The sequence below is a fragment of the Danio aesculapii genome, chromosome 9, assembly GCF_903798145.1.
Source record: "Danio aesculapii chromosome 9, fDanAes4.1, whole genome shotgun sequence".
NCBI classification, from domain to species: domain Eukaryota; kingdom Metazoa; phylum Chordata; class Actinopteri; order Cypriniformes; family Danionidae; genus Danio; species Danio aesculapii.
The window spans coordinates 34303073-34375161 of NC_079443.1; the positions used below are offsets into that span (position 1 = coordinate 34303073).

At 37.1% G+C, this 72089-nt stretch overlaps 4 protein-coding genes across 25 annotated transcripts in view; 2 read left to right on the plus strand and 2 right to left on the minus strand.

Moving 5' to 3' along the window:
* Nucleotides 1-1284: 1284 nt before the first annotated feature.
* rpl8 (ribosomal protein L8) lies at nucleotides 1285-6798 on the minus strand. Its single transcript, XM_056465530.1, has 6 exons — nucleotides 6704-6798; nucleotides 5781-5924; nucleotides 3906-4047; nucleotides 3595-3813; nucleotides 1567-1682; nucleotides 1285-1477 (listed from the first exon to the last, which is right to left on the minus strand). The coding sequence occupies exons 2-6, from the start codon at nucleotides 5916-5918 to the stop codon at nucleotides 1319-1321; spliced, it is 774 nt and encodes a 257-aa protein (XP_056321505.1). The 5' UTR covers nucleotides 5919-5924; nucleotides 6704-6798; the 3' UTR covers nucleotides 1285-1318.
* A 2530-nt stretch (nucleotides 6799-9328) lies between these two features.
* ddx3xa (DEAD-box helicase 3 X-linked a) lies at nucleotides 9329-26372 on the plus strand. 14 transcript variants are annotated; one of them, XM_056465533.1, is made up of 22 exons: nucleotides 9329-9692; nucleotides 12836-12887; nucleotides 14731-14778; nucleotides 15208-15267; nucleotides 15616-15708; nucleotides 15796-15867; nucleotides 16536-16619; nucleotides 17151-17327; nucleotides 17404-17539; nucleotides 18744-18857; nucleotides 18949-19048; nucleotides 19161-19296; nucleotides 19692-19789; nucleotides 19893-19994; nucleotides 20074-20234; nucleotides 20366-20510; nucleotides 20606-20750; nucleotides 21596-21777; nucleotides 22631-22748; nucleotides 22822-22975; nucleotides 23059-23183; nucleotides 23568-26372. In XM_056465533.1, exons 1-22 carry the CDS (start codon nucleotides 9648-9650, stop codon nucleotides 23657-23659), a joined length of 2439 nt encoding a protein of 812 aa, XP_056321508.1. In that variant the 5' UTR covers nucleotides 9329-9647; the 3' UTR covers nucleotides 23660-26372. The 14 variants fall into 14 exon arrangements, with proteins under 14 accessions (XP_056321508.1, XP_056321509.1, XP_056321510.1 ...); XM_056465534.1 differs by having other exon boundaries at nucleotides 19896-19994; XM_056465535.1 differs by having other exon boundaries at nucleotides 15211-15267.
* A 3174-nt stretch (nucleotides 26373-29546) lies between these two features.
* Nucleotides 29547-32999, plus strand: nyx (nyctalopin). Its single transcript, XM_056465602.1, has 2 exons — nucleotides 29547-29571; nucleotides 31325-32999. Exons 1-2 carry the CDS (start codon nucleotides 29547-29549, stop codon nucleotides 32707-32709), a joined length of 1410 nt encoding a protein of 469 aa, XP_056321577.1. The 3' UTR covers nucleotides 32710-32999.
* A 6801-nt stretch (nucleotides 33000-39800) lies between these two features.
* Nucleotides 39801-72089, minus strand: part of caska (calcium/calmodulin-dependent serine protein kinase a) — a 265590-nt gene continuing 233301 nt past the window's right edge. For 3 of the 9 annotated variants that reach the window (XM_056465548.1, XM_056465549.1, XM_056465546.1), the window contains 16 exons: nucleotides 68624-68701; nucleotides 65181-65228; nucleotides 64547-64627; nucleotides 61080-61268; nucleotides 60747-60825; nucleotides 60250-60335; nucleotides 58388-58456; nucleotides 57623-57691; nucleotides 55639-55674; nucleotides 53758-53954; nucleotides 53413-53528; nucleotides 44341-44421; nucleotides 44177-44257; nucleotides 43892-44094; nucleotides 43564-43647; nucleotides 39801-41090 (listed from right to left, as the gene is read on the minus strand). In XM_056465548.1, coding sequence (XP_056321523.1) covers nucleotides 40914-41090; nucleotides 43564-43647; nucleotides 43892-44094; nucleotides 44177-44257; nucleotides 44341-44421; nucleotides 53413-53528; nucleotides 53758-53954; nucleotides 55639-55674; nucleotides 57623-57691; nucleotides 58388-58456; nucleotides 60250-60335; nucleotides 60747-60825; nucleotides 61080-61268; nucleotides 64547-64627; nucleotides 65181-65228; nucleotides 68624-68701 — 1674 coding nt within the window. In that variant the 3' untranslated portion in view covers nucleotides 39801-40913. The remainder of the gene's footprint in view (nucleotides 41091-43563; nucleotides 43648-43891; nucleotides 44095-44176; nucleotides 44258-44340; nucleotides 44422-53412; nucleotides 53529-53757; nucleotides 53955-55638; nucleotides 55675-57622; nucleotides 57692-58387; nucleotides 58457-60249; nucleotides 60336-60746; nucleotides 60826-61079; nucleotides 61269-64546; nucleotides 64628-65180; nucleotides 65229-68623; nucleotides 68702-72089) is intronic. The other 6 variants (XM_056465554.1, XM_056465555.1, XM_056465550.1 and 3 more) reach the window with 3 other exon arrangements.

Here is a 72089-nt window from a genome sequence, read left to right on the forward strand (position 1 = left end):
CAATTCCTGGAGGGCCGCAGCTCTGCAGTTTTTCTTCCAACCCTAATCAAACAGCTGATCCATATACTTGAGGTATTCACAAGAATCTTGAACACCCTGTTCAGTTGCATCAGCTGTGTTGGATTAGGGTTGGAGCAAAACTGTGCAGAGCTGCGGCCCTCCAGGAATTGACTTTGACACCTGTGGTTTAGCTCAAACTTCCTTCAACACACCTGCCTGGAAGTTTCAAGTATACCTAGCTTGAATAGCTGATTTGGGTGTCTAATTGGGGTTGGAATTAAACTCTACAGGACACTGGCCCTCCAGGACCGAGTTTGGGTACCTGTTTTAAGACTAAAGATATTTTGAAGAATGTTGAATTAACTTGTAAATGAAAGTTAACCACTGACTCTCAAAGTATATTTTTCCTACTATGGATATTAGTGCTGTTCTAAAGAGAAAGTCTTAAAGGTTTGGAATCATTTAATGAGTGAATGTTCAATTTTGGGTGAACTGTCCCTTAATCTTAGTCCTCCATTACAGGGAATATGATTAAATTTTAAACCAAGTTTGGCTACTGTTCTGGACTGTCCTCATATTTCTGAAGCTATTTTAAGAGCAGCCTGATGCATTAAATGAACATTGATGCATACAGCAACCTTGCCTGAATTTGGGAAGAGATATTAAAACTCATCTGAGCTTAAATTAGGCTCAGTGTTTATACTGAAGGATGAACCAACAGGCACTTTTGTAGAAAATGCACATAAAACATTAAGGATTTGTACACCTAATATTCACTTCCCTTTGAGTGGGCTGCAGAGTTCATGGACCACCTGCCACTTTCTGAACATCCACCTTTCAAACACTACATGAAGAGTTCTTATGGGCAGGAAATGTAAGTCTGGGAAAACTTATCGAAAAAACCACACTCAAATGTCTTCCTGTCTTGACTGGATGCAATTCAAAAAACAAAGTTCCTGTCGTCATTTACAACAGTAACTCATCCAACATTCAAGCTCACTATATTTTGTTTTAGGTGTACAGGAGCAGGTGGATTTTGATTTGAAATTGACCAAGTTTAAATAATTGTGATGTTCATAGTTTAGAGATGTTTTTAAACTATTATGTATGAGTGAGTAAATGATCAAAATTATACTGAAATCTATACACTATTTTAAAGTTATTTAAGGAGTATGATTTGATTAAAGCGCTGGTGTGAATACAATTATATGACAGGCAAGCACAAAAAGTGATGTGAGTGTTCGTGCAGAAACAGCAGCTGATAAAGTCACCAGACAAGTGAAATTTGTTGGGACACATTTTAATATGAAGATACAGATCAGTTTTCTTTGTCCTGGACGGTCTTTGTTCCTCGCAGTCTGCCAGTACGACGGGCAGCGATGAGACCGACCTTGCGTCCAGCGGGCGCGTCTCTCCTGATGGTTGAGGGTTTACCAATGTGCTGATGGTTACCACCACCGAAGGGATGCTCAACAGGCTGCAGGAGGATCAGATTTTTAAAATCAGCATATACGGCTTAAAATCAGAATCTAACATGACCTGTAATAATACATGAAATGTGCTTACGTTCATAGCCACACCACGGACACGAGGCCAGCAGTTTCTCTTGGCCTTGTATTTGTGGTAAGCACGTCCTGCCTTCAGGATAGGTTTGTCGATACGACCACCACCAGCAACAACACCTTTAAAACAACATGGTAAGCTTCAGCTCCTTAAACACTTACAGGATTCATTTAATATCAAAAAATCCCCTCAAGCATTTTTAATCATCTGTTAAATGATTCTGATGTACATTTTTACTTTAGATAACCCTGAGATTAAACACATTTGCATTACCATATGAAACCAGCGTGCCTTTTCTAGACCATATATATATATATATATTTTTTTTTTTTTTTTTTAATGACAAGCCCTGCACTTTAGACAAGATTCACAACCGTTCTCTTAAACTTAAATCACCAGTCATAAAAAGCTGTATGACAAACATAAGAAAAAACAAACTAGCAACTAGTTAGGCCTAAAGACTTTCAACTCATTTATACAAGTCATAGTAACAGGAAACATTAAACGCAGGTAAACTTCATTTCAAATAACCCATCAAAAATAAGATCAAAAAATAAGTATTGGTGAAATTCATTCCACCTTCACTCCATCATTATAAATGTTTTATATATATATATATATATATATATATATATATATATATATATATATATATATATATATATATACATATATATGGCAAAGTAGAATGATTTAAATGACAATTAATTAGTAGTTTAGGGTTCCACAGTTATCCTGAAGCAGTCTTTTAACACAGTGGTTCCCAAAGTGGGGGTCACTTGGTGATTTCCAAAAATCAATTAATTTTTTTTTTTAAATAATTATTTTTAGGGGGTTTTCACCTTTATTATGATAGGACAGTAGAGATTTCAGACAGGAAAGCATTGGGAGCAGAGAGAGGGGAAGGATCAGCAAAGGACCTCGAGACGGGAATTGAACTCTGGTCGCCGTGAGCACGTCGGTGCTATATGCCAGCACACAGTACCACTAGGCTATTGGCGCTGACAATCAAATTCATTTTATTAAACTAGTAGAACCAACAGAAAAATATATATAGTTACATAAAATAAAATAAAAAGCCATCAGCTTTTCGATTTTTGCGACCCCTGGGGTGATTACACTATATTAGAGCCACAGCAATAGCATCAGACTGATTTTAAGTTAAACTTTGACACCTTTACGGCACTCGCATATATTAAAAACCAATTCAGGCCACAATTAAACATGGAGGAAGGTCTCAGTGGCATTCTCCAAAATTAAACGACAAATACACTTGCGCCTATTGGTATGTGTGCAAGGTTTATCCATGTATAACCACCTCAGAGGATATTGGGGGTCACGAGTCACTGGCATTGTTATTTTGGGGGTCGCGAATTGAGAAGTTTGGGAACCCCTGTTTTAACATATGATGAAATGACTCTAAACATGCCAGGCAAAGATGTTGGTATATACTTTACACTTTAATACAGAGTTTACCAGGGTTTCTGCAGGTTTCAAGTGTTACAGGGTTAAACATCAAGGTTTTTTTCAGATGGCCGAGGATCATGAGAAATTGGTTTTATTTATTCGCTGATTAGGGAATTTAAATTGGGAAGTTTGCTGCAAAAATGTCTAACAGTTGTTGTGGATCTCCTTCAAATAACCTTAAATATAATGTAAACAAATGAGGTTTTACTGATGTATTGTTGCTCAGTGGATGGATGTTGGCCTGACTGAGTAGCTTTCCTTGGACAAAGCAAAATTAAGTACTGTTTAATATGATTTAAGACCTACAACACAATATTTCAGTGAATTTGGGACTTTTTAAGGGCTTAAAAAAACAAAACTCATGACCCAGCTGACACCCTGGTTTACGTTCTCATAAAAGAGCAACAGAACAGTCTTATACCCTCTACATTACTGTAAAACAATGAAGCTGTATTACACTTATTCTAATGCCTCTTAACCTCTTCATCTTGCACGAATATTGAATATTATCTCCATGAAATGAAAGATCAACAGATTTTGAAGTCCCCCAGCACTTCTGCTTACCAACAACAGCTCTGTTTGCAGAAGAGATGACCTTCTTGGATCCAGACGGAAGCTTCACTCTGGATTTCTTGGTCTCGGGATTGTGGGAAATGACTGTGGCGTAGTTTCCGGACGCGCGAGCCAGTTTGCCTCTGTCTCCTGGCTTCTCCTCCAGACAGCAGACTATGGTGCCCTCAGGCATGGTGCCAACGGGGAGCACATTGCCAATGTTCAGCTGGGCTGCAGCAAGCCAAACAGACTCCGGTCAATACATGCGCGCACACACACCGCTGGACATATGCTTGCTCTAGTGTTGTCCTGAAGTGCATTACCTTTCTTGCCGCAGTAGATGAACTGGCCGGTGTGGATGCCTTCAGCTGCGATGAACAGCTCGGTCCTCTTCTTGAAGCGGTAAGGGTCACGAAACATCACCTTAGCCAGAGGAGCTCCACGGCCGGGGTCATGAATGATGTCCTGCAGGAGAAAGTGGAGCACTTTGTGAGTTCCCCTTAATAGGGAGCAGTTCACAGCTGCTGTTAAGATTCATTTTGGGTTGATCAGGTCTCAAGCCTTTTTAATCACTCTTTTGTACACTTTGATTTCTTTGAGGGTTGGCTCCAAATGAACAGCCATGTCTACAGATCTTGTGTAATATTGTGACTTAAAAAGATAGGTCACCTCAAATTTAAATTCCATTAAAATTGTATGAATTTCTTTTTTTTGTTGAAAGAAAAACAAGATAATCTGAAGAAAGCCAGCAGTGCCTGACATTCAAAGTAAGAACAAAGAGTCAATGGCTGCTGGCTTACAACAGTAAGTATATAACAAGTATATTTTGTGTTCCAAACATGTTTGAGGGTTTTTTTCTGTATTGAAGAGCAGTAAGAATGAGTAAATGAGATCAGTTTGATTTTGGGGTAAACTATCCCTTCAAACTCCAATGGAAGAGCAGAAAAAGTGATTGAGGGAAGCTTTTGCCCTGATCTGACAGATTGAAAATGCAGTGGGTTTGTGTTGGAAACAACTAGTAACAATATCATAAGTTACATGTTATATAGTGTCACGTTAGAAAGTGAATGTCATCTTACTCTATCAGATGCTGAATTAACATTGCAGGGTTTCTGCAGGTTTCAAGTCAAATTTAAGACCCTTCTAAGACCATTATGAAGGAGACTTTAGACTTATACAGGGTTAAACACTAATGAATATTTCTAATGGCCCGGTTGGCAAAAAAAAAAAAAAATAAATAACAAATGTAGTTATTTCTTAGCGACCTACTTCAATGTGTCAAAACAAGAAAACTCTAGTTGTATACACTTTTCAACCTATTTCTTTTTCTTATTTAAATGACAAGTTCAACATTGTTAGAAGTATATTTACTGTAGAAGCAACTATATAAATAATCAAAAATATATATTTGTTGGCTTTTGGTCCAAATTGACTGCATGTAACTTCTCTTGATCGAGTATAACTTCTATTCAACCTAATGCATTTCTGTTATAAACATGTCTTTTCATAAATTGTCCTTACTTCTGTAAATAGTTTTTGTATGAATGGAAGATAACGTAATGGGATAAATTGCTCTGTTATAACCATGATGAACAGTGTAATTTTAAGTTTTCTTTCCCTGATTATGTTAAGATGGATTGTTGATGATTGGATGGATGTCAGCCCAATTGAGTAGCTTTACTTGGACAGAGGAAAATTAAGACCTGTTTAAAACGAACACATACAAAATAATATTTCAGTGAATTTAAGAAGGCCTAAAATTTTGTTTTAGAAATTTAAGACATTAAGACTTTAGGTGCCCGAAGTTATCCTGCATAAGACTCTCACTACCTCTGGAAGTAGTTGGAAAACACTGCCGTTGTTTTTATATTCCTACATTCAGACTTTCTCATTAATAATATAATTTCAGAAAAGCTTTCATTGCATATTCTAAATAGTGAAATCATATTAGCTGCCAATTACTGTCAAAGTACAATATTGCTCACAGTCAATTAAAAAGTGCTGATGTTGTTTTGAAGTCATACTTGCATGTAATTTCAGTCAGAATATTCAACGTACTGTAGTAAAATATAAGGAGCTGTCACTGAACAAATGTGTGAATTTAAACCAACTTCACTTTGGAAAACCACAGACCTCAAAACACATCTTAGTAGCCGGTGTTGAAAAAGGGGTGTTCAACTTTTCCTCCACACATTTACCTTCACGATTCCCTTGATGTAGCCATGGCGTTCAGCGAAGTCAATATGACGGAGTTTAGCAGGACCTTTTCTGTGCTTGACATGGGCTTTGAAGACGGAGCCCGCACCTTTTCTCTGTCCCCTGATCACACGTCCCATTGCGGCCTGCAGAAACAATAACATATTTAAAACTTCAGCACATGCTTTCATCTAAAAGCAACTTCATAGAAACAAAAACAACCCAGTAACAAAAAAACTATATGTAAATGTTGTGATAAGCTCAAATTAGTCTAACAGAGCAAAGTGTTTAAATACCTTTCATTAAGTAAAACATGACAATGTCCCATTCAGATTGACTTGTCACATTTAACCCTATGAAACAACGTGCAGTGAATGATGCTCAAGAAAAGCCATACGTTTTGTAAAGTTTTTAGGGTATATTTTTCCTTTACATCTTATTTATGAAGTGGGTGTATGAAAACATCGTTACAGAGTCGGAAATTGAAACTAGTCAATGAAAGCTGACGGAACATTTACCTTAAACTTTACTATGTCTAGCGCGGTGACAGGCGGTGTTAAAAATTGCTAACTGCTAATGTTAGTAGTTAGCGAGGCTGTTTTCCACAGTGGCGACTCGTACAATTAAAAACAAAACATAAAATCTCATTTAAGCAGGTTTATAAAGGAACAAGGCTCGTTTAAATCCGCAAGCAGGTGGCCATTGCAGAGCGGCCGGCGCTTTAGGCCACAACACCAGACCTGAGAACCATCAACACTTTCATCATCAATATCACACACTTTCTGCTGTATACGGACACAAACGGCGCAGAAGTGTACTCGGCTACTGTGGCGACACTATAATGGCTGTTACGTGTATGGATGGTGAACTTTAAGCGGTGATTGTATTTAGATTGAACGGAGAGACAGAAGATTGTTTCCCATACCTAAACTCCGTTGACGGAAAGAGGAAGCGAAAGGGGGCGATGCGGATTTTCTTCCGGTGAAATAGGCGGAACGAGAGGGTCAGGAACCCGGATGGGTGCACAGCGTCTCCTGGAGGCTGAACATGAGAAAGCCGTTTAAAAATTAAAGGGCTGAGCGTTTCATTAAGCAACAGTTCATTCTAACATGTGTTGCACATATATTACTGTGTTCGTGATGTGTCGTTGTTCGTTATACACGTTACTAAGCAAAGGCTACACATCTTTGGATGTAAAAAAAGAAGCCATGAGGAGGCAGCAGCGGGTCGATCACCTGCTGTTGCTGCATCGGACAAAAACGATGGTTGCATATTTTGGCTATTATGTGATGGCAGGCATGTGATCAGTCCATTGGATCAGGCCCGTCGCCAGCATGCTGAAAGGGGGAAAGGGTGGTTCTTTTATCTCAAAAACTGGCCATTTATGCAGTCATTCGCCTCATTTTCTATTTAACTATGAGGTTTAAATACTGCATTTTAGTGACAGCAAAAAATGTTCTGCATTAGCTTGTCGACTGGTTCTCATAACCACACTTTTTGATGTACCAAAAACATTTTCTAAAGATTTAGAATAAAGAAATATGAAAATATTACATATTATTAATATTACACATATTATTTTAATACACATTTATTACATCCTATTTCATTAGGAACATTTTTAATTAAAAAAACTTTTTAAAAATTAAAGCTAAGTAGCCTATTGTCATTTATTAGGCAAATTAAAAAAAAACTAGCCAGCACATTCAACTTTACTCAGTCAGAATTTGGCAAATTGAATAATAAAAAATTGAAACGTAACTATAATAATCATAAAAATAGCGTGGAGCTTCCTGATTTATCTAGGCTCTCTTGTAAAAAGTATATTTAAAAAAATATATGGATAGCAACAATCGCCTAATTAGTATAACAATTAACTTTTATATACTTCAAAATTTGGTGCTTCATGGCTTTTTATTGGTCTTTTTTTCTTTCAAGAATAAGGTCCAATATGTAGAGTAAAAGTTACTTGTAAAATGTCTTGGCTATTTAACATCAATACAGTAGGTCAGTAGTAAAAGATGACATCACTTACATCAGTTTCTTCTCGGTCTTAAAGCCTTCTTCAATACGTTATTTTCACAATTTATGATGGCATAGCAGTTCAAATAGGACAAATGAGCTCATTTATGGGACAAATTCTGGACCTTTGTTAGTGAGGGGTGGGTCTTCCAAACCACGTGACTACGGGCCTGGTAGGCTTTTTTCTGATATTTACTTAGAGCTGTCACTGTACCTAGTTTGTTTAATTTCTTTATGAACAATTTTCAACAATTTAAACAAATGTCAAGCATAAAAAGTCATTGATCTAGGCGTGCATATATATAAGAGTGTGTGTATATTAATAAAACAATAATTTTGTTCTTTAATAAAACAACAAGAAAAAGACTACATTTTTACCATGATTTGTAGTCCTTTAGACAAGCATATTTAGATAAAAGGCAAGCATATTTAGAAAAAATGTTTTTTTTTATGGAATGTTAAAACACCACTAAAGACCAAAGTGCAGCCCCCAAATTAATTGGCATTTTAAATCTTTATACTTTGCCACTATCCCTTAAACATGACATTTACTCATTCTTCAGAAAAAAAGAGCTTTGTAATAATTTAAATCAAAAGACAATTTAGTATGATCGGTTGGATTATGAATATTGTATTACTGTCATCTCCAACATACTTACACTTTTAGAACTGTGAATTTGAATTATTAATTTGAAAACATTTTTAAAATTAATAGAATTCTGTGGTAGTAATTTTAGTTACCTTGAATAAATTCAAAGATATCGTTTTATCACAGTTCTTAAAGATTTATATAATTTGAGCCTGATTAAAACCAACATAACAAGTTATGTACATTTATTGACAGAATGTATATGAAAAGGAATAGATTTTATGTGGTAAATAAGTTAATAAACCATCTGATACAAGTCATTTATGTAATAATTTTCAAATTCTTCCTTTAATCAATAATAAAAACATTATAAATAAGTAAAACTACTCTGTCCAAATACATATGCTGATTTAAAAAAATTGTAATAGCTTCCTGACTTTATCCAATTATTTTATCTTAATCAATATATTTTGGAGACCTTAGTATAACAGGGCTATCTGCTTTTTAAAAACAATCATTTGTTTCCATAACTTTGCACTTGTGAATTCAATATTTTAATGTAAGAAGTAAGCACCTTATACTTTATAACAAATTTTACACTTTTTTTCCAAATGTACAATTTTTTTAATCGAAAAGTTTATATACATACATAATATAACATAATATACTATTTTAAAAATGTGCGTCACACAATCAGCAGAAAATAAAATGTATTTGCTTTTGAAAAACAAAGGTGCCATTAGTAGAAAAGTTATTTATATGTTTTGTACTAATGAAAGCAAAAATCCCTTGTTATAATCGACATATTAGTACAACATGAACGTTTATCAAAGCTCGGAACATTAAAAAAACAGGCGCTTTAACATGGTGTGCCAAGGCGAGTATCGCGATATTTCAGGCGCCGTGACGTCTTTCCTCCGCTCGCTGATCCAATGGCATTTAGCCTGAAGCCAAGAGCCACAGCACACACTGGGCTGCTACCAGCACAGCGGGCAGAAAACAGAGACATCCCGAAAGAAACTTCAATTTTCGGACTTTTTTTTGGGTTATTACAAGGCATCACGCAGGATAACCTACACGCTGACATTTCCTTGTGTTTTCCGACGGCTGTCTTGGCACAAAAAGCCCCCAGAGAAGGACGGGACTACAAAAGAGCAAGTGACGTCGTTATAAAAGGAGACTTGGCTGAAATCCTTTAGACAACAAAGAAACAGCTTTTCAAAATTAAAGGAGTAATCCTCACTTATTCTCTTTAGTTATGAGTCATGTGGTCGTCGACGGTTCACACGGTCTAGATCAGCAGGTAGGCTGTGAATATGTTTAAAGATGTGAGCTCTGTAATCGCTTTGATCGGTTGGCTTTGACACACAGGTTGCGTCTCAAATCCTAGTGAGCTTCCTTCCTAGACAGCATTCTTAGCATTGCGTCGGCTCAGAAATGTCTCTAGGGCTGGTTTTTCAGTAGGAATTGAGACACAATCGCAGTTCCTCGTGTTGTAATCCTTTACGTTTATTAAATTTATACAATTACAGATAACGTAAAACAATAGTTGTTTGGCAACTGAACATGTAGAGTGTGAAGCATTGTTTGAGACACAGCCGACGCCTTTTCCTGTTTAGCTCGTTCGTTGTTTATTTCCCGCATTTCGGCAACCGGCAAACCTTAATTAAAATCAGATTTGGACTTTTTCCATCATCGTGACACAAACTATAGTTTCTATCAGGTTATATAAAACCTATAAAATAGTTGTTTATGTACAGTGTCTGTTTAAAAGCCGCATGGCCTCGAAATCTATCCGACGTTTGAGTCTACGGCCTGTACGCTAGTTTGATGCAACCTTTAAATGTGAAAAAACGACTAACTTTTTCATGGAACAAGCTGGTTTGTTTTGTTCATATCTTTCTGGCCATTTCTAGATCTAGTTCATTGTGTGATTGATTCGAATGTATCGTGGCATCACGATCACGATGGCTTTGTAGGCTTGACTAGGGCCAAACATTTGTGGCAGGAGCTCTTGAAATTTGATTACCCACTTTAATCCCGGCCATTACAGAAAGTTTAAAGGCTCCAACAAAGGGCTGATTGATTTTATACAGTGTCAGCTGTAAATGGCCGCACAGATTGTTTTGATTTCAAGTATCATTTTTTATGTGGCTGACGTAAACAGTCACGTGACCAGGGCTGTTTAGCTACGCTTGGCCCATCTGAAAAATTGTACATGGTAAAGCTCCTAAATGGAGGCACGGCAGCTTTTAAAAAGAGTGGTCATTTAAAAAAATCACATTCTAGTACACAACAATTTAAACTGATGTCAATATTAAAGAATTTATTTCACATATTTAAAACTTAATTTCTTTATGTTCTGAATACTTTTATTTTTGCCATTGAAAAACAACAATTTAGGTCAGGGACGCCCAAAGTTTTTCCTATAATGGGCCAAAAACCAAACTTGATTGAGGGCTGTGGGCCAAATGTATACCAAACCATATTACAATTAATTTGCAAAGGGGTATTTGCTAATTTATTCGATAATACTTAACAAAACTAGAAATTGTTGCTTTAAATCATATTAACTAACCCAGTTTAATTTTTAACATTTTATAATGAACTATTTACTGTAAAAACAGTAAATATCCCATTTATAACGCTATGGAGTTCAACGCTGAATACACTAGTCGATCAGCTCCTGCCTTCACCTTGATTTGCTCACAGATAACTTGTGCATTGTCCTCTAGCTGTCAACTGACAGTATTTACATTTTAAATGTCTGATACATTTACAATATTTAATTGAATCATTTCAGTTTTTTGTACCTCATCAATAAAACAAAGAAGCAAAAGGTTACGTTAAATTAGAAATGACGATCCCTGTCAAAGGCATTCACCTCAGTCACCTCCCCATCATTCTCCCTCTCTTTTCAGATGGGATGGCGGGCTAAATCAAAGGTTACCATGGGCCAACTTTGGCCAGCGGGCCCTTACTTTGGGCATCTCTGATTTAGGCCAAACTCAATTCCAGTGTAATCTTTCACAAAACTGACTGTGAAATGTGAGATATGCAATGAATCAAATATAAAACCATACAATTAGACAATACAAACAAACATGTATAAAATAACTTAACAGAAATATACAACAAACCGTGCATGCATCAAACAGAAACTTTGTAAGGGGATAAATAAAACCATATTCTTGAAAAAACTCATACAATTTTCAGGGTATCTGCTGGGTCTTAAAATGTCTTAAATCTCAAAAGCAAAATTTTAGGCTTTAAAAGTCTTAAATCTACAAAAATGTTGTGTTGTAGGTCTTAAATCATTTTAATTTCCTTCATGATTTTCTTTTGTTGTATTAAAACCCTATCTGGCCATTAACCCCTATACAGTCACCAACAACCCATATCAATAAAACGTTTTATTTAAAAAAAAATAGCATTTAATTACTTTCCGTACAGTAACAATAGCTTAAGTTATTTACTGCTGAGGATGCTGACCTTTATTTTTTTATCATTAAATTATTTTTATTGTAGACTGGAGTAATTGACAGCTATGTTTTGTTCTATTCTTGGTAAGAGTTATAGGGCTTGTGAATGGATATATTTAAAAATTTAAACAAATTTATTCATGTAGTATTATTAAATGTATTCAATTTGAATAATTTTTTTGATGGGGAAAGTGAAAATCTTTTCTAACTGGGGTTTTTAAAAAATCCTTCGCATTTAGCCCTGTATAAGTCTAAAATTTAATTCACAACAATCTAAAAATGTCTTAATGTTTTAAATTTAACTTTGTGAAACCTGCAGAAACCCTGATTTTTCCTTCTCACCCTTCATTATTTTTAAAGCCTCTGCATAGGTGGCAAACTCCTTTTTAAATGCAATCAAATGAGAAGCTATTTACAAAATTTTGCATTTATGAATGAAGAATTTAAGTAAAATAAGTAAACAAGTTGCAGTTAAGTTATCATTTTTGTTGTTTAAAATGTACTCCAAAAACCGCAAACACCAATAAATCTTTTCAAAGATTTTTTTGACTTGTATATTTGAACTGTTTTGAGTGCCATTTTAGTTAAATAATTAGCATTATTACTAGACAGCATGTGAGTGATCATGATTTACTGTACACTAATATTGTAAACCTGTTTGACTTTACTGTGTGGGGTACAAAAGAAGATATTTGGCCTGTCTCTTTATTGCATGGGTGGTAAAAAAAGTTACAGACAATCAAGGCGTAATGTATTTTGTGTGCCACTGAATAACAATTTGTAGGGCAACTTGTCAAAAAATGACAGTTTTCATTTAGCTTATAAGTCAGACAGGTCCTTTAAACTCTGTTCTCAGATTTAAAGCAGTAAAGAGATTACTCTTTGTTTACAGTAGGTGGCATCTGCATATGTTTGTAACTGGAGAAGTACTAATGTGTCCCACTGTGCTCTTTTTGTCTCTCAGCTTGCTGTCTTAGACTTGAACTCAGCTGATGGACAGGGTGCTGGCACTGGCCGTAAGTCTAATTTATCTCAGTCACTCTACAATTGCATTAAATGCCATTTAGAATCACAGCCCTCTCATATTTGTCCTTTTTTATTTATTTTATTTATTTTTTATAGAGTTTTGTTATTGTTTCTTCCTTCAAGTTCCAAGAGCACATTTTAAGGTGTGTTCACACTTTTAGTTTGGTCTAGTCTTCAAAAAAGAAAATTGCATTTAATTTATTTGGTGTACACAATGTCAGTTGTAACACTGAACCTAAAGACTGAAAACAAAAATATGGTTTCGTGATTTAAATTTTGTGACAGAACTTAGAGAATATACTTAACTATTCTGGCTGTACAATTCCTGACAAAAGTCTTATTGTTGATCCTAGTTGTAAGAGCAACAAATAATAACTTGACTTCTAGTTGATAATTTGGAAAATTGGCAGAAGGTAGAATCCCCCCCCCCCCAATGAATAAATCATCACAAATACTGCAGAAGGCCTATTGGAACCCGCATGGACCCCCAATTATTATAGAAATCAGTCAAGTTTGGTGAAGGAAAAATCATGGTTTGGGGTTACATTCAGTATGTGGGTATGCAAGAGATCTGCAGAGTGAATTACAACATCAACAGCCTGAGGTATCAAGACATTTTTGCTGCTCATTACATTACAAACCACAGGGGACGACACATTCTTCAGCAGGATAGGACTCCTCATACTTCAGCTTCCACATCAAAGTTTCTGAAAGCAAAGAAGGTCAAGGTGCTTCTGGATTGGCCAGCCCAGTCACCAGGTATGATCATTATTGAGTAATTATTGGTAAGATGGAGGCATTGAAGATGAATCCAAAGAATCTTGATGAACTCTGGGAGTCCTGCAAGAATGCTTTCTTTGCATTCCAGATGACTTTATTAATAAGTTATTTGTGTCATTGCAGAGATGTATGGAGGCAGTCCTCCAAGCTCATGGGAGTCATACACAATATTAATTCTTCCACTGCACCATGACTTTATATTCTATACTGTACATTATTTATGTTAACTGACAAGACTAAGCAAAGTCAGACCTTATTGTCCTAATTAAATATCATGGCAGGATCATGTTTTATTTTGATGAATAAGTGTAATCTAGAGGCCTTTGATATAAGCCACTTCTGATGTCAAATGATCAACTAGAAGTCAAGTTATTATTTGTTGTTTCTAAAACTTGCATAGGCGACAAGACTTTTGTCAGGTACTGTACCTGCTGGTTTTGTTCATACATGTGGTAGTATTTTTATTTATTTATTTTTTAAATATGTTCAGAACTTTAACAAAGTTTAAGGAAGTTAAAACTGTGTTAGATATTTCTCTATTGCACATTAAAAAGAAATTCTGCAAGGCAATCTATTTCTGATGTCTGTATTGAACTGAAATGGACAACCCCACTATTGAGATGAGTAGAACATATTTATATATATTTATTTATATATATATATATATATATATATATATATATATATATATATATATATATATATATATATATATATATATATATATATATATATATATATATATATATATATATATATATATAATTAATTGATTTTTTTATAATTTATTTTTTTTTTCTAACTGCACAAGAGCTTGTTTGAAAGTAAACTTTGACTCATCTTTTCAGCTGTTCACCAACATCCAAATGACAGATTCACATGGACCACACTAATAGAGCAATCGCAAGTTTATTTTAATCGAACCAAAGCTACTAAGTGTGAACACACTCTTAAATACACCTTATACATTAATACTTAAAACACCACAACTTTTTATTATTAATTATTATTATTTTTAAATTAATAAATCAATAAATGTTTATTTTCTTTCAGGGCGTTACATTCCTCCTCATTTGAGAAACAAAGACGCATCAAAAAATGGTACGTTAGACTGGTTTACTTGACCAACTGACAATAAGTAATTTAAGGAGAATTGTTTGCAAAATTGGCATATTTACGCTTCAAATGGAGTTTTTGCTTCATAAAACTTATTGGATAGACACATTTTCTTGGATGTCTATGATTAAATTTACTGATATGTGAAAATATTCTCATGACAAAAGTATTTGATTGCGTTTTAACTCTTGTTAATGTCACTAAAATCTGGGGAATTGATGCTATAAAAAAAGTTCTTTTAAATTTGTTTTAATTATTTCAAAAGAATCATTTTAGTAGAGTTTGATTTTTCCCATTCCAACTGAGTCACCTCCATTTCATCACATCAATGATCTTTACATCCTCTAATCAATGCTTTGTGATCAGTTGTTGAATTTCTTTCTACACTTTGACTTCATTCTTGTTTTTTCACAGCAGGAAATGCTTATTCCTCTGGTAGACAGAGCGGTTATTCAGTGGCACCAGTACAGAGCTGTAAGTCTTGGTCAGGTTCTGCTGAAGGTGCTTTGCTTCCAAGATGCATGAAAATTTAATTCCATGCCTTCAGAGCCAGTACTTTGGGAGCCAGACATTTAAAGTCAGTTCTCAGAGTGTTGAGTGGACGTCACACTTTTTGAAACTGAAAGGAGCCGTTTTAGAGTCTGCAAAGCTTTGATTGCTTTGTCCGACCCTGTGATTATCCAGCAGCTGCGGTTGCTTGTATTTCTCCTTTCTTCTCTATTCTAATTGACTTTCTGAATGTGAGCAAAGATAGATTAGACACACACACACTGCTTTGAAAATATTTCACCATTTTCTGATGATGTGAAACTGTTCCTCAAGTTTCTCCCAAACAGTATCCTCAGAGTTGGCACCCTGAGGGAAACCAAAGACACAGGCATAACTATCCAACTGGATGGAATGACTTTAGGACTGGTAACTATTTAGAAAGAGCTGATTTGCTATTGCGTTCCTCCATTTGTGAAGGAATGGTTGTCTTAAGTGCCCTATACCTCTGCTTAGGTTCCCAGAGATTTGCGTCCCAGGAGCTCGCATTTTATCACACCTACACTAGTGGCTGGCCAGACAGATGTGGTATATCTTTATGCATGTGACTTCTGCATCGTCTATCTGCTCTGCTCTGACATCACCGCATTTTAACTAGACCCCTAGGCTGAAGTTTGTGGACTTTGCTTGAGACGTGTTCTGATGCCACATGTCAATAGCATGCTTAATTGTGTGGGGGTTCTTCTTAAATACTTAGTAAGCACATGTTAACATCACTAACTACACCACAATGTAGTTTGTTTGCTTCGAATAGTCCAATATCTTCTGATCTGAGCTTTGACACGTTTCACTGCTGCCACGTCAATTGTTTGGTTACAAACTTGCCAAGAGACACCATGTCCATGTGTGTTTTTCTCAAGTTTACATTTATTGCGAGACTATGTAGGCGAATGTTTATTTTACTCTGCTGTTTACTTCGATTGCATTTATTGCCTGCCACAAAGGTTATTTTGATGATTCCTCATCATATGTTTGACAGTATGCCTTTGCTTTCTGATTAGCAAGTAGGTCAGTAGTGAGTGTGCTCCTTAAAGCTTTTTAAAGTTAGTTTGGAAAAGCTTATGTTTGTTTGTGTGGTGTAAGCACAGTTTGAGGCAGTGATTTGTGCTTAGTAGACTAAAGTAATAGAGATATGTGTATGCATTTGCATAAGCACAGTCTCTGCTAATTTTTGTGTGTGTGTGTGTCACTTGCAGCCTCTCCTGCGCGCACCGACAGCAGTGTAGCCACCGATGGAAATGAGGACGCAGCCAGTGTTATCAGCTGGGCTGATCGCTGTGGTAAATTTGAGCATCAGACCGTGGCATGGCATGGCTTGGCCTGCTTTCGCCAGTTTTCAAGCAGCAAATAATCACCCAGTTCTGTGGTGATTTGTCTGTGTAGGCTCTAGCGCTTGTATATTCACAAACTTGTTTGAATATATACATTGCACTATAAAGGAGTACATGATTTTGGAGCATTTGTGCTCTTGGTTCCTTAAACAAGATTTTTCTCAAAGGAAAAGCTGTGCGAGTCACTAGATGACTGAATAGTTTTTTGATTCATATGTTTTTATAAACGAAAGTGCCAATTCTGGCCAGAAATTCTGTGTTCTTGATCAGCTTTTTGTTTTTTGGTGCAGTGCCATGAGCCCATTTTGTCTGGTTCACTCAACTGACTTGAATTGTTCTATTTGCTGCCATAGATGTAAATTACTTACTGGCTTTTCACATCTGCCACTCACTCAACCATCACTGAAAGCTGTTTTGGCTTTGAGCAAAGTTATAATCTTGAGCCATTCTCTCAATGTCCTCTCTGTCTTTTTATGAAAGATTCTCCAGGATGGGATGGTAGTCGTACCAATGGTTTTGTCAATGGATATCATGATGGTCGTATGAATGGGACTGCAAACTTCACCCGTGGGCCTCTTCGCAATGACCGAGGAGGACGAGGTGGCTTTCGTGGAAACAGGAATGGTGCTTCCTTTAACCAGCCAGTGCATAATGCAGGTGAGAACTTTACAAGTGAAATTTGATGACGATGCATTTGAAAGTTGTTTTAGTCATTGAAATGATCAAATTGCAGGTTATGGGACATATGAAAACAAAGATGGAGGCTGGAACTCTGTGGTGAACAGGGATGCGTATGCAAGCTTTGGTGGGCGATCTGACAGAGGAAAGTCTGCATTCTTCAATGACAGAGGAGCTAGCTCAAGAGGACGGTGAGTAATTGTTCAGTTAAACCATACACATACACACACACATGCATCTATCTCGCAGAAAAATTAAATATTGCAGTGTCAGATTTTTTCCAATATCGTGCAGCTTTTTGTTTGGACCTGATTTCGTGCACAAGTCTAGTATTCAATTCAAAGTCTCGTACTTGAACAGTTTATGAACACTTGATTTTTAATTGGCCAAGACTTAATACTTGAAGATTGGACTATTTGATAAATTGCCGCGTGCATGGAGCTGCTGAAGTTACAGTAAACAGCACTTGAAGGCGCTTAAGTGCAAAACTGTCAATGCGAGCGCACATTGAAGAAGATGGCCCAGAGGTGATATGAACATGGAGCTGCTTATTGCACTGGTGAACCATAATCCTTTGTTCATCGCTAGAGCTGGAGCTGCTACTTGAACAATCCATGCTTGTTCAAATCGCCAGTAACTTTAACAACAAGCATGTTAGCTTTCTCTCTTCTTCTGTGTTATAAGCGGGTGGCAGAAGCTTAAAGTTGTGTAGCGCCATCTAACGTCAAGGAGTGATTTTGCATACTCTTCAGCTCGACGCCAGAGAAAATCGCTTGGGTTTGAATCCGGAAAAACATCTCGTAAAACTCAAACAAAAAGCGCCACGGTGTGTATGAGCCTTTACTGCATTTGTTGTGCACATCTAGTGAGTTAAGTGCGGTGATGTGATCTGCAGTATCCACCAGTCGCAGTGGATCACCAAATAAGCCCTCAAATCCTTATTGCAGTTGGTGAATGAATTGAAAATGTGACTTTTAAAAAAAAAAAAATTTTCATTAATTGATAAACCCAAAACAACATTAATCGAAGTTCCTATAATTTTCCTGATTTAAAAAAAAAAAAGCATGTTATGATGCAACTCCTTTATCACTGCTTAGAATATATGAAATGTGTTGTGTGCCTTATACTGTGTAAGAAGCCATAACTCACAGAAGGACTTGTTTCAAACACTCGACTTAAGTTATGAAGTGAGATGGAGTAAAAGGTCATATGTCTTATTTGCCTGTGCTATCAGATGTAACATTACTAGCATTTAATACAAAGTGCTGTAGTTAACTGAAACTACTGAACAGCCGTCAATATCACATGATTGTTGTTACAAAGTTCTACTTGAACCGTAACCACAATAGAAATTATTCAAATGATCATTCATTTATAAATGAATTTTGTTGACAGGTATGAGCGTGGAGGCTTTGGAGGAGGAACAGGAGGAAACAGCCGTTGGGTTGAAGAGTCCAGAGATGAAGAGGACTGGTCAAAGCCAACGCCCCCCAATGAGCGTCTAGAACAGTAAGTGGCTGACTGTTAATCTCACTGTGTGTCCTGAAGAGAATCCATCTGGTATTGTGAATAAGCCATTGTTTTCTCCTCTGAACGACAGTGAGCTGTTCTCTGGGAGCAACACGGGGATTAACTTTGAGAAGTATGATGACATTCCTGTGGAGGCCACTGGATCAAACTCTCCTGGGCATATTGAGAGTGTAAGCCTGATGGTTCAATTGCTTTTGTACATCGAGTGCCAAAACAAATGAAGTGGAAGGCCACTAAAAGAACTGCAGATGATGTGTGTGTGTCTGCTTTCTGTCTTTTCAGTTCCATGATGTAGACATGGGTGAGATAATTATGGGCAACATCACCCTGAGCCGCTACACACGTCCTACTCCTGTTCAAAAGTATGCAATTCCCATCATCAAGGCCAAGAGGGACCTGATGGCCTGTGCACAGACAGGTGGGTCATTTAAGACTGTGCCCATTGTCCAAGGTTTACCGGTCTAAAGTGAATAGTTGTGAGTCCAAGTTCATGCTGTTGAATAACAATTATTTTTAGGACCTTAAATGTGGACCATTTTGGATGGCAGTATATTACAATTAGATAGCAGCTCTTTCATAAATGTTTTCCTTTGTGTATTTGCCATCCTGGATTGCTGCCCATTTTACATGTGGGTTAGCTCAGCACTTCCTGTCTCAGCAGGTTATGCTTGGTCAGAATAAACTGCAGTGTTGACCAGGCTGAATGATCAAAGTCTGGATTCGTCAATACAAATGAAATTCAATGTGTAGATGTATAAGCAGTGGTGAGCAATCTTAGAGTTTGCTTCAAGTGTGTTTGCTCTGTTCCCTCAGGCTCGGGGAAGACTGCAGCCTTTTTGCTTCCTGTGCTGAGTCAGATCTACACTGAGGGACCTGGAGAGGCACTGCAGGCCACCAAAGCCAGCACCCAGGTGACTATACATCACTTTACTGGCCTTCAGTTATTCAAAGAGTCTTCTCAAGAAAAGAACTTCTGCTTCTGCGACTAAGCCTTTTGTTTTGGTCTCTCTCAAGCAGGAGAATGGAAAGTATGTTCGTCGTAAGCAGTATCCCATTTCTCTTGTCCTGGCTCCAACCAGAGAACTTGCACTTCAGATTTATGACGAGGCCAGAAAGGTATGTGTTTGGTGATGGAGCAGTTTTAGGTTAGCAAATGTTGGTTCGGTGTAAAACGCGTTTTGTTCTTGTCTTGCAGTTTGCTTACCGCTCCAGAGTGCGGCCATGTGTAGTGTACGGTGGTGCAGATATTGGCCAGCAGATCCGTGATTTGGAAAGAGGCTGTCATCTGCTGGTGGCCACCCCTGGTCGTTTGGTAGACATGATGGAGCGGGGCAAGATTGGTCTGGATTACTGCAAGTAAGTGTAGTACATGGTTGCCTCATTTAAAAGGTTGTTCCAAACTGAGGTGCTCAGAAGTGGCAGCAGAGAATGGTTGTAGACTGTAGGCTCACATACATCTTGGTTCTGAAAAATAACTTCATTTGCAGATATCTGGTGTTGGATGAAGCTGACAGAATGCTTGATATGGGTTTTGAACCTCAAATCAGGCGTATTGTGGAACAGGACACAATGCCTCCTAAAGGTTCTCGCCAGACCATGATGTTCAGTGCCACCTTCCCGAAAGAGATTCAGGTATGCATGCAATTACTTGTGTCTTACCAGGAAGGATCATTATCCATGTGAATTTTAATGAGGAACACATTGTTCCTGTACTATTTTATATTAAGATTCTGGCCCGTGACTTTCTTGAGGAGTACATCTTCCTTGCTGTGGGCCGTGTGGGCTCCACCTCAGAGAACATCACTCAGAAGGTGGTTTGGGTAGAAGAGAATGACAAGCGCTCCTTCCTCCTTGACCTGCTCAATGCTACAGGTGAGGTATTTTTTCCTTGTTCAGTGTTTTACAATGTCAGTGTGTTGTTGGCACACATGGTTAAACTTTGTGTGAGAAAACAACAGATGGTGTATATGTGTTATTGTATTGTGTTATTTAGTGCTGTATGATTTCTGCAATGTGGGAAATAAAGATAGAATCACAACTGAATTATCACATAACTACATAATCAAATAGAGATGTGTACAATTCCCTGAGCATCAAACTAGAAGAGACTGAAATCTGTATGTTCAGTTTGTCTGTGAATGATTGCAGCATTTTGGTTCACCACATACATACAACGCTTCTGGTTTGGTTTTAAAAAAAGTATCTACAATTATTTACAATTTATTATAATTTTTTTTAATTCTAAATTTTCCCTTGGCTTTTATTTCAACAAATATATTAAATATAATTACAAAAATTGTAATGCAGAAGTATTATGGTACACAGTGACTAGTTTATGAGAGTCATCATGATGTGACAGTTTTTTTTTTTGGTGGTAGTAAACAGTGACTGTCTCTTTGGCAGAGCTCCATGTATAACCATAGCAATACAGCACTGAGACACCAGTGCCATTAGATAAGTCTGGTAGGTCAGTGTTACCATGCCAACATTATCTAAGCACAGCCTCTAACAGAAGGTTTCTGTTTAGTAGCTTAAAAAGAGGGAAAGAAGTCACACAGTGACATTTTAAAAGCAGTGTGCTCTACAAATGCATCCTCTTACATGCTAATGGCAGTCATGCCAGAACTTGACTACTGCAGAGACACTGATTCTAAATGTAATATTGCTCTTCAAAATATACAAAACCCTTTCTCAAAATGACTTGTTGGTTCTTGCAGGCAAGGATTCTCTCACACTAGTGTTTGTGGAGACCAAGAAGGGCGCAGACGCTCTTGAGGACTTTCTCTACCGTGAGGGCTATGCCTGCACCAGTATCCATGGTGACCGCTCTCAGCGTGATCGTGAGGAGGCGCTTCACCAGTTTCGTTCTGGACGATGCCCCATCATGGTTGCCACTGCTGTAAGTATAGTTCCAAAGTCGCTTTTAAGGCAAGGCATTTCACTCAGCGGCCATCTTTGAAAACGCCACTCTGGCATTTTGTCTGAATGGAGAAACATCGAATTCTCCAAAACTGTTTGCCAAGCTCATGATTACATTACATATGTAGATGCATATTAAAATTAAACTACAACCGTCTCATAAGTTTAGTTTCTAAATGTTTGAATCAAACTAAATTGGCATTTTTTCAGGTTGCCCGAGCTAATGCACATGCACATTCGAAAGGAACAAGATCACAACACCAACCTCATTTATGGCCATTCTGCACATTATCATCCTCTGAATAATGATCATCTGATCGCGCTGGTCTTAAGTAATTCACAATTTGGTCTTGATGGTAACACTCTTCCAGAAATGACAGCAATTCTGTTTACAAGTTTGTGGGCGTTTGAGTAGTTGCTACAGTCATGTGATGTGTGTTTGACAGGACTGTACCTCACGTTCGTTTCATACGGATTACAAAACTAAAGAACTTCTGTTCTCAAGTGTAGTGGGTTCATTTAAGTTTAGATTTCAAGCTTCATCCTCATGTCTGTGAAGCAAGTAATTGCTAAGATTCCAGTGTGTTTGACCACCAAACTGTCGTAAAAGTACACGTCTGATCTGAGCTTTTGCCCCCGGCAAATCATCAGTCTATAATGATCGATGACTGGCTCCTCTACTAGAAAGTGGGGCTTCATTTGCCATATTGACCAATACACTTTCCCCATTCAAAACTATACGAGTGGCACGTCTTGTGTATTCTATCGTGTTCTCTGGACACCTCTGGCTTTTCTTGTGCGTGTTTAGTTGATGGTGTTTTTGTATTGATCAGGTGGCTGCACGTGGCCTTGACATCTCCAACGTGAAACACGTCATCAACTTTGACTTGCCCAGTGACATTGAGGAGTATGTCCATCGCATTGGTCGTACAGGCCGCGTGGGAAACCTTGGTGAGTTTTGCTCTCATTTTTCATTGTCTTGCATGCAAATAGATCTGTTTGAATGATCAACATATGTCTTCAGGGCTGGCCACATCCTTTTACAATGATAAGAACAGCAACATCACTAAAGATCTGCTAGACATCCTGGTGGAGGCCAAACAAGAGGTTCCTTCCTGGCTTGAGAACCTTGCCTATGAGCACCAGCACAAGAGCACCAACCGTGGACGTCCCAAAAGGTACAGAACCTCAATGTGCTCAAGATGTCCCATTGGGGTTATATATTTTTCATGCTCATGACATGTTGCTCCTTTTTCTGCAGGTTCTCTGGTGGTTTTGGGGCCAGAGATTACCGCCAGATGGCTGGGGGTGGCAACACTTTCGGCAACCGTGGCGCTCGCAACACTGGCGGCCATGGAGGAAACAGAGGTTTTGGAGGCAATAAGGGTTAGTTTTACGTGAAACCACATTTTATTTTATATCTCATGGTTACACTTTTTGTTAACAGTTATTTAGGTAAGGGTTATGAATGAATTCAGTGTAAACACACAATTTTAATTATTTAACTTTTTGTTAAAGTATGGGAAATGGCCAATACAGAAATTAGCATGCCACTTTCGCTTGGCATCAATCCAAATGTGTTAATTTGTTAAATATCTTAAGTTGCTTTTAAAATTAGTCATATGAAAAATTGACTTAATACAATTTAATAAACAAAGATTGACCAGTATTTTATTCAAAGTTTAATTTGATCAAGTGTTCTGGTGTGAGTGGAAATGGGTTGAGTAATTGTATTGCTGAACGCAGTCCTGACTTCAGTGTCTGTTATAGGTGGCTTTGGGAGTTTCGGTGGTGACAGCTATGGGGGCACCTATGGAAACTATGGAGGAAACTACACTCAGGTGGACTGGTGGGGCAACTAAAAATACATTTGCCAAACTAGCGGACCGGAAACCACATGTTATCATAGCCAGACTCTACCCCCTGTGTAGCTTTATGAACTCGGTACATTACACGCTGTGATTCTCTGCCCACATTCTAAAGGGAGCTGATCTGTGGCAAAACCGGAGCAGAAAACCAAGAATGCCCACTTGTGTATTGATCTCTTACAGCACCTAGGTTTTTGACTTTTTTTCTTTGTTAAAAAAGAGGATCATTTGTATGTGAATGTACTGTGCCTTTTTGAATATAGACAGGAATTTAGTTTTGTTATTTTCATCGAGTGAACTTGGCCAAGAGCTTAATTTAGTTTTTTATTTTTCTTTCTGTAAAGGCGTTTGAAAGCTTGTACTTAATCAAACCTTGGCAAATACTGGAATACTGTGACTCTGTGCGAGTCGCTGTTCCATTTGAACTTCAAATTATCACCGATATCATGAAGCCAACAATACAAGCCATGAAGTAAAACACTTTTCACAGGTGCTTTGCAGACGCTCTGTGAAGCAACTGTGTCACAAGGGACAAATCGGTCTGACTTTTGTTTTGCTCACTCTATCCTGGAGAGACACCTATTTTGGGATACGGTTGTCTTGAAAAGGCCATTCCAGTTGTGATATTCACAACAAATATTGGAAATACTCAGTGTTTGAAAATTCTAAATGCTGGAACTTCTTACTCCACTAGTTTTAATTGACTTGACAGTGTTATGGCAGCTAGTAAGAACCACGTGCTAGCCACTGTAAGTGGGCAGCATTTTTTGTTAAGAACTACTACTTTTCTTTCTGGAAACGATGACTACATTTTAGAGAAGCAGATGCGATTTATTGAAAAACTCTGAGGTTTTTTGATAAAGTGTTTCTTTAGAAATGTCAGCAAAACAAAAAATGCCTGCCATCCTGAAAGCGAAGTTCAAAAGACGACAAACGGACCACAGAACCAAAGCGGCCGTGCCTTTTGGATCATGGCTGCTTTGGTCACATATACGCATGCTAGTGTTTTGTTTTTTGGTCAAGAAGAGAAGACGAATGAATTGTTGCAGGCTTTCTTTTAATACAGATGTCCTCTCTTTTCAAGCTGCGCTGCAGGCATGGCTCCCTTTTTCATAGGTAGAGGCAGCGCCATGAGAGTTCATTTTGAGGCATCGGTGGATCTGATTTGGGCCTGGCGTGAGTGCAGTTAGACAGGCCACCATTTTAGCTTGTGAGCTGTCAGACAAGAGGTCAATGAATGCTGTCAGCTCCTGAAATTCATCTTGTTAGATGTGAACTTCAACCACTGGCCGTGGAGCCAGTTTTCTGCTTCCTTTCTTGAAAAGGGAGGAAGCGCTCGAGTGGAGGAGAAATAAGGCATTTATCGCAAGTGCAATAGATTTTCTTCTCAAGTGAGTTGTGCCTTGACTTTTTCTTTTGTTCATTTGTTTTTTAATTGATGAATTTAAGCGGATGCACTGACAGTATTGAGAACTTCAAGTTGAATGGTGCTACTTTAGTTAGGTCTAGGCCCATGTACGTTGTGCCCATCAAGTTTTACAAAGTTCTTTTATTGCACATTTCGAGTTTTATATACGTGTCTTGAGTGCGCATGTCCTCAAGCTTCCAAATATTGTGTCAGGAGACCGGAGATAACGCAGCTTGTTTACAAAAAGGGGAAGGGTTCTCACTATTTACCAGGATTTATTTGGGACCAGGGCGAATTTAGCAGTGGGGAATTTAGCTATTTGCACACAGATTTCTAGATTCTACTTTTGCTGCTAGTTTTGTGTAATTTATTAAGCATTTTTTGACAAATATTTATTTTTATAAGCCTCAAAGTGATTCTTTGAAAGTTTCAAGAAACTTGACCAAAAGACAATACCTAAACACTGGCACTTGAATGTTGAATGTCACCTGTATGCGTGAAAAATTTCTATATTTCGGGGTAGCGTGAGCTTTTTAATGTTTCAGACGTAATGGACTCAGTCAGTCTCCACAGCTGTTAAAGGCCTAACAGCAACACGTCGCTATGGAATTACTAATTGGCTCTCAAAATTGGAAACTGGAAAATAATGAAAATGGAAAAAGGAAAAGAAACAAAAACATGCCAAGGTTTGGAAATCAAAAGTCATTGTTAAAAAATGTTAAGTATCAATACAAAAAGTGTCCAGATTCTCCAAATATGTGCTTTTTTCTGTCCTGCAGATTGGCATTTGTTCTGTTGAATTTTTGTTTCTGTCAATGTCTGGCACATGGCAACCTGGAACATGTGGTTGATCTCTATCGTATTTACACACACACATATGGCGACTCTGGTATTAGTCCACTCAGGAGAAGCTGCAAGTATCCACTCTAGCAATAAGTCTTAATGTGTATTGGAAAACACTGAAATCACACCCCAGCCCTCACCATTCTGATGGGCCATTAGTTTGCTCCCTGAGAGGACACCAGAGCCCCTTAGATTTAGTATTTGCTTTATGTCGTAGCTTCTAGGCTCTGCACTGCATGAGACGACTCGGCTGTGCGTTTATTGTATGATTTTACCAAAATAAAAAGTTTCTGATGCAAAATTCCTTACAAATCAAGCATGGTTTCTTAAGTGTTTGATGTAGCCGAAATTGGATCATTCATTGTAACGGCTGTTCTTAATGTGATTTAAGCTCGGTGGAGTTGTTTGACGTTTAGTTGATGCCAGTTTGTTTACAAAATAGAAATTTCTTCTTTACTTGGACAGTGTCACTTGTCTTATTTCTTCTGCTTGCGTTGGGTGATTCTCGGTTCATGATTCAAGTCTTAATCACTGAAGCTAAAAAAAAAATGTATGCATGTTGATGAATTGCCATTTACCCTTGTGTGCTGTTGGGGATGCTTTCATTCTCGCCGGGGTGATTTTTTTTTTTTTTTTTTTTTTGAGTCTTAAATTGGCCACAACTTTCTCTGTTTCAGCAAAGGGAATTATTTTTGGTGACACCTTGTTTTGACACACATTTTGGGGAAAATGCCTTGAAAATCTTCCAAAAATTCAGCAATACACTGGGAAAATGTATTACCCTTTCGTTATGTTCGGGACAGTTTTTGCCCCATTGTCTTCCATTGTGATGATTTATTTTTTTTATTTTTTTTTTTTTTTAGTTTTTTGGATTACAAAGCCAGGACAGTATATAATCATGCATTCCCAACAGGAAACACCACCAACAATCAAGAATGCAAGATACTATTCTGTCATGCATTTCAATCAAAAAAAATGTCATGATAATGGAAGTCAATGGGGCAAAAACAGCCACGAACATAATAGTGTAGTCAATTTGAGCAGTACACAGGGGGTTATACAAAACATGTAATATATTGTTTTCATAAAGCACTGTCTTTAAAGGAAACATGCATGCCATTACCTGTTTAACTGTACCTTAAATGGGAAGATTCATATAGTGCCTTTTGTCTTATATTAAATTATGAAAAACTTTTATGACCCAAGACTTGTTGGACAAGGCAGTGATGTCACACTAAAGGACATCAAAACAACATTTTATAGTTGTTCCAAAAAAAGTGAACTCTTCAGTCATATGATCTTGAATGGGACACTTCAACTAAAAATATTTCTATAGAATTGCCTGGTTTAAAATAGTCCATCAGAGGACATTGTTTTAAGTAGCTGTTTCTATCCAAACATGCGAATTAGATTTATGCACGTTAACTGGAATATCACATATAAGACGTGTGAATAAATCAGCATTTCCATCCAACGAGTCAAAGAGAATAAAATGTTCACTTCCTGATTAACTGGTGCCAAATATCAACAGTAAAAACTGAATTTTTTTGTGGTAGGAGAAGCTGCGTGGATTTTTCTTTTTTTTTTAATAAATTACTTGCGCCTCAGAAGACAATCCCGACACCCAATGAACGCGTGGTGGCGTTTGAAGGTGTGAGACTCAGAGCACAGATGGTCTTGACCAATCTGGAGGTCATTAATCATATAAATAAGGCATTTAAGAATGACCAAAACAACATTTCAGATGTTTTACAATGTGCTCAGCCTGCTGGTTTGTCCATTTACACACATTTTTATCATCACATGATCTCTTACAACAACAATTTTTTTTTTTGTTAATGCGCATACTGGACTTTGTCTGGTAAAAGTGTTTCCATTGTAGTTTATGCGTATTTATCCTGCTCCATTGTGCAGTTTTTTTTATTTAATGCGCATTTTCGAAATGTATGCTCATCTTGGCGTTTCCATCAACCGTTTTGATGCACATATTCAAAATGAGCATTAAAATAGGTGGATGGAAACATAGCTAATGACACGTTCCTAAGTTTTCACAAAAGTATGGATGAAAAAAGATCGACATTTAGTATAATAGCCTCTTGTTAAATAAGGCCTGATGTGTTTATTAATGATTTCAACATTTTCCTTTTTAATTCATGAGTTGAGACAGTCACACTATAGGACAGTTTTGAGATTGGGTCAAAAATGTAATAACACTGCAGTTTTTATAACCAGAGGACAAAGAAATTGTGGTTAATGATGTCAATACTAATTTATTAATTTATGTTGTGTGATAATGAAATGCAAGATCACGTCACAACCCAAATACAGATTAATCACAAATAACTACATTAAGTATTTTACATCAAAAATGGTAGTTTATTGAAAGTGTCTCAACTACTGCTGTCAAAAACGACCCATTTATACAATTATAAATTAAAGGCAAATGTTGTTTCTCTGTTAAATATTAGGGGTGACATGGTGGCTCAGTGGTTAGCACTACTGCCTCACAACAAGGTCGTTGGTTCAAGTCCAGGCTGAGTCAGTTGGCATGTCTGTGTGGAGTTTGCATGCTCTCCCCGTGTTTGCGTGGGGTTCCCCCACTGTCCAAAGACATGCGGTACAGGTGAATTGAATAGAATAAGTTGGCCAAATTGTATGTGAGAGTGTATGGGTGTTTCCCAGTACGGGTATCCGCTTTGTAAAACACATGCTGGATAAGTTGGTGGTGCATTCCGCTGTGGTGACTCCTGATGAACAATGGGACCAAGCCGAAAAGAAAACGAATGAATGTTAAATATTATGAATATTCTGTGAGAATATGAAGCAAAATAAGATTTAATTAAAGATCTAATTAGACGCTCAATAAGAGATTTTTTTTCTTATTATTATTGCATCATATAAGTAATATTTCTACGTCCACCAATAATTTGCTGTGCTCCTTAACACAAGACGGCTGAAACCTCAGCTGTTATGTTTAGAGGTGCATCCTGAATTGCATTTACTTTTGTTATTGGTCTTTGCCAACTGAAAGTGACCCCATTGTCCACCACTCTGAAATCTGGCTGGTGAAATAGACTCTAATGAAAGGTGTTAACATATTTGGCAGATGTTTCCTGAAAAGTTGACATTAGTTTATGCTAGCGTATCTGGCAGCCCCAGGTTTATATAAGGAGATTGCAGCCTGTAATCTGTATGTACAACTGAGGCCCGGCGGGTCATTTCTGCTCGCATTGATTTCAGAGTACTGCTTTAAACACTCCTAATCCCAGGATTTTTCTGCCATTAAGTGATGGCTTTCTGAAGGGGAGTGCTGATGTGTGCAGAGAAAAGCACAAACTGACTGATGGCACCTTTAATCCATTCATATTTCCACTTGGAGCGATGCGGTACAGACATAGGCATGTTGGCTGAACTGATGGATTTACTTTGGTGCGCTGTGTGTCCAGGAGAAACTTTACGGAAGATGATCAGCAGGTAGGTTTTTTGGGGCATTTTGAGAATTTACATTGAATGCTTTCAAATACAATCTTCCATTTTGTCTTTGTAACCACATTAATTTGTCAAATTGTGATTTATTTTTGCAAAATATTTCATGTCCTGCTAAATCACCACAGCTGAGAGAAGCCAGTGATGTGTTTCATCATCAATATTGCCGGTAAGTACATGATTCTTGCTGTTTTGATGATAGTTTGTTGTTTTCCATGACCTGACTGACCATCTTATAACTGCAAAAAAACTAAATTCAATCCAGCTGATCTCAATGAGAACACTGTATTAAAGAATGTAATCAAATGACTGTACAGCATCTCTACTAATAGGAGTTTAAGTGAACAAACAAGACCTAGTGTTTTTGTGTGATTTCTAATCTGCTCTTTTCTAATCAACATAAGTTTAATGTGCAGAACAGAGGGAGGTCGCACATTAAATTATTCCTCCAGTCTGTGATTGTGCTCTCTGTAATCTTCCCATAACTGCTGGGAGAACGAGCACGACTCATTTGCAAAGTGACTGCTTATACTGCATGGCTAGCGTTTTCTATATCATTATAATAATAGAGTTCTGAAAGTTCCTTCATAAAGTTCATTAAAGGAGTAAATCTCATCATTCTCTGCAATTTAGACAACATACTTCCAGTGGAAACCAATCCTGTGTGCTATTCAACACAGATGCATCATTGTGGCTGTTTACAGTTCATTGTGATGTGAATTCATTGCTTGCTCTTAAAACCTAGCGATATTGACTTTCAGTGTTTGAACTTGACCATGCTACCCTACACTGTAAAACCCAATAAGTTAAGGTAACTCAAACCATTTGAGGAAATTGATTGCAACAAACCATTTAAATTCAAAAACTAATCCTAATGAGTACTGTGAACTTAATCCATTTGAGTAAACGAAGCAATCTGAGCACAGTAAAACCCAATAAATGGAGAGAACTCAAACCGTTTAAGGAAACTGATTGCAATAAACCATTTGAGTTAAAAAATTAATCTATATGAGTACTGTGAACTTACTCCATTTAAATTGAAGTAATGAGCTATTTAATTAACTCATTACCTTCAACACTGAGTTCAAAACCTTTTTCAAATGAGTAGAATTAATCTTCAGTACATTTTGAGTTAACTACATTCATTTAATTTAATAAAAACAAAAATAAACAGCTTTGCTGACCCAAACTTGAATATAATTTCATCAAGTTACCTTGGGTATTACAGAATGTTTAAAAAAAACATTATAAAATACATAAAAAGGTCAAAGTCTTAGTCAGGTGTTCAGGTCAGGCGTGGACTTAACCAAGTAGCTGCTGCTTAGGGTCCCGGGGAATTAGGGGGCCCCAACCAATGCCAAGCAGTCTATATTAATCATAAAGCTTTTTTATAAATTTTCAAAAATTATGTCATTTCTAGTAAATCTGTCTATAACCATCAAGATTTGAACGTTATTACTTGTTTTCCCTCAAAGTTATTAATGCAGTTTTTCTCTTAATGTGTTTTTCAATGTTTTTACAAATTACAAATGTAAAAATGATTGGCTTTACAATGAACACAGCAGAATTCCTGTTTTTTTACACACACATAAAATAATTTGGACAACAGGGTGCTCAATCCTGTTCCTGGAGATCTCCATACCAGCAGAGTTCAGTCCCTGTAATCATCACGATCTGTATTCTCCAACACTCAGGTCTGTTTGATCAGGATTAAGCTTTGCAGAAAGGTGAATCTCCAGCAGGTCTAATCTTGCTCTTTGAGGACCAACTTCCTGCAGAGTTCTGCTAATTAAATGAATCTGAACAAGCTAGTTAAAATCTGTGCTATGGCTAGAAATCTACAGGAAAGCAAGTTTGATCAATATAAACTCCAGCATTGCCTACTCCTGATCTAACACATCTACGTTCTGTTTTTTCCCCAGTGTATTTCCTCCTCCTCCCTCCTCATGCCCTGTCCCTGTGGGCCTGCACACGCTCCTGCCCTCCCACTTGCACATGCACTCAGGAGAAGAGTTGCAGTGTCCTGTGTGATCATGTCAACATGATGGACCTGCCCAAAGAGTTCCCCTGTGAGGCATCCTCCATCAACCTGGACAAGAACAGCCTCAAGTTTCTGTCTGAACGAGCATTTGGCACACTGCCCTCACTCAAGACACTCTCACTTAATCACAACAACATCTCCTTCATCACACCTGGAGCATTTAAAGGGCTCCCCAACCTGGTTGAGCTCAAGATGGCCCACAATGAGTACATCCGTTACTTGCACACTCGTACCTTCACAGCACTCAAACGTTTGGTGCGGCTGGATCTTTCAGATTGTAACCTGTTTAACATGCCAGACCGCATCTTCCTGGAGCAAATCACCCTCAAGGAGCTCCTGTGTTTCCAAAACAACTTTCGTCGCGTTCCTGGTGCCATACGGGGAATGGAAAACCTCACGCATGTTTACTTGGAGCGTAACAAGATCGAAGCAGTGGCTTACAACTCATTGTTGGGCCTAACCAGCCTCAAGTACCTCAACTTGCAAGAGAATCGCATAAATGTAATACATGATGAGGCCTTCAAAGATCTAATCCGTCTGGAGAACTTCTACCTAAATGATAATCTCTTGGTTGACTTGCCTCAGCAGGCTTTTAAGGGTCTAAGCAATTTGAAAATGTTGAATCTTGGTGGCAATCTTTTGACCAATGTCTCCAAAACATGGTTCAGTGACCTGGTGGAGCTGGAGGTGCTGTACCTGGATCGAAACCGCCTATCCTATATCGAGGATGGTTCCTTTGAGAACTTGACAAGCCTCATCACGCTGCACCTCAACAGCAACAATCTGACATCTCTGCCCTTCTCCGTCTTCCAGCCCATCTACTTCATCGGCCGTCTATATCTTTTTCGAAACCCCTGGGAGTGTACCTGCGACTTGGAGTGGTTGAGGGAGTGGATGGAGAGCTACAAGTTGGTGAGGGACATCCCTTGCGCGTCCCCATCCTCAGTAGCTGGCTTGGACCTGAGCGAAGTTGTTTTTGCTCACTTGAACAGCACCTGTCTGGATCCCCCAGAGCTCAACCTGACCACATCTCTTCCTGACTACCCCACCGTGGAGAACAAGTTCAACAGTCTCATCTCCAAACTGCTACAGCAAGAACTGAGGGAGGAGATGGTCAACATCACTGACAATCTGAGGAATGGCACACAGCAGGACCCTGCTGAGAGTCAGGTTTCTTCTGCACATGGACTGTTCGGTGCTTCTCAGACTGTGTTTCTGCTTGTGGTTCTTTTCCAAGCCCAGTTTGACTGCATTAATGCCTCTTGAGATTCTAATGAATACCAAAAGGGGTTGAAGCGCATCCAAGAGTGGAAGTAATTTCCCAGTAGTTTGGATGGGAATGGATTTAAGCCTGTGGTGAAACGTTTGATGTGTCTTGCCATGAGTAGAGTGTTTTCTCATGTTGAAAATGCAATTCTGGCACACACGGAGCTGGAGATGAATGTCTCTTTAAATGAATGGAAACTGGTCTTGAAGAGAAGAATGTTAACCAGTGATTGTCTACAAGACTAAGTCTGGACAATAGTGTAAGGATTGTTGACAGTATGTAAAGGCCATTTTGTGAGAACTGCGACTAATGGCATGAACGCTTTTATATTCTAACTCTTAATTCTAAACATCTTGATAACGCATCTATAGTATGAATATGCTTGTACATGTTCTGTTGCGTAACTGTGTAACATTTGTTGTGTAGGAGATTTATCTGATAAAGCTTCTCAATATCATTTCACCAGATGGCACAACACGCTGTCCTCTTTTGTTTGGTTCACTGAGCTGGGTAAGTTTCCAGTTCTGGAAAATGCATTAGTCCTCCTATTCCGTAAAGCTTAAGTGCACTCGGTAACGTAAGCTGCTTCATATTGTAACCAAAAAGATTGGCTTCATCATGGTGTTTTACTGTTATGATCATGTTTCTTCTCTATGCAGACCACAATATGCACAGGTGGATGATGTCATACTCTGAGCCATGACCTATATACGTGTAAGAACCCATGTAATGTGCATTAATAATGGTTTTTGTTTACTTGTGATTGAGCAATACTTTGAATAATAAATATTCAACAAGATGACTCCCATCCAAGTGCAAGAGACTTGAAAATGGGTTGCCAACCCCAGCATGTCCATCATTAACTTCATATGAAGTGTGGGTGAATACATTTGTTCAACATCAGTCTTGCAGCACTGGGCATTTGACACTCAGATTAACTTTGTGCACGGTGCTGTTAAACCTAAATGTCATGTTAAACTTGCTTCAGAAAATGTTTTTATTAAGTTTAGTCACAATTTTGAATGGAATGCGAGAAGCTTAAGAATATACTCTTATGGTACTGCAGAAGCCAATAATGCAATAATTTTTTTTTTATTAATAAATATAGTTTTTCATTTTAAATTTCACTTAAAATTTGGTTCTTTCCTGCTCTTATTTTCAGTTCTGATGAAAATGTTTATTCATCATTGAAACACAATGTTTGTGTATAGTTATGGCTTTTCCTATGTTTAATCCTGGGCAATAATTCTTCAAAAGATAATTTTTTACTCGAATATGGAAGATCACAATTTAATTGGTTGCTATAATTTTATTCATTATTGTTTCAAGTTTTATTTAAGTTATTTATTCTGAACCTGTTTATAAGACATCAGGTTCAGCAGACAGTCTAAATAATGGTGCATATACTGAAAACCATATTGTCTGTAATTTTTCTTGCTAGTTGTGAAGTTTATTTATAAACTAATTTCGAGAGGATCACTTGCTTTTGATTGCTTGCGGCCGGTCCCGCATTATCCATTTTACGATTTACCAATCAGATGATTCCTAAGCCACTATAAATACCTTAAGTTCAATATAACAGCCATCTTCGTTTTGAAGAATCCCCCCCTGCTACCCCTACTTCTCCTCCTTTCCTAGATGGGTGGCATGGTGGCCCAGTGGTTAGCATAGTTGCCTCACAGCAAGAACGTCACTGGTTCTAGTCCTTACCAAGCCAGCCAATGTTTCTGTGCGAAGTTTATGCGTTCTCTTCATGCTCACGTGGGTTTTGCCTGGTTTCCTCCCACAGTCCAAAAACTTGCAACTTAAGTTCATTGACTAATCCAAATCGGCACCATAGACATGGTCCTACTAATTAGTTATCTCTTAAAAGCAATCACTATCTGTTCATTAGCTACTACAGCAGGCGAGTTCTCAAGATCTACCTGAGCTCAAACTCCCCTCTCGCCTTGCAAACGGGAGGGAGCCCCGGGCTCGAAGATCTTAAGAGCTCAGGGGTCTCTCCTGGAACAGCATGCCAAACAAGCTCTTATACTCAATCATCAGCTAAGTGTGAACTCTTGAAATGAGTTTTAAATGCTGAACGGCTTTCTTCAGTCAAATGCAACAGCTGGTGATATTAACCAAAAGCTTCATCTTATAGTTGAAACACCGTTTCACTGGCTCATAACTTTAGGCGTGATTATTTCAAAATGTTTCTTTTATACCTTACAATGTTGAATGTTAATATTACATGTTTTTTTTTTTTATATATTGGTACAGAAGATTGTTCCATGTCCGACATTAGCCTAGTGCTAGATCCTGTTGTAATGACTGAAGTTAATTGATATGGTAATTTGATCTTCAAAACATGTCTACACTTGCTCAGTTTGTGTGTTTTTTCAGATAGGATAGACAGCTATCTGATATCTAAAAATGTTCCATTTATGTTTTTGACCACATGAATGTGTGTTTGCTAAATGGATGACTGTATTTAACTAGGTTACGACAACTAAAGTGTCAGACACACCTTCACCTTTTCTAATTTACAAAAGCATAAGCTATTTTTTATTTGGCATACAAATTATTTTAGATTCAGGCTGCAAAATATCACCACAAGTACACAAGGCAAACTCTGTGATTATTAACATTTAGGCAGAGTAAAACCCCTTCTGATGGATATGTGCGGGACACCATTCAAAACTGTTAAGGGTTTACATTGATTTGTGTATAACCTACTTTCTACAAAACAACTTGCCTTTGTAAACTAACAAATCAGTATATGTTTTTTACATTATTTTTCCCTCTATTTTCTCTGTTGTTAATGCTGCCATTTGATATTAAATTAAGATTTTAATTTAATAAATAAAAAAATTAAACAAACATCTCAAACTGTCAACGATGTCATTCCACTGCTTATGCATTTGCAGTTATCTGACGGTCATATAGAGCAGTGTTTCTCAACCGTGTTCCAGGAGGACCACCAGCTCTGCACATTTTCCCTGTCTCCTTAATCAAACACACCTGATTCAGATCATCAGCTCATTAGCAGAAAGAGCTGAAATGGATGTGACAGACTAAGAAGACACCCAAAACATGTTGTGCTGGTAGTCCCGTGGTTGAGAACCACTGATATAGCTCATAACACCTGTGCTCTTAAACACTTTTTTTTTTTTTTTGTAATTTTGGGAGTATTAGCTAGATATGTGGCTTCAACAGGCAGATATAAGCTACAGTCACACCGGGCTTTGTGTGTGCGAAATTCTGTCGTACAGCGCTGCGAAAAGGGGCGGGGTTAAACAAGATGATTAGACCTTTAAAAAGCGAGTGATTGCTCCATGTTTTAAATTTCTGCCCAGAGGTCGAGTTTTGATCCTCAGTTGGTCTCATGCAGTCAAGTGATGCAATTTAGCAGGTTAGAGTTCACCAAGCTTGAACTTTGCACCGCAGCAACCTGCGAAACTTGACGCATGACCCTGCGTTTCCGGTCTAACGCATTCGCGTGCGTATGAATGGAAGTCTATGGGAAGAAAAGTCAAGTGTGACCGCAGCTTTAAACCTGTCCAGTTTTGCCTGGAAACCACACCCTGAATTGGTTTGAGCATCTCGAATGCGTTTCTAAAGGCGTTTTACACATGTCTGTTAAGAAAAACTCATGAAGAAATCAGGTGTAAACTATTGGCTACTACCGCTAGCACTCGTTTAGCCATTATGACATTTGAAGAACGATGAAAATAAAAACCATCTAAATAAAATAAATACAAAAATACAATTTTGTTTTCGTAGACTGTTGGAGAGGGGCTGGGGGAATATCTGAATAAATGTTTCCGTAAGACGATGTGCCCCTAAAATGTTAACTGCTCAGGCTATTGACCTTATTCTTCAATGCGGAAGTGCGCGCGTTTTTGCGATTGTTTTAGAACTTCCGATTCAGTTGCTTATGGGAGAAATGACTAGGAATAATAAACGACAAAAAACGGTCAAACTACTTACTCTACAGACAAGTGTTTGCATTACAATACAGACAAAGTAGAATAATATAATAAGAAAATATCAGTTTGCAACACCAAGCAGCAAAACGAGCTGTTTTTAACGTTTAAAAATGAATGGAAGTGAATGAGACCGGAAGTTTCGAGACAAAATGATTCAAATGGCTGCGCCCGCTCGTACGCGGAGAATAAGGTGATACAAACCTGTTGTATATAAGCTGTAGTTTTCATATTTGAACAGGAAAAGTGTCAAATATTGATGGAAAACTCAAGAAATAAGTTCAAGAAGTCCGATTTTTTCTTACCTTTATCTGTACTGCAGCGTCCATCCTTTCAAGATGTCACGCGCTGCCCTCGTCTAATCAATGACACCACCTATATGCTAATTAGCTCGCTACAAGTTTGTTTAGGACTTTAGTGTGTATTAGCGGTAGCTTACGAATACCAGCCATTGATTATTCTGTTTTTTCTGGGATTTCAGAAAATCCTCCTAAAAGCTAAATGAGGGAAAATGTTCAACAGATATGTGGCTCCTCGATTGTATTTCATTTGAATTGGTTGATGAGTCAGCATTACAAACCTCTGTTCTTAATTATGACTGAGACTGAAAGATTAAAAGGAAAAAACTGAAGATAAATTAAGACAATGGTGCGTGCTGCTCTGCAGATTTGGGCCTAAACAAACTGCTTCTTCGTATGACAGTCAGTAGTCTAAACTCAGTGCACTTCAAGTCTCAGACATTGAGCGTGATAAACACTAAGTTCAGCCTTTCCACGATCTATCTCACGCTGAGAAGTAAGGGATAACTTGTGCTGCTATTTTCTAACGTAATAGGGGAAATATGAAGGTTTTTTTCTCTCGCTAGTACAGAATAAATCATCCAATCAGAAATTAGAATTTCTTGTTTCCATGTTGTATGCCATCATAAATTGTGAAAATATCTAAAAGGAAAAAGGCTTTAAGACAAATTTAGTTTTTAATTATTAAAATGGACACATTCTGACTGAGGAAATGAGCTGGCCAGTTTATTTGTCTATAGGCTACAATTTTTAATTTAAAGCAAGTTTGAACAGATTCTTAATTGTTTTTGTTTTTTTTAAAATGATGGATGATGATAATTTTGTTTTATAAAAATGAGCATTTTTTCATATTTCTTTGTTCAAAATGTTTAATTTAAAATCCTAATCTCAATACCTTATTTATAAAACTGTAATAACTTAAATGCACATTTGTACATGAAGACATTGTGGTAAAATAGTATGGCAAGCACTTTGACAAAAAAGTAGGAAATATTTTTGTTGCATCAAAAAGTGTGGTAATGATCACCATGCCATAATCTAATCCAGCAAATATTAGTGCTTAAAATAACAGATTTGTTTATTAACCACATAATTTAATAGAAAATGAAGCAAACTTTTGACAAAAGAAGAACCACCCCTTTCAAGAGTCTGGCTACAGGCCTCTTGTGTGTACAGTACATACGTTGAGCACTAGTATTCAGTTGCTCAGCTCCGATTGACGTCAATGTTATTATTTTTTATGCGTGTATTAGACATTTTTGGGGGGATTAATTTGTCTTTTATCAGATGCAACAGTTATAAATTCTATTTGTGCTGATAAATTATGAACAATAAGCAATATTAAACTTCTAGCCAGAACTTCAGAAAACAGGGTAGGCTCAGATAGGCTGCTGCAGCAAACATTTGAGTGGCTCCATCTCTCTACAGATGTAATCTCAATCCAAACTTTGGATAAAACTGGACCCTTTGAAAAGGTTTCCACCTTTATGACAAAACCAAAATACACTTCTGTTAAAAGCTTGAGGTCAGAGAGAAATTAACACTTATCAAGGAAGCATTAAATTAATTAAAATGTGGCAATATAATATAAAACACTAAAATATTTAAAAGCTACATTTCCTACCAAATATAAAGCAGCACAATTCTTTAGATGATCGATTAGGATAATAAAAGTTAATGGATCATCAAAACAACAATATCTAAAGGATGGCACTGGAGACTGGATTTTCATTCATTCTTTCATTCCTTTTCTTTTTGACTTAGTCCCTTTATTAATCAGGGGTCGACACAGTGGAATGAACCGCCAACTCATCCAGTTATGTTTTATGCAGTGGATGCTCTTCCAGGCACAACCCATCACTGGTAAAGGAGACTTGTTTTTTATGCTGAAAATCACAGCAAAAAAATTATATGCTGATTATATTTAAAAAAATATACCACTTTACTGTATTTTTAGACCAACTAACTGCAGCATTAGTCAGCCAAAAACACAAAATATTTAACAAATCCTACTGACCCCAAATTTGATATATAGTAAGAGTGTAAACCTTACACAAAAAGCAGCTCTTGATAGGATTGATATTACAGTGCTCAGCATATTTAAGTACACACTTCACAAATCTCTCTTTTAAATTCCTATTTTTAATATGAAGCTATACAATATTAAATTTGTGTATGTACATTAAATTATTCAGTACTGAAGCCAAATCTGGAGCTTATCTAACTTAACATAACTAGTACACCCAAATTTATATGTTATAGAAAAATATTAAATGCAAATTTAAAAAAAAAGGAAAATCAAAAGAAGCAAAAAAATTGAAAATGTTAGGTTTTTTTGTAGGTTGTAATTATTTTGCAATATTTTGCTTGAATTTAATAGTATTATTTTTCAATTTCTAAATATGTTTGGTGACTAAAATATTATTTTAATAATTATATCTGTTTATTAATAAATCTGTTTTATTTAAATGCACCTAAATACATTGCCTATATTCACTGAGAAATGGATCAAAATATTCATTTTAAAATGGAGTGTACTCAATTATGCTGAGCACTGTATCTAAAAATACTTCAGACATCCAGAGTCAATGGTCAAGCAAAAAGAAAAAACACTCTGCGTCGCTCTCAGACACATAACTGGGCATTGATCCTGACTGCAGTCACACAGAATCAAGCTGGCAGGGCGTGACCCGCCACAGCTGCTGGGAAAAATCCGGAAAAACAAAACGGTCAAAGAGGAACGAAACTTTCCATTGGCCCCAACGTACACCAAGAGCTAAGCTGAGCAAAAGAGCTGGATGAGAAAACAGCAAAGGACACAGATGAGATCTTCACCACATAAAAGGAAATATATATTTAAAAAAAGAAAAGAAAAAGGGAAAAAAAGACACACTCGTACCGAAGAGCTGCTCTGTCATCAATAGAGCCGTTTTCACAGGGCAGTTTGAGGAAACAGTTTTATCATATACAGAACCATTGAGATGAACAGACCGCGTCCTCTTTCTGCTGCACAGAATAGAAATCTGATTTAGTTTTCAACATTAATACTCTCCCACAACCCACTTCTGAAATGCCAGTATTCATTTTCAACCCAAAGCCCATAAATCTTACAACAAATAAAAATTTAGACCATTTACAAACACATTTTACTACATAATTGGTAAAAATAAACTGTTTACAAAGTTGCCAAAATGCAAGGGATGTGCATAGGTCTTTTTTTTTCCTCCTGGTCACCGGCTCCACCTGTTTGAATGTGTTCGTCCCGCCGAATGGAATGTTTTCTGCTGTGGGTGACAGTCTGGACACAGCTAACACTGAACGCTCGTGAATGTTCACATGCATGAGATCTCATTCAAATCTCGAAAACATTTATGCACGTCTTTAGAGAGACAGTATCCACGTGTAGAGGAGGGTGGATTGGGAAAAGTAGAAAGAAAAAAGTGTGTTTGAAATGAAAGCTGAATTGGTGGGGCGTGCTAAAGCTAAAGCAGCTGGGGTCTGCCGCATGGATAATGTGGGATTATGTATTATAGCTGAGTTAATGGACATGCTGGACAGATGAAAGCTACGAGGATTCTGTCGGAGTAATATTATGAACAGAAAAACGAGCAGAACCACAGGAAAAGAAGTCATGTAGGATACTGTCTCTTTAAATCCAACGTCAACAAAATGTCGCCTCCTAGCTATATAGACATGACAATATTTAGTAATTTATTTTATTGATCTTTTTTTTTTCATTAATACAACACTACGTCTAGGTAGTCTGTGAGGGGCCAAGACTGGGCTCACTGCAGGTACATCGATGTTGCTGAATGTCAGAGGTGGGCTTCTGTTTGCATCATGGGAAACTTTTCAAGTTTTGTTTTCTTGCAGAGACGCATTGTTAAGTGTGAGGTTATGAAGGGCGTAAGGTTACAGGTTGATGGGCTCGCTGTTTTAGTAGACCCAGGACACCGGAACCCACTGGGCGGTGCTGCAAACCATGTCTATGGCTTCCTCCAGGAGGCGAATGGTCTCGTCAATTTCATTATTGATGATGGTTTGGTCAAAGTAATGTGCATATGTCTTCTGGAGGATCTCAGACTCCTTCTGCAGCCTCTGTAGTGACTCATCCTACAGCGCAAAAGAAAAAGAGTGAGTATAAAAGAGCAAGAAACGGGCCTTTTGGGAGATCCGGGATAGAAAGTGGGTGAAATCTGACCCTGTGGCCATTTAAAGGGGTTATATGTATGAATGTATTAATAACTACAGTAGGATATCTTTGAAATCCTGCACACTGATTTTTATGTGAAGGACATTTTTGGAAGAAAAAGTAAAGGATGTGAGGCCCTCAACTGTTCTATGATGTGGAAGTGAATGTTTTTAATATAGTTACTTATTTTTGTTGCAGAATATAATTCTCGTTGCTCACCACCAGAGTCAAATAGACTGAGGCCAGTTTACATGAATAAGTTTTAGTTTTAAAACACATAAGTTTTGCTACAGTTACGCCTTCCACCCACACTACCCTGGAGTTTTTGAGCCTTGAAAACAGAGCGTTTTGAAACCGCTGAAGAGGCCGTTTTGGTTTTAAAACACTGCTGCCACATGTCAGTGTGGATTGGGTAAAATGAAGACATCTGAAAACGGAGGCATGGCTGCAGACATTCATCTGATTGGGGTTTTTTCCTCAATATTAAGTAGCCTACACAAAATTCAGTCTTGCATCCTTTACTTGTAAGTTGAGACTTCACAAGTTTGATATGGAAAACAATCGAGGACACGTCGGGTAAATCTTCAAAGGGAACAGTGTACTGTATAACTTATTCACATCACCCTGGCTACGTTGTTTCGCTTTCTTAACAATAAAATGAAAACATGATATAAGGAACTGCCTATTTTCATTTTGATATTAACAACTTAATAGACACCAGAAATTAAGGCATCGTGTTGCTACATATTTATATGACTGTCATCTTCACTGTATGCATATTTATAGCATAATGGAGCCTATAACATTACTGCCTCTTTTCATTGTCATTAAAATATATGAAACACACCCTGTCTCCTTATATTGGAATATCAGTTTCCAATAATGGCCATTATAAAAGTATAACGTACAATATGTTTATACAATATAGGAAATAAAGGCAAGCAATCAGTCAAATGTGCTGAATCAGTGTACGTGGTTACATAAATTGATATTAACTTGCGCTCAGCCAAAACATGTTACCTAAGAACAAATAATAGATTCAAAAGACCGCAGAGTCGTTAGATGAAGACAAGATGAATTAAATATCACGTTTAACAAATATAGTGAGTTGAGATCCAGTGGTAGATCCTTGATGAACTGTCCGATGTGCGCTGCTCTCACCCGAGGAGGTGTGCTCAAAGCACCCGCTGACTGCCTGGAGCTCAGATGTCTGCATAGTGCATGCCAGTGTGTGGTCACGTGATGTTTTTAGCAGTGTAGAGTGGACGGAGATCTTTTCAGAAACACTAGGTGGATTGTTTTCATTCTAAAATGCAGTTTAAAAACTAAAACGTAATGGTGTAAACTGCCTGATTCAGTGATGTTCTTATTACTGTACCTTTCTGGGCCTTAAAAGTGAAGTTGTGTTCTGAGGATGAACAAAAATCTGAGGTGTATGGAACATCGTGAGGATGAGTATTAATGAGAGAACTTTTGGGTGAACTATCCCTTTAAAACTGCAGTTGACTCAACGTCTATCGCTAATAACAAGGCTTTGAGAATTCCACATGTACGATTTTTACACACACCCCTTTTTGATCCCAAAAGTACATGCAGATCTATAAACAGGGTATCAGGAAGTAGGGAAAGATGGAACTAGTCTATACTGTATATACACTACTGTTCAAAAGTTTGGGGTTGATAAGATTTAATAATGTTTAAGCAATATCTCTTACGCTCATAAGGACTGGATTTATTTGATCAAAAATACATGAAAATATTGTGAATTGTTTTTGCAATTTAAAATGTAGAACCGTCTTCGATTTTTATTTTTAAGTTGAATTCATTTCTGTGATGGCAAAGCTGAATATTCTGTATCATTACTCCAGTTTGTAGTGCTCCACGATCCTTCAGTAATCATTCTAATAACATTCAAGAACAGCTGAGCGGTTTACATTTTAAGAAACATTATAAAACTATATATTTTTGTAACCGTCTTAACTGTCAATTGTGATAATGCAATGTATACTTGCTGAATAAATGTATTAATTTCTTTCATAAAACTAAACTTTTGAACAGTAGTACAGCTTTGACAGGAAGCGGATCAGGGTTTTCTTAAAAATAGCCAACTGTCCATTTGACCTTAACTACAAAGGTCATGAATGGAGGTATTTTGGGATCTAAGCTGACAGCCTCATACTCACAGGCAGCTTCCTGCACCATCTGGGAAGCTGAGCGTGATGTAGGGAAAGGTAGAAGAAATTAAAATACATGCTAAAACAAAGTGCATGCAAAACTATAGACAGATTTAGCTGAACGAAAGAAGGAAAAGAAGTCAGGTGGAGTTATTCTGCCAGTGAAGTGACGCATGCCGTGGCGTATTGAGAAGCCCACTTTTTTGGATCCTGATCTCACCTCATTCATGCCAGGAGTGATAGTTGGTGCAGCAATGAAAACCACATAGGGAGCAAATTCAGCTGTCCGTAAAACCTTCAGTGCCTGAGGACAATCAAACAACACAAGACTAAGGAATGCATTATATTCAAAGGCCAGCATAATGGCTGTTTTTGTGCTGTGCTGAAAACCCCATTGGTGTTGCCGATCACAAAATATAGGGCTTTGAAATAAACACCAAAAACCAAAGCATATTTCTGGAAATCCATCAATGGTACTGCATAGCTAAAATGATCAACAAGGTTACAGTTTAACCCTCTTCTCCCATTAAAAATCGATAAATGTTCACCTGTGGCTCTACGTCCAGTATGGCTATGAGTCCCTGCTCATGGATCTTGCGTATCGTCTCCAGCCGCGTGCCATACATTGCGTCCTCGTGGCTGCCGTACTCCAGGTAATCGTTGTTGGAGATGTCCTGCATCATTTGGTCATGTGATACAAAGAAATAGTTCTTGCCGTTCTCTTCATCTTTCTTTGGAGGTCTGGTTGTGTCTTTTGGAGCAGAAATAAGTTCATGTTCAGCTACTGATCATGAACCACGTACAATAATAAAGATTTTGAGAAAGTTGCTTACGTGGAATGGGATAAGCAAATCTGTCTGGGTGTTTGGTGATGAGTGTGTTCTTGATGTGTCTTCGGCCAACACCGTGAGCACCTGCCGGTCAACAACAAACCACGAACGTAAAAGACATGTACTGATAACTAGCAATGGTTAAGAACTGTGATCAATATACACACCTAGTAAAACTAATGTTTTCCTCTTGAACGCCGGCAACTTCACTACCTCCTCATATGTGACGAGATCTAGTTGATCAAACACTAGAAAAAAAAGATTGAATGTTATTTATTAGAGAGGAATAATTGATTTTAAATATGTGTTATGTGGTTATTAAAAGAAAAAATGAACAAAAAGGGAGTTTTTTGGGGTAACGCCATTAGTAGTGTTTGTGCTTTCTCTCAGACTATGAGGACTGTGTGCATGTGTTTTGGCTGCTTATGCAAAGTTACAGGCCTGATGGGTGATTTGATATGGTGTCTGACTGTCATTCAATCTCCACTGCAGCATGGAGGCTTCATTTATCGCTCTCTTCCAATGCAGCAACACAGAGAAAAAAACAACAACCAAGCCAAGCCTCACACACTCAGCCTATTCAAACCTGTCACCAATATCAACCATGGAGACATTTCTCATGCTCAGTTTCTCTATTTTGACTTCATTTATATTATAGTTTCATTCAAACTTATCAAAAATAAATGTGAAATCATTCAATGAATTCCTATGTGATTAAATTAAGCAATTTCAATACTTCTAATTTCTATTTTTAGAATTTTACATAACATTTACAGAGCTTTATTGTACAGAGCATTTGTTGAAATCTAAGATAAATCATATAAATTACACTCAATTTCTTAGATGAGTAGAAAGTTTAGCCATTTATTTGATTAAAATTCTAAATTTCTATCAAAAAATTTTTATTATCTAAAATAAACGTTAATACTGATGCATCTTATGTGCATGCACAATAAGATTTAAGAGTAACAAATGAGATTGAAGATGATCAACTTGATTTCAGAGTCATGACTACAACATGACCCAGACTAAATGATGAAACAAACCATTTTATTTTTGTCAATTACTTATATAATAGGACTGCACAATATATCATTTCAGCATCGCTATCACTATGTGACCATTCGCAATATTCACAAGCATACGCAATGTTGAGTCTGGATTGTAAATATCATTTAACAGCAAGTGTTTTTGAGGCCTGTGACTGTGTGAGGATTTTAAAAGCATTCAGGTCTAAGAAATTGTACTGTTTGTAACTGACAAATTAATAACGATTGAAAAGTTTATAAAACGAAGAGTTTGCAGTATTATTTTACATTTGATTATTCAATTACTGTACATCTGAATTCAGATCGACTCATCGGAAAACAATAAAACGCTGTTTATATAATTTGTACCTTATTTTTATTGAATTTATCTACACTTGTAGACTGTTTCTTATATTTTATGCATGTGTACTGCTCTACAGAATCATCCCAATCAATCTAAAAGGATACATTTTTTCCAAATAGTTATCCAACTCATCTAGTGTAATTGTATTCATATCGTAATGTTAGATTTTTCCAATATCGTGCAGCCCTATCCTACAAGTATCAAAAAAATGTGATGCCGCCATGTAAAAAGGCTTAAAATAACATTCTTTGCACCACATTGATCAACAAAATATATTACAATTGTGAACATCCACAAACATCTTTTTTACCGTAGTGTGTCAGTTGCATAATGAGTGAAACTGGCTGCAGTGTGCATGCGGGGGTGTGTGTTGGGGAGAAAGCATGCGTGTTTGCAGAGACGGTGAGTTGACTTGGCTGACAGAAACGTGAGCCATCTGTGTCATTTCCACGTGAAATGTGATTCCAGCACTCATCTCCCTCTCTGAATAGATGCCTTAAATGATTCATGCTCCTCTTTGCTTTGACCTCGTGTCTATATATGTAGGATGCTTAATGGATTTGCACACACACAGAAGCCTGAGGATTTGTGAATACAGACATAACTAAAAACACAAAACCATAAACACCACACCAACATTCAAACACGCTGAAAAAGATATTTGTTCTGTTGAGAAATAACAGGGAGGTTGCTAATAGACAAAGATGTTTTCGGGGTTCATGAAAAATCACCAGCACAGAATGACAAGGACAGACAGAGAAACAAAGAGAACTGAGCACAGAGGCTGTTTGCCACAGCATTACAGTTACTTACATGCACAGAGGCCATTGGTAGATAGACAGCATGTAAAATGGACAGGGGAGGGGGGTCATTGAGTTATGACTCAGTTAACAGAACATCAGTAAACAAATACAACATCAAGCACGCTCAAAGCTGTGATGCTGGAAGCACAGAGACATGATGGCCATCCGTGAGCTACGGCCGCTCTGGATGGGACGCGTTCAGAGCGTACAAGACAATGTTGCAGCTTTGAACAATGAAACATGCCTCTAACATACACAGCGATGCACTTGCATATCAAGTCTGGAACCTGAAAGCTGCAATAAAAGTATGGCATTAAGAGATTTCGCGTTAATCTGATAATTGCGAGCATGGCCATGTTCTATAGCATTTATTCTATAAATTACGACACATGCGGACATATTACATAATCAAGTAATAATGCATCATCTTAGATAATCCAGTGAATTAAAATCTTAATAAATGAAAGGCAACTTATGTGATTCAATTATTTTCTATTTTTATCTGAGCTTGAGAGAGAGACAAAGGTTTTGTATAGGTTATATAAATGTTTAAAAAAAATCCACCCTCAAATTTCATTTCCATATTCCTGTGCATATATATGGTCAGTAAGATTTTAACGTTTTTATACGCACAACAAAGCTGCATATAATTTGGATCAGAATGCAGTAAAACAGTCTGTATTATTATAAAAGCAATTAAAAATAAGTTTTGCTTTAATTCGACACAGATTTTGTATCTCTGCAATGAAGTATATGCACATCTAGTGTTTTTCCGCCAACGATAAACTTCAGATGAAAGGTTTATGTGATATTTTTAATTTCATAAGGTTCCTTTTACAGCATCGATGTTGTGTTGTAATTAAAATCCAATCAGTTAAATAGACTTAAGCAATCATTTAGTTGTTGGAGCGTAAAGCAGGTCGCACCCCAGAAGCGCTGGTCGGCACCGCGACACAGCGCGCATGACAGTGAAAAGTATCACACACCAGACGCGGGTATTCGTATGGTATTTAACATGAAACTAATCAGATGGCGCTCTGTGGCGGGGCAGAGAAATGAACAGTGTCCTGACTTGCGGCGCCGGTGTGTGTACCCTGATAGAAACCTATGTTTAGAATTCTGAAATGTATGGCGCTGCGTGGTGTGCGACCTGCTTATGACGTGATGAAAGACCATGTAAACTCCAGCATCTTCAGTAGAAGCAGGCGAGTGCAGAAACTTCATTGAAAATCTTAGAGTAAAAAAATTGTTCATATTTCAAAGACATGGCACAGAAAATGCAATTTAATGCAGTGCTTTTTGTCGATATGGCAATTTTGTAATGGCGCGACAGTAGCACTTGGGCTGACTGACTGAACATAAAAAAACTGTGTGCATTTACCACATTGAGCTAGTTTCTCTCTACCCTTTTCAGAAGGCAGGGCTCTGACATTACTCTGACAATAACAAACAAAGCATCTGCACGTTTTAAAGCCTTAATATTAAGTATAAATTCCAGAATCCTGATATATACGGTTTTCTGCATGCACAGAAAAAAAAAAACGCAATGCTGAATATTTATTTGAATGTATTTGAATTATTGAACATAAACTGGGAAAGAAATCTCAGGTGTATCATTATATTAAATCTGTGTAACCGTGTCTACAAACAACCAAGCCTTAGTCCCCTCAGGCAGGATTTTTTTTTATGTACTATATTTGGACAAGTACATTCCCAGGGGAAAGCTCAGGACTAAAATCAAGGTGTTTGAGGGAGTTCAGAAACTGTTTACTGATAATATAGAGAATTAATTTGTGCTTGACTACTTTGCAGATCTTTTTTATTTAATATTACCTGAAAGTAAGCTAAACACAAACCTTTTAATAAATCCTGCTGACCCCAAACCTTTGAATGGTACCATAAGTTCAAGGTATGTGTTTATTCTTATTATGTTTTAATAAGAATTGAATACTATGATTTCATATTATTCATGCATATATTATGATAAAAGTAACATGAACAAACCTGTCTGAGATCAAATGAAAACAATTTAGGTTTTTAAACTCACAATATATGGTGGATTCAGAGCAAGTGTGTCAATGCTGAAACAACTAGAACTGTGTAAAGGGCGGGGCTAAAAGGACATCTAAATTGTACACACATTGAGCTAATCCACCAGTGACCCCTTTCTGCTTTCACAAAAAAACTGAGAAACACTTCTGCCCTGCCACGTCTCTAAATAGAAATGTCCTTATAAACCTGTTGCTGCAATATTTCTTTTGTCTTGCGTCCAAGCAAAGATGAAATTCTCCTTGTAAAGGACAACTGCTTCCTATTAGAAAACCTCCAACCATATGTTTCCAATTTCCTTCCATAACCTGTTCAGGACCTGTACTTTATAACTGGAAAAGCTCAAAGCCCAAATTTAACAAAGCCCCATGCCTCTGACATACCACACATAATCGGAACAGTTTTACATTATTAAACAATCCTAGAGGAATTCATGACAAGACCTGGGGTAAAAAGGCTGTAATACCCCAAAGAGTCCCATTTCCTGCCTCTCTGGCTGAGTGAGCTCAAATCAGACTCTATAAAGTGGGGCACTGGGCTCAGGAGGGATTATGTCTGATCTGTGCTCCCCGCCGCCGCCACGCTCAACACAGACTGTTTGATCACCTAAGTGATTGGGTGCTCAGAGAACACTGTGATTCCAGCAGCCCACATCTGATCACATCTACCATCAGCTCTTCTGAGGCAAGAAACACTTCATACAAATGCAAAAGGGGAAATGCAGATTCAAATGCTTGGCTAACACATTTAAGATGCACTGCTGGCTGCTTTGCTAACTTTAATTGTGACTTTGTTCAAACCAACTACCATAACAGAATCTTAACAGAACAATTGACTTAACCAAGCAACAGGTTGAGCCAGGGGTTTTAAAACTAGGGACATGGGAATACCAGGGGGCACTAGACAGCTTGCTGGTCTGTCTGCAGAGATTTTGAGGAAGTAAGTAAAAAACAGGGTTTCTGCAGGTTTCAGCAAGTTCAATTTAAAACTTTAAGACATTTTTAGGACCATAATGAATTGAATTTTAGACCTATACAGGGCTAAATGCTAAGGTGTTTTTTTGAATGGCCTAGCTGGAAAATATTTTTATTTGCCTTATCAAACTTTTTTATTTAATTTAATAATACACTAATAATAAATAATAATCTAATTATTATTTATAATTAATAATAAATAATTATTAATAACAATAATAAGTGTTAATTCTGAGCAAAATATTTTAATAGTGCCAAAACAAGCAAGCTTTAGTTGTATATATATACACACTTTGTTTCAACATAACCATTCTTATAATAAAAAAATGTTTATAAGATTTTAAAAACTATAATAAACTAAATGTATGCACAACAATCTGTCCAGGTCAACTTCCGCAGCAGTAAATACATGGGGAACTTTTTAAAAAGTGTTATCGTAAAGAAAATAATTAAACCGTTATGGTAAATAGATTTAAAAAATTTCATTCCTAAATAAAAAGTTTAAAGTTTTATTGAGATGGATTGTTGGTGATTGGATGGGTGTTGGCCAGATTGGGTAGCAATACATGAACAAAGGAAAATTAAGACCTGTTTAAAAAAGATTTAAGACCTACTATTTAAGAGCCCAGACCTAAATCCTATTGAACATCTCTGCAGAGATCTGAAAATGGCTGTACACCATTGCTTCCCATCCAACCAGAGAGCTTGAGAGGTACTGCAAAGAGGAATGGGCCAAAATTCCCAAAGACAGATGTGCCAAGCTTGTGACATCATATTCAAAAGGACTTGAGGCTGTAATTGCTGCCAAAGGTGCATCAACAAAGTATTGAGCAAAGGCTGTGAATACTTATGTACATGTGATTTTTCAGGTTTTTATTTTTAATAAATTTGCAACAATTTCAAAAAATCTTTTTCACATTTTCATTATGAGGTATTATGTGTAGAATTTTGCGGAAATAAATTAATCCATTTTGGAATAAGGCTGTAACATAAAAAAATGTGAAAAACGTGAAGCGCTATGAAAACTTTCTGGATAACCTACTCTACACTCTACTAAGACCAAACAATAACCAATTATGCACATACAATAGTTTTGTGGCGAGGAAAAAAACTTAATTTATTCTAACAATCATGAACGAAAGTGAACACAATAACAACAACAACAACAAAAAAACCACTGTAAAACTAAAGCTCCTAATTTACTTCAAACTAAATTTAAAAAATGTTTTGATGAAATTTTTTATTAAATCAGGCCAAGATAAAGCTCATGTCAGGAATTTTCAAACAGCTTGCCAAAGCAAATTTACTCCGGTTGGAAAACCTTTGTGAGAGTAAAAGCTGAAAATTACTTTAAATCTACTTTCATTAAAGCAAATATTGCATTAAGTGCTGTATAAACAAATGGGATGAGAACTGCAGAGCTTGTGCAAACATATTTGCATCTCTATGTTCAGATGCTTTCTTAACTGCTCTCACTTTCTCTGTGTTCATTTTGTTTTTGAGAGGTAAGTGTGCATCAAAATGCAGCTCTCAGCAGTGAGGACGGCATTAGGTTGTTCATCAATTAACAAATCCACCATTTTGGTGAAGCTCACCTTCAGGAAGAATGATGGCATCTTTTGACATCTTGTGTGTTCAATCATGGTAGCCTTACCATGTATCTAAATGACTTGCTTATATAAGACGTTAAAGAAGTGGGGTTCGCTGTGCCTCTAACGAGATCAAATACTTGCCACCTTTCATAATGTCAGGGTCATTTTATCTAGAGGTTGTAAAATTTGCATGCAGTCACAGTACATCTGAGAGCACACATTCAGGTGCAACTTCAGCAGAGGTGTATGTGTTATGCCTGAAGCCAAGATCAAGACATGAACTTCTGAACTTCGTATACAGTGACATATGATCCACTCCATGCAGAAACACACTCTCTCTCTCTCTTTCCACCCTGGAACTTCACCAACGACCATTAACTCAAATGTGAGTCCCACTTTTGGTCTTTGCGTTCCCCTTAAGAACAAAAGCAAACACACTTGTTGCATAGTGTGGTGTATATGCAGGTGTGCTCATCGGTGATAACAACTCAGGTTTCCACTGTGGCTGCCTTTAATGAGTCCCTTTGGTGCTCAAAGCAAAATAAAAGGATCTTTGGTGCGCTCTTTAGGGACTGTGCGGTCAGGGACAGCAGGCGCAATCAGACACACAGCAACTTGGCTATGCACTGGCACAAGTCAGCCTGCTATTTGTAGAAATGCTGCAGTCAGGAGCTCGGGTTATTTGAGCCAGACAGCACAGGGCAATGTTACCTGCCCATACCTACACCACAAGACACACAGAGGCACTCCCTACAGCTTCTGACTGACAGAGGGAATCATTCAATGGCTAACAACCATCACATGAGTGTAAACCTTGCTTAAAACAGGGTTAAGTATAAACAAGATACTAATTCTAGCTATAGCTATATCTTGGTGTTCGGCATAAATGGCTATTGTGCTTATGATCAATTACTTTAAGTATTGGACAAAAGAAATAATCAACAGAAATGTTAATTAAATGAATGATTTTTTTGTTCTATGTACATTCTCTTTGTCTATGTACGTTCATCAATAAGGGACAACAGATAACCCATCACAATAATTATGTTGCAAATAATTAAAACTGGAAAGGTGTATAATTGAAATATATATATATATATATATAGAACCTGATTAGCTGATAGCAGTGCAATATTCTGCAATAACAGCACTCGTACAGCCTCTTCACTCTTGTGTATAACTCTACCCATATAGAGTGACAGCAGATCAATAAACTCACTAAAGTTTGACAAATATTGCCGTCGTTAGACAAGATAATATACTTTTTTAATGTATGCTTTTTTTAGGCGAGAATGTAGTTGTTTAGATTGCAACTATGCAGTTTATTTATAAGGATATTGCTTATTTGAAATATTTATAATTTCTGAGATTCAGCGCGTCTGCAGCCATTAGCCTGTCATTGCAAAGAGGGTTGACATTCTGCCACATGATGGTGACAGAAACGTCCTTAGGGGACGTTCAGCTTTATAATCTTAAAATGTGAGTAAAATCACCTATTTTGTCATCACTTTGGATGGTGCAGAAGTGAAGAAATGGTGGAAGAAAGTAGTTCCTCATACAAAAGGATTTTTGAGACTGTTTGAGACTTTTATATACACGATTATGCCATCGAACTGCTGTATAAACGCAATATCACACGAGTAGCAGTGCAATATAGCTATATATTGTCACTGGTGGAACACTAAGGCACTCGGCCTACGGCCAATATACAGCCACATTGCACTGATACTTGTGTGATATTGCTCAAATATATATATATATATATATATATTGTGTTTTATACTGACTTTTGCAAAACTGGTTTAAATATTAAGATCTTAAAAACAAATGTTTACCATTCATCATTAATTGTGTATAGTTCATCTCCCCTGGAGCAAGCCTGTTCATGTGACATCATACATCTCAACAGTGACTCTACTTTCAAGTACTAAGCAGGACTTTCAAACATATTTCCTGCTCTAGAGGTTAGTGGTTACACTTAATCATCCTAAAGGCTTATTCAACCTTAAAGACTGTTCACACGAAGGTGATAACTATAACAATAACCATAAAGTTTTAATAATTGATCAAATTATATGATAAAAGTTCCTCAGTACATCTTTAATGACACATAATTTGATAATCACTTTAAAACAATACCAGCTGAAGAATTATAAAAACACTGAAAATCAGTCAGAAATCATTCGTTTGAATGATTTAGATCATTAAAAGCATCATATGACAAAACTGTTCTGCGCATGTATATGAACACTTTTTTCTGTGCTAGTCTGAGTTATTGTTATAGTTATCATTCTCTGTGTGATTGGGCCTTTACTCTTGTTTATGGGTCACATTAAAGATTATTAATAAGAAAGAGCTGATTGACCAGCATGTAGTTTTTTTTGTTTGTTTAAAGAGAGAAGAAGAGGAAAATGCTATGTAAACTCTACCTGCGTTGTGCTTTGCTAGGTATTTGTCTTTGTACTGCTTTTTTTTCTTGCCAAACCAAGTACAGCTCGCCTGCTGTTCTTGCTTTGTTTTCTCCATGGCTATACAGGCCACCCGCCTAGAACAAAACAAACAAAAGAAACATGTGGTGAGTGCGCAGCATAACTGTCAGCCTTGATAGCAGAGCATCAAGTGCTTTAAAATCATACTGAGAGCGACTTGCATTCAACTGCATCTTCTGTCCCTCCTCCAACAGGAGCAGCCAATCACAATCTTCTGGCTTCCATAGTACAAATGAAAGAAATGATTCAAGTGGTCATTCTGCTCTAGGACAGAATCAAACTCACCACTCCTGGAGTTCTGGTGAGGGAATAAGCCCCGCCGTGCCGTTCTTGGTGTTCTCCAGCTTGCCCTGCCACCAGTTATGGTCATCTTTGTTGATAATCTGGATTATGTCACCCACTCTGAAGCGAATCCCAGCCTCTTTACAGGGGATGAGGTCATCTTTAACCGGGTCATACTCGAACTGCGCTCGTACGTAGATCTGAGAAGAGACACCATCAACAGAGGTCAGAAAAGCACTATAAAAGCACATACATAGCAAAGGAAAGGACTGGTGGATACAGGAGTTCAGGGTACAAGAAGAGTTCAAGGTACCACTGGAGGTCAGGGTACAAGTGGAGATCAGGTTATAGCTGCATTGAGAGGCATGCTAGAACGGTATGAATCCTGGACGCAGTAGCAAATAGATGATGCATGTAGGTGTGTATGAGTATGAGTTATGTGACGAAGACCTCGCTGGCCTGTGGTCTGAGGGTACAGTGGTGTGTGATTCCCGAGTTAAATATACATTAGATTGACCCAAAAGGGCATTTAAGTACAAAGTATTGCATCAAGCTTAACGTTATATTTTCCAAGAACGATGATGTAATTGTATTGAGTCCCTTGCTACATTTGGACTTAATGGTTACACAACAGTTTTTGTTTTTCAGAGCAGTGGATTGGGCTCATTCTTTAAAATCTTACCTTGATGGAAAATTTATCCTTGATTGGAGGTCTGGAGATCTAGGGCATGAGAGTATTACAAACATCATGCAACATCACACCACTGTGGCGGCATTAGTACGGCACTGTGACCAGGGGTTGGTGAGATGGAGAATGCAACTACGAAGCCTACGTTTGGAATAGTTATGGGTTGATAATAAGGAACAAAGCAAGGTGGAGATGTCAGTCACATCACGCTGGTATTATAAGTTGTAACCGAGTAGATCTTTTCCAGCACTCAGTGACGCACTTCAGACAACACAGACAGACTACTGCTGCTGGCATATGGCGCCCTCTGCTGACCGCCTGTCTCTTTTTCTATTTCTCAGTGATAAAGTGATAGTTCATCCAAAAATGAAAATGTACTCAGTATTTACTCACCCACAAGTGGTTTTAAACCTTTAAGAGTTTCTTTCTTCTGTTGAACACAGAAAAAATACTTTGAAGAGAGCTGAAACCTGTAATCAAAAACTTCCACAGTAGTGAAAAACCAATTATTTTGGAAGTCAATAGTTACGCGCTTTCAGCATTCTTCAAAATATCTTATTTTGTGTTTAACAGCAGAAAAAACTCGAAAGTTTAAAGCAAGTAAAAGGTTAGTCAGTTATATATATATAAAAAAAAATTACATTTGGGTGAATTGTCCCTATAAGGAGATTTAAATATGAAATATTTCATATCATCCACTGAATTGGCTCTATCACTGTCTCTCCACTCCACCTATAGCTGGTGTGTGGTGAGCTCACTGGCGCCGTTGTCCTGTGGCTGCTATGACATTATCCAAGTGGATGCTGCACACTGGTGGTGGTGGTGTGGAGAATCCGCCACTCATGATTGTGAAGCACTTTGGGTGTATGCCCATACACGATAAATGTGCTATATAGATACACATTATATTACATATATTTTCGATGATTTTTATTTTTGATGATTCCCAAGGCAATCTAGACGAGATGTGAAAGGATAAACACACCACTGGTTGGCAGATATCTTTATCTATTCATCTAATACTACCATTACAACTACCAACAATTACACAGAGTAAGGATCGGGGAATGGTGTTAGTGAATGAAATGTTTGAAGCTGGATGTTAAGCAGTGACTATCACTGACATTTTCAGTCACAAAAGCAGTATGGAAAAGCACTAGTCAACAGAGGGAAAGAGTGATGGATGCTTTATTCACCTGGCGTCCTTTTGGCTGAATGGTCAACGGCAAGTCCTGTAAAGCAAATTCCAGCAGTGAAAGACAGATTGACCATTTACAGAAAAAAAGACTCATAATAGAGGTTAACGATTAAAAGAAATATACATTTAACAAAACAGAAGACAAATCTGGGTAAGACCACTGCTAATTCCACAAGAGAGTTACTTGTTTTTGTATGTTTGTGCGTGTTAAAAGAGAAAGAGATCTTTTGATGGTAACTTTCAGAACAGCAACACACAAGAAAGCAAAGAGCAAGCAAGCAGCTTCAGCACCACACTCCAATCAAGCAAATGTTCATGAGGGGGAGACTGAACCTCCTCTGTGAAGAACAAACACCAAAAGGGCCCCACTGGGTTCATATCAGGGGTGGGCGATGATAATAATAATAATAATAATAATAAATATATATACATCCTTCTTTAAAATGACAGCTAATAATAATATTCATAAATTAATTTACTTAAATGTTATTGCAAATCATTTAAAATTAATGTCTAAAGTAAAATGTAAAGGCAAATGAACAAATGTTTAAAAAAAAGTTTTAAAAACTATAATAAACTAAATCTATGCATAACAATCAGTCCAGGTTGATGTTCTCAGCAGTAAATACATGGAGCACTTCCAAACCACATTCTATTGTAAGGAAAAGACCCATTTAAAAGATTTAAGACCTACAACACAATATTTCAGTAAATCTAAGACTTTTTAAGGCCTTTCAATTTTATGATTTAGGACATTTTAAGACTTTTTAGACCCCGCGGACACCCTGATATTGTATATTTATATTTAGTATTATAATTTTAATAATTGTTTTTGATAAACACATTTGTATGACTACAACAATAAAATTGCTAGGAATATTTGTGAAATATATGGGTGAAAAGAGGTTTTCAAGCATCGAAACAAATAACAATAAAAAAAGTGTTTGTGTCGTAAATTAATTTTATACATTTTTTTTTATTATTTTTTGTTATTATTTGAAAAAATAACCTAGACTCATATCTTAGACTTAATAATCATGATACGTAGGAAACCTTTTTCCACTTTACAAAACATTTTCCAAATACAGAGCCTATAGAAAATCATTGCACCCTCTTTGTATCATTGTATAACTTGTGCAGCCTTTAAAATGTTTTTGAAATGCCTTCTCTACCTGTGCCTTTTTACAACATTACCCTGAAGGTCTTTTGAAAGTAAGGTATAATGCGAGTAAATGTATAGATTTCCACAGGGTATGATGATTTTCTATAGGTACTGTAAGTAATAGAGACAGAATTAAAGAGAGCAACTAACAAGAGCAGCGTTTAGCTCTTGACGGTTTCACACCACAGAGGATAACCCATTCCTGGTCATGCAGCAAAAAAAGTGACACTCCAAATGTAAATTATGTGTTAATTAATTGACAAGTTCATACTGATGCATCATTTCAGCATCTGTATCGCCCACCCCTAGTTCAAATGCAGAGCTAGTGCAAATCTCACTGGATTTGCTAAGGAGTATGCATGCTAGTGATGCTAGGAATAGTAGGATGCTACAGTAGGAATCCTTTGCATGCCTCCATTGAGTTTAATCGAATCAGCGTTCTCACTGTCAGCAAATTAACATCACTTTCTTTAACAGGAGTATGTAAGTGAATAGTAGATCCCACGTTCACTGTAGTGTGCCTACAGAAAGAGTCGTCACACTGGCGGTCAGAGTGAGTGGGATACAGCAGCACAGAGCACACCAATTTGTGAACAGAGATAACGGAAACTATACATAATGAGTGCGTTTCAGTTTGAGATACTCACTACAAAAAAAAAAACGAAACCGTAAAAACAAAAAAAGCATAACATAACGACATATTTTATAACATTAAGTGCAAATTAGGAGGGTATGATTGCAAGAATGGGGTAAAATAATCACAGACAACATCAGATTGTTGGGGGGGGGGTCGTTATTTGTAGTTGCCTTGGATCCTTACCAAGATAGAACTGTTAATGCTGGAATGGCCATTAGCAGGGGACTGTCTGGAGGTAGAGGGGGATTCTTTCTGTAATAAGATATAAAGGTCAGCGAAACAGCAGAGCAAACGGACACTAGCCAACACTTCGGTATGAAACTTGGGGACACCATGTCAGGGAAACTTAAAAATTTGTTAGAGATCAAAGTTATTATATGGACAATTAAAAGCATAGTCATGTTACAGCTGCCCAAAGGACACCTGATGCTGCAACTGCAGCTTCCCACCACAAGGAGGAGCCAACACATCTCTCTCTGTGTAAATATCTTCCTTCAGAAATGTACTGTTCAACTCTAGGTGAAATCTCAAATCTTAGCACTCTATATTCATAAGTGAGTGCAAAACTAAAAAGATTATAGTATTTCTATATGCAATGTGGAACAGATTGATTATGTTGATTGCTTGTAATAATACTAAAACAGTGTCTATTGTACATCTAAGCTCCCCTTAAAAATGCTAATATTTAAGGGAGGGTTCCGGTATCTTGGTTGTGAAATTGGTGTGCGGTAATGTTTGAGCCAGGCCTTTTGGTCCAGCGGGATGAAGGCTTTTGGGGAGGAAAGCGTTAACACGCAGCCATCAGGCAGGCAGTTAGTCACACAAGAGTCCACTGCAATCAAAGCCCACCACACAAGGCCATGATAGGCCAGGGAGGCAAACCACAGCACTGCAGAGAGAGACAGGAGACTGGCAGAGACACAGAGCAGAGGCCACCGGGACTGTTACCTCACAGGACGACTGCTGCACGCGGTAGCTTGGCACAATCTTAAAGGTGATGCTGCCTCTCATCTCCCGCTGTCAACACACATACAAACACAAAGTATAAAAAAAAAAAGTCAAATTTTTGTGGATTATGTCTATATTAATGATGAAAAGTAAAGCTTAATGTCTGTTTGGCAAATTTGTCATCTACTCATCCTCATGTTGTACACGTTTGTCCTCTTGGGTTTAACAATAGAGAACTAAAACAAAAGGCAACTTCTATTTTATGCAGATTTTAAGGTATGATAAGAAAATACTTCTGTAAATAAATGTAAATGTTCATATATTTGTCTATATAGGTGTGAAAGTGTTAGCCCCTGATGTTTTTTGTTTTTTGCATGAGTGTCATGCATTCACACAGGGCTATGCAGTTTTGAATTAGGTGTTTTCCCTTGCTGATATTAAACTTTCATTTAAAACCTGCATGACGTGTTTACTTGTGCTATCTTTGACTAACATTTTTATTTGTTTGAAGATCTGAAATATTAAAGTGTGACAAACATGCAAAGAACTTGAAATCAATCAGTAAGGGGGCAAACAGTCTTTCACATCACTGTACATGTATTTATAAAACATCTACTGTATGTGTATTCATTTAGAATTAATTTAGTTCACACTTGTAGTTCAGTTCTCTTGATATTTTTGGATCAAGTAAAAACAAATCAAATAAATCAGCCTTGTATATTTGATGCTGATTTGGTTAGCGTGCATTAGCTGCTGTGGTCTGCTGACCACAAAACAAAATACAACAAAAATCAACACTAGATGCGGTCTGGGTATTTTGCTAGACAACTCCACTTGAGCCCATGAAAGAATAAAAATCATAGTTTGAACAACATGAGGGTGAGAAAATAGCTATGTTTCCATCCAAAGTTGCTAATTAAATTAATGCGTAAAAATATCTTATAAAAGGCGTGCAAATAAAGCCTGGTTTATACTTCTGCGTCGAGTGATCAGCGTAACCCAGGGCGCATGCAATGCGCGTAGCCGTTTCTGTTGCTCTGCAATAACACTTCCAAAACGCTAGCTGGCGGTAGGTGTTTCTTCGCTGGTGTTTTTTTTAATGCTACCTTAATATACAAGTGGCTCAAATTCGCTAATTTTAAGGCGAGAACCGGCAGACGTGCAACAACTGTAATCCTAAATTAAATCATTCGCTTGATGCAGAAGTATAAATCAGCCTTAAAGCAGCGTTTCCATCCAATGAGTCAACGAGAACAAAATCGTCACTTCCTGATTAACTGGCGCCAATTATCAACAGTAAAAATGGAATTTACCGCAGTAGGAGAAGCTGCGTGAGTCTTTTCCTTATTTAATAAATAATGTGCTCCTCAGAAGATGATGCCGACATGCAATGACTGTGTGGTAGTGTTTGAAGGTGTGAGACGTGGAGCACAGACGCTTTTGACAATTCTGGAGGTCATTAATAATGTAATAACACTAATACTGAAATGGTTAAGGTGTTTTAGAATGACCAAAACAACATTTCAGATGTTTTACAAAGTGCTCAACCTGCTGGTTTGTCCATTCACACACATTTTTATTATCACATGATCTCTTACAACAAAATCACATGACTTTTTTAATGCGGATACTGGAATTTATAAATAAATTAATTTATTTAAGTTATGCGCATCCGTTTTTTATGCATATTTTAAAAATGTATGCGCATCATGCCGTTTCCATCACCCAATTTTTCATGGGCATATCTAAAATGTGCATAAAAATAGGTGGATGTAAACGTAGCTACTGATGACAAAATGTACATTGTTGCAAAAACTATTCCCTATTAGAAGAGAACAGCTTATAAACATATTTCCACTCACAAGCATCTTCTGAAGCTGCTCCACTGTTTGATTTGCTACACTTATACCGTTGATCTCCCGGATCTCGTCTCCAATGTGTAAGGTTCCTAATTTGTGATGATAGGTTACATGCATTAGTACATTTCAAAACATGAAATCAAACTTGAATAATTTCACAGTGTGAGATCTTTAAGTACATAAGCTTGTTCGGTTTGCAGGCTGCAAATAGATAATGGTGGCGTGTGTATGTGGCATGTGGTTATGGTCATTGTCACGATGATGTTAAGTTCTAAGGGAGCGTGCAATCTGCCTATCACAGGCCGATAGTGTAAAACTCTCAATCCTGCTATGTAGAAATATGTGTTCTGCTGTGAGGAATAACTGATGGAATCTTATTCCTGTTAGTTTATCAAGAGTATACAGAGAAATTGATATATAGGAGAAACACAGAGGGGGGTGAATCTGAAGCAATGTGAGGTTAAGTTTTAAATACAAGCAGGTTTTTAGGGAGCAGGTACCTTGTCTGTGAATCATTCCTCCATGCATTATTCTTGCCACGATGCAGTGGTTCAGGTCATTCATTTTCAATGTGATGCCCTGAAAAAGTTACCATAAACTCATTCTTAACTACATTGATGACACGTCAGGAAGTTTGACTAAAATGTGAACTTGAACTATAAACACAGTGAGAGCTTAATCAACAAAACTATCAGCAAGGGTGGGCAAAATGTGTGTCAGTTCTCACAACATTTTTGAGAGCGGAGTGAACCCACACACTAAAGTTTGAAGCGTAGCTAAATAAAGTGGAGCATATGAGAAATGTTTTTATGTGTGTGTGGGTGCACTCATACCATTGGTTCATCCGTGTTCTTCTGGAACTGAACAAGACGCACACGTGTGACGTTTTCGATGTCCATGTCTCCGTTCGTGCTTTCCGGTGAGTCTCCGTTAAGGTATGGCGATGTGGGGGGAGGGGTGACCCTCAATGCATCGTCACTGTACACCTCATGTGCCACAACATCATGAGTTTGAAGTAAGGCCTGAAAGAGAAATGTGACAAAAAATACTATAGACAAGTGGTGAAGGTGCCTGAGCTAGTGAGCAACCAGCTAGTAAATACTACACATACCACACAAACAGAAGCATAGTAAAGCACTGAAATCCACTCTGATCACCTTAGCAATCAAAGTGCAATACATTGGCAACCAATCAAGTTGTTAAAGCACCTCTCATGCTTTCTTGAAAAGATTAAAGCAAGATTTTTAAATGTTTTTAGAAAAAACCCACCAATGCTGAATTTATTAAATCAAAGTTAGAGGAAAAATGTAATGATTTATAATAATAATTATATTTTATTTTATATATTTAAAAATAGTTTATAATAAAATGGATTTCTTTGATAAAAGGTTACATTTTCAACAGTCTTTAGTCACATGATCCTTCAGAAATTATTCTTATAAGCTGATTTGGGGCTCCAAAAACATTTCTCATTAACAATTTATACAACAGCTTTGCATAATATCTTTACCGAATCAGTGAAACTGTGATACCTTCAATAACAAAATGAGGTAACACTTTATTTTGATGGTCCCTGTTGCACATTTTGTTGACCAAAAGTTTCCATGCCAATTACTCCATGCCAATTGACTTCTCATTTGAGTATTAGTAGACTGTCTGCTTAATATCTGCTGATACTGCTCCTTCAACATTTACTGACTATAAGACTTTGCAAGTGCATGTCAACTTACACTAACCCTAACCCCAACCTAACAGTCTACTTATAATCTAATGAGAATTAGTTGGCATGTAGATGCAATGTAACTTAATTAAACAAAATGCGTTAAAGAGACCATCAAAATAAAGTGATACCCAAAACATTTTTATGAAATTGTTTTGCATCAGAGTAAAAGTCCTCTTTACTTTAATAACTTTAGCTCATCTATGATGAATAAAAGTACTAACATTTCTTTCTCAACATGGTGTTTTCTGATTACAGTAAAAAAAAAAACATGTTTTAAAACCCCCTCAGTTTTTATCAGTTTATTTAAAACAAAAAGAAACATCAGTTGGAGACATAAACTCAAGATGCACCATAATTCTCTTTTCTCACCCGCTCATCTTATACTGCAGATATTTGAGTAATTATGAAAGTGTGAGAAAGCATCAAGAGCAAAGTCAGGCTGGAATCTGACAGCCAGTACCTGATGGTACCTCTCTCCTTCCTTCCCAGTGTTTTTTTTCTGCCCCCTCACCACCCGTGCACACACACACACACACACACACTCTTGACCTGGCTGTCGGAGTTAGTGATGCTGACATTATTCCAGTATTGTTTCCTCATGCATAAGTCCTTCTTGACTGCTTTCCTCAAAAAGCTGCCGTTCCCTCTTCATGTTTTCTCAGTTCTGTACTAAATCCCCAGCTCAAGTGGAAGTAAAACATTGTAAAAAGCCCCATATAAGTCCCTCCAATCCACATCAAACAAAAGAGCATTTGACATATTCATTGTTTCCCATTTAATCTTTACACATGTCGTGGAACAATTTTCCACTAGTTCTGCTTTTAATTCAGTTAGCAATTCTCACGCTCGCCATCAGCCCAGACTGAAAGAAAACCCTTTAGAATTATGTGATAATAAACACAGATAGTCAACAGTCTATCTTTGGACTGGCATGGAGGTTTTCAATTCTTAAAGTTACAATATATGCTGTTTTACTGGAATGATGAAAATGTATTTCTCCTTATATGAGTCTTGGAAATAAAATCTGACAGCAAAATAAAGAGAATTCCAATCAACTAAACAAATTCACTCAGATGAACATCGCTGCAAAAAAGTCATGGATCAAATGGAGCAAAGGGCAAACTCTGCTTCATCTGTCATGAGGTTGTTTGTCCCATTGATAAGAGCAGAGGAATAATGCACCAAACAGACAACTGACAAATACCTCATTGATTATAGAAAAGGGTTACAAAAACAGATTGCAAAGACTGAGATGGTGAAACAACATGAGCGCTGACAGCATCCTGAATAAACAATTGAACCCCATGAAGCTGCTCTATTAAATATATCCAAAGAAGTTTTCCTGACAATAATGTAATCAAGCTAGGTGATGTTCGTCATTTTATGTAAGCATTGATATCTGACATTGATAAAAAGAGCTTGTTCACAAACTATTTTAATTTTATGTGACATTCACAACTATTATTTTTTTGTTTTTAGTTTTGAAGCATCATTTTTTACTGTATTTTATCTAAAAATAAAAACTTAATTCATTTAAATGTAAAATCAAAGCTAGAAGTTGTAAATTCCAGCAGGATATTACCAGGTTAAAAAGTTTTAAATGGAGAAAAGTCATTACACTACAAAAAATGATTTTCTTACTTAGATTTTTTGACCTCTTTCTAATATCTAAAATCTATATATCTGTAATATCTATATCAATAATATCTATATTGTCTTGTTTATATAATAAGCCAATACTAAGTGAGTTTTTCCTTAAAACAAGCAAAATAATCTGCCAATGGGGTAAGCAAAATAATCTTGTTTTTCCTTTTGACATAAGATTATTTTGCTTAGCCCATTGGCAGATTATTTTGCTTGTTTTAAGAAAAAACTCATCATTATAGACTCATTGTTTCTTAAAACAAGACAATATGAACATTTTCCTTAATTTAAGAATTTTTTGATATTTGTACTAGAATCAAGACAAAAAATCTAAGTAAGAAAATCATGCTTTGCAGTGTATCAGTATTCAGCATCAGAATGTTAAAAAAAAAACACTAAACTTGAGCTTTGCTAAAATAATGACCAAAAATATTTGACTTGGCAAACCTTATTCATAAAAATTAGGAAAAACAGAGTATTACACTTCAATGAAATATCCATTTTAATGGCATTGTAAAATACAAGCCTTGTAAACAAATATAATCACTTTTCATTACACATTTTAATTAGCTTTATTGATTTATTTAATACTATTTATTTGTGGATCTTATGTTTTGCTTGCCCTGGCCTTAAATGGATGAACAAAAATGTCTTGGGTTTCCATAAAACATATACTAATTTGTGTTTCAAAGATGTTACTGTCTTACAGGTTTATAATGAAATGAATGTGCAGGATATCAAGAATTCTTTAACACATCTGTTTGATCAAGGTTATCTGATAAGAGCGAGTGAGGATTTGCCAATAAAAAAACATGCATCAATTAATCACTCGCAACAAATCCAGGAATGAGAATTTATCAAGTAAACAGGCTTAATTCTGATTTCATGTTGACTCTATAAGGTGTTTTGTAAAGCGTTTCTGCTGTGACTCACCATGAAATGAGGCTGAGTTAGGATCCGTCTCAGTTCTTTAGCGTCTGTATTCTCCGGGTAGCATGAAATCTCCTCCAGTACCTACAGACAGACAGAGTCATCAGGTTTTCCTCAGACTCTCATCTCCATGCTAAGCAAATTTCTTGAGGTAAATGAAGACGTTGTTGGCTTCTTAATCTCATACGCTGCAACACAAGTTTGAGCTGGACTGTTGAGACCCCACACATCATATATCAGAACAGACACACACACACATGTCTGGCATGACCCTTAGACCCCATGTGACCAATCAGCACAGCGGTGTGGGCTCATTTACCCCGTCCATTGGTGGATGGGATGGGAGAGGTGGGAGGGGGTGATTTGGCACAGTACTGCAGATATGTCACAACTCCCCGCTGAATGCTGCTGAGTGCCGGAACCTGGACGTCTTTTAAAGCACACTAATCATCTCTAATGAGCTCTAATCAACATTTAAACCCACCTGGCAACCCCTCACTGACAGTCAGAATCACTACATGTAAGGCTCAGACATTTACAAGAATCTGCGATGCTAGAAATCTCCACATGTTCTACAGAAGTGGTTTAAAAGTATTAAAGAAGTGGACATGAGATTGGGAAAATGTCTGCAGCTTACATATTCCAGATGTTTCAAGGCTGCGCTCGACCCATCTTCGGCGGAGGTCTTAGCGTGAGAGACACACACAGGAGAGTTTTTTAACAGTGAGTAAATATTATATGTGTAAGAAGCAGCTGAATTTGGGAGGTTGGCATGACGCCACCTCAGCAAGTTTCAGTCGCTCAGGGAAAACAGTGAGAGGTGATGGGTTAGTTTCCGCCCCGCTGGCTCTAAGCAATACAAAGAGGATAATCCTTAAGCATTTCACCATTGCCAGTGATCACAAGCAAGAGGCCAAGGAGGGTTATTCCAGAGCGCAGCTCTTTAATCACCAGCAGGCTTCAGTTGCTTTTTGATGTGTAATAATGAAGGCAGTTTCTGAGCTGTATAGATTGTGTAATGAGACAAAGCTGCTTTAGAGGGAGTTAATAGGAACACTGAGAAATATCGATCATCAAGAAACTGAAAACTGTAATCTCGAATTATGCTAGAATGAAATATACTTGATTATGTTAGAGCATCCAGGTGGTTCAGACTATCCAAACTTGAAGGAACAGTTGCAAAAATGGAACTCGGCGAGACTTTGGTTAATTAAAGAATCACAAAAAAAGATATTTTTAATTATTATTGGCATTATAATGGCATTGTAAAATAATTTAATACAAGCCTTGTAAACAAATATATTCACTTTTTATTACACATTTTAATTTGTTTATTTATTTATTTGTTTAAAGGTGCAGTATGTAAGTTTGACACCCAGTGGTTGAACTATGTATTGCACTCCTGGATCAAAACAAACGCAAGCGCAGGTTGCCAGATTGAGGACAGTAGCGAGTGATTTAAATCGTGTTCTAAATAAAAGCAGCAGTACCCGACAGAAGGAATATTTTCCATATTAAAGGGAGTTTTTGTCCTAACCAACAGAAAGCTGACAATGATCATCTTAGGTACACCTCATGGGCTTTATTCAGTGTTAAATGCTAACAATATAAGTTTGAATGGCATTTTACATGACATTTATTGCCATTTACTGAAAGCAGCAGCAGTTCACCTCAGACCTTGAAAATAAAATAAACCATTTGAAATTGAACTTTAGAACTAAACACATATGAGTGATTCAGCATGAACATTTAATAATGTTAAGGAGGTTTAATATGTATTAATTAGACTATAAACCTTACCATTTTGTGAGTGAGTGCATATTCTGTGCTTCTGGTGCAAACAGCCAAATTGCTTACCACTGCAAATCTCGTCTTGTAGTGTGTTGTTAGGACACCCGGTTATTTAACCTACTCACCTAATGTTTACAATCGTAATACTTATATTATTTGCTAAATAATAACCTCATGTGGAACTCTGAATCTGCGTCACAATTCGGAGTCTGCTTCTGTCCACCGGAGGTCGCATTTTAGGTCACAGATGCATGCTTTGAGAGCCTTTCTGAATGAATGAATTAAATACGCAGTTTTTCAACAAGGCAACCCGGGGTGCTGAAATTTATTGGCTGAACTGGCATTGGGCAGGGTAAAATTAACAAAACAAAGACAGCGTTCTGGCACAGAAAAAACATTTTTAAAGCAGAATATATGACTTCAGCATTGTTTTTCAGATTATGGTATTTTTATGCTTTAGAAGAGTCAAAAATTTACATCCGGCACCTTTAATTATAAATAGATTCAATGACCATGTCTTTGTGGATCTTATGTTTGCTTGCCCTAACCTTAGATGTATGAACAAAAGGATGGTTGTTAAATGAATGCGTTTCAAAGATTTTACTGTCTCACAAGTTTATAATGACATGAATGAGCGGGATATCAAGAATTTAAATTTGTGGGGGAACTATCCCTTGAGCACATCTGTTTGATCAAGGTTATCTGATAAGAGCGAGTTCGGATTTGCTGACATGTTTAAAATGGCCCAGTTGGCTTATTTGCAAGTTGATGCAGTATTGATTCACTAACAACAGGATCAATTGAAGCCTATATTAAATGTAATATGGTTTACAAATACTTTCAAAAGAAAAAAGTACAGGGGACACGGAGGACTACAGCTCTCATAAAACTTCTCATCTGTGTTATGATGAAAATCTGAATGATAGCCAAGATAGCCATCACATGAGATGCTTATGCAAAACACTAGATCAGTGCCTTTATGCCTTTAAGCCAGCAAGGAAATATTGCTTAAATGTTTAAATGTTATTGGATCTTGGGATTAATGGAGAGTTTTCTATTTCTTAATTTAGTGTGTTGAGGAAATACAATCATTAGCATAACTAGTTACTGTCTGTTTTGGTTATCAGTGAGGATTTTGCCTAGTTTCTGTGCAAATGAAAACAGAGCAAAATGCTTCAGCCAACAGAGAGGCAGGCACACAGACAGTCAGTCACACATCAAACATACAGCCTCATACAGCTCACCACGCTAAATGCATTATCACTTTCTCAAATTAACTTTCATTCTGTTAACAAAGATGATCTTTTTAGCACTTAAGCAAGAAGGGCGATAAAAAAAGAACACCACTCAGTCATCCTCATTTTGTTATTTGACTTTTTTAGACTACTGCAAACAAACAAAATTCATTTGTTAGGGCAATTTTCTAAATGCAGCTTGTTTGAATGAAGAAAACAAGCATGTGTTCACACAAGCAACAGACCACTAGGGATCTGTAAATGTCACATAAATCATACACTGAGCTTAAATTTCTTAGAGTCAAAATAGACCTCTGTTTGAGCTTACTGTTAAACCATAAATTCACATGAAGGTCTGCCACATGGTGCGGTCTAAACAACAACTACAAACAAAAACAGTATAACGCAATTAAATGACCACAAATACAACTATTATACCTTATCCTAAATTTAAAAAGCTAGCATTTGTGGGACCATCCTTTGTAAAATGTTTTGATGCATGTCATCACTTTATAATATGACAATATCTCTTCCTTGTTTATAAATAATTGAGGAACAAATGCTCGAGCCCCAAGCTACTTTAAAGTCCCAAAGCAGAAGAGAGAAAAATAAAAGACAGAAATCTGCGTTCAAAAAATGTTGATTCTAGGACAGCCAAGGTGTGAGTACATCATGCAATGAGTCACCCTGATGAGTTGTTAAATGAACATAAAGACTACACAGAAAATTAATAAGAAAAATTAGGATATACACACAAATATAGTCTGATAAATAAATAAAAATATGCACATTCTGAAAACGCCAACAAAAATGACAAGATAAACCATCTAAATATTATTCCAGTAGGTTCTCAGCCATAATGACAATGTTTTTTATGTTGCAAGGAGACATCAAATTTCATATTACCATATTACTTGTGAACAGGCTGTGTAGATCAGTTTAAGTTAAGTTTAAAATCATTTGAGTTTATTTTTATTGACAAACATGCTAGGGACCTTTTTGAACCTCATTTTATTTTGCAACTCCAAAGGCTGCAACTGTAGCCTGCACTCACCTCTTTGGCTCTCTGAACTGCGTCACTCGTAGGATTCCTGATTTGCGGTGACGACTTGGTGTTTATCTTGTCATACAGCTGAAAAAAAGTTAAAATATATAAATAAATGAACAAATCACAGAAAAAGGAACTTGATCTCACACTAAAGGTTTAACATGGTGTTTGTGAATGCTGAGAATGTCTTATTAGTTCATTTTTTCACAAGTCGACGGTTTCAGCAGAGCTTTCAGAAATGCATTAGGCAAAACGTTGCTACACCTCCAGCAAACATTAAGATGTTTAATAATGAAATATAGAGTATAGAACTTTACATTCTGCTCCGGTTGAAGAGCCAAAGACATGCGCTATATGTGAATTGAATAAACTAAATTAAGTGTGTTTGGATGTTTCCCAGTACTGGGTTCCAGCATGGAAGGGCATCCGCTGTATACAACATATGCTGGATGTTACGTCTATATGACGTTATACAGTTTGGGGACTGTTGTTTCAGTTTATATTTGCATTTATAGAAAATGCAGGTTGGCTATAAAACATTTGGGACACTGACGTGCGATGATGCAATTGAGAAAAGCCCCAATCGTTGCGCTGCAGGACGGTGGGACACTATATAAGGAAAATGCTGCATCAGTTCAGGAAAGCCGGCATTTCGTGTGAACTTGAGCTGTGTTTGACATTGGTTTTGTGTGTGTGTGTTTCTTCCATTTTTGCTTTGATCTACCATTGTTTGATAAATTTTTGTTGGTGTGCTTTGTTTGACATGTAATACTGAAAGGTTTTTTGTTTCAAACTCTTTTGAGAACTGGAGTGTGAACATCGTATCTGTGTAGAGAGAGTAGGTAAGATACGACGTCTCGGATGATGAAGGTTTACTTTTTGTTTTATTTTGTAGTTCTAGAGGAAGAGTTCAATGGGGTAGTTTGTTTGGCACAGTCCTGTTCCCTTTGTCCTCCTTATGTCTGTTAAACTTGGTTAATGCTGTTTTTTTTGTGAAATCATTGTCTTATTTCTTATAACTGCTTTTGTGTGAAACTATTTTTCTATAAGCATTTAAACATCCACAGCTTGTATTGTTATAATAAACAAGTTCACTTAAATAGCATTAGGAGTATCAATAACCTTTCACAAATTGTCCTTGTTTTAAAGCTATAAAAGTCTCAGAAGAACATAATAATCAACGCTTGATAACAAACAAATTTAAATTTGGGTATTATGTAAAAATTTGCTAGTGTGGATGAGAATGAATAAGGTCTTAAAGGGATAGTTCTCCCAAAAATGAAAACTGACTCTCTATTTACTCATGTTCAAGTGGTTCCAAAACTTTAGTTTCGTTTTTCTGCTCAATACAAAAGAAAATATTATGAAAAATGTTGGAAACTGGTAGCCATTGAAATCCATATTAAGTGAATGGCTTTATTCAAAATATATGTTTTAAAAGCAAGCGTTTCAGGTTTGGAATGAGTAGAGGGTGAGTAATAATAACAGAATTTCCATTTTTGGGTGCTGCAAAACCATCTGTTTCACCATTTTTTCCCACACATCTTTCTTTACATGTAATCATTCTGCAGAGTTACAGATGTAGACAACTTAAGTTAATAATCCACCAAAAATAATAATAGTAAATAATAATGCTTAGTCGAATCAAGTATAAAAATTATACATACATTAGTGAGTTATAGTAATCCCTCAAAACCACATTCTGAAACAGAAAGTTGTTCAGTGTTGTCTACCACGATGAGAGCTTAAGTATCAACCTTCTCAGAGCAAGTGAGATACAAAAAAATAGTACACTTCTATCACATATTCTATGACATATTTTTAGTGCGCTATTTGTGTTGTGAAATGCTTCTCTCTACATTTCACAAATAGACACAAACAGTTTCAGAAGAGCTTTTGAAAATATCATAGAGCAAAGCATTGCTACACCTCAGCAGTAATGAATGAAAATATCCCAAGTTACTTACCAAAGACCAAACCAACAACCAAAACCTGTTAAACTTCAGCCAAAGTTGGTACTGATAGGATGTCAACCCTTCTGTCCTGCTGTTTCATGAAAGTACAGTTACACTCTTAAATGAGCTTAAATGCAGAGGATGACTAACTATGAACCAACTTTTCTGATGGACAGACACTTGCTGGAGCCACAACAAAAAAAGTATAGATGCTGACAATAGGTGCTATTGTTTCCCCTCACTAATTGAGACTAGGAGTTGAGTTCTCAATGGGACGACATGCATTCACAACCTCCTGGTGATAATCTTACCCACAGAACACTGGAGTAAGCATAGTGTCCTCCTCTCTGCTTTCCTCTGGCTATGGAGAAAGGCCCTATCAAACACATTATAAGGAACACACACACACACCAAACTAAAGTCCACAGCTGCACTTATTCACACACACAAAACACTGCACAAACTCCATAATACTGAAAGACACAAGATGCGGAGTGTGTGCTTGGACACGCATTCAAAGATGGAATGAATGAACAAAGAACAATGAATGAACAAAATCCATTGAGTTCTTAAAGTTGACAGTAAGGGAAAGCTCAGTAGGGGGATTCTGAAACTGGTGTACTAACATCTGACTGACCAGAAAAGCAACTACAAGATAGTTAGGACAAATTATTTCAAGAAGACTGATATTGGTTAGGGTTATTGGAACGGTAATGATGACGGTTGTAGGCAGTTTGCCCACAGTCACAAAGATTAAATCATCAAAACATTAAGAAAACAAATCCAACTTGCTTACACAGGTCATTGCGTAGTCAAACGTATCATGCCCAATAGGTAAAATGAATCATGTTGTAGAGATAGACCACCCAAAAATGAACATTTGCTGTTTTTTCAGCCTCAAGCCATCCAAGATGGCTTTTCCACAGTTGAAATTGTGGCGATTTATAATGCGTCAATGGAAAATTAGCAGCAAATTTAATTTTAAGGTCAACTATTGTATTGCCTTAAATACCTCTTCGTGGTTTACATGTTATGCTGGTCCTGTAAATATGATAATTTTGCAAATATTTGATTCAAATGGTCTTATTAAAAGGTTTTCCTAATATGCATATTAAGAATTGTATAAAATGTGCATTAGTAAAGTTTTACTGCTGGCTGAATTGAACATGTTAGAGTAAATGTGAATATGTACATACTTTTCCCCTCTTTGTTGTAGTTTTGCAAAAAAAAAAAAAAGATACTGAGAAGAATGATTGCCAGTAAAGTTACCTAAACTGCATTCTGTTGTCTTTCGCTATGTGTTAAACTTTTGGTTAAGCAACAATTGATTGGGACAGAATAATAATAATTATGATTATGCCTATTATTAAACTAGTATTTTCATAGCAATTTAAACTATACCCTTTCAATATGTACAACAAAAAACAAAAAGAAGGAGCTTTGATACTCTGGGGAACAATGTCTAGGTGCATCAATTACATCAGGTTTCTACTTATTTCATGTGCTTGAATGTTAAA

Coding starts and splice junctions, on each gene's coding strand:
- rpl8 (XM_056465530.1), bottom strand. CDS start 5,918: ATGGGACGTGTGATCAGGGGACAGAGAAAAGGTGCGGGCTCCGTCTTC. Junction 1,683..3,594: donor TGCAAACAGAGCTGTTGTTG/GTAAGCAGAAGT, acceptor GTTGTTTTAAAG/GTGTTGTTGCTGGTGGTGGT. Junction 1,478..1,566: donor TCCGTGGTGTGGCTATGAAC/GTAAGCACATTT, acceptor ATCCTCCTGCAG/CCTGTTGAGCATCCCTTCGG.
- ddx3xa (XM_056465531.1), top strand. CDS start 9,648: ATGAGTCATGTGGTCGTCGACGGTTCACACGGTCTAGATCAGCAG. Junction 15,868..16,535: donor TGGCTGGCCAGACAGATGTG/GTATATCTTTAT, acceptor TGTCACTTGCAG/CCTCTCCTGCGCGCACCGAC. Junction 23,184..23,567: donor AGGTTTTGGAGGCAATAAGG/GTTAGTTTTACG, acceptor TGTCTGTTATAG/GTGGCTTTGGGAGTTTCGGT.
- nyx (XM_056465602.1), top strand. CDS start 29,547: ATGTGTTTCATCATCAATATTGCCG. Junction 29,572..31,324: donor TTTCATCATCAATATTGCCG/GTAAGTACATGA, acceptor TTTTTTCCCCAG/TGTATTTCCTCCTCCTCCCT.